Below are 72,089 nucleotides of genomic sequence, written 5' to 3'. Positions count from 1 at the left end.
GTGCTCGTCAACATTCTCACCTGAGTTAACAAGACGATTACTGAAATGATCTCAGCAGGTCCTTTAATGACAGCAATGAAATGCAGTGGAAAGGTCTTTTTGGGATTAAGTTAATTTTCATGGCAAAGAAGGCCTATGCAATTCATCGGATCACTCTTCATAACATTCTGGAGTATATGCAAATTGCTATTATAAAAACTTAAGCAGCAACTTTTCCAATTTCCAATATTTATGTAATTCTCAAAACTTTTGGCCACGACTGTAAAATAATTATTTAAAAGTAATCCTATAGCTCCATCTGGTGGCCATTATTGGTACTAAGAATTGCAAGCTTGATTTATAAGTTATGATAGTTTTAATTTTATGCTGGCTCCTGAACATGATAAAGCTATGAAACTTACTGTGCTTACTTCAAATGATGACTTCTACGTATATAAAAAATTATGAAGAGTTAGAATGAAAAAAAATTAAAGATATAATAAAATAACTATTGTATTTTTTTTATGTTAATTTAATAAATCGCTATGGCCACACCATTTAAGGTATCCTAAACCCATTCGCAATTTAACATCTTCAGTATATTGGCATCATGTTGAAAAAGTTTGGTGTGAACTACTTGTGTCTTCTTGGAGGAGTATGAATTAATTTACAGGCTGATTTTATCATAAATCTTCTGTATCAATCTGTGTTGTTGTTTTTTTTTTTTGTTTTTTTTTTTTTTGTTTTTTTCATACGAAGATAACTGACCCTTTACTCTCCTTTTTAATAAATGTGCTTATAAACCAAGAACAAGCTATTTATAGCTGTATTTCTAAACTGCTTACTACTGACTATTAATATTGGGACAAGGCTTTATAAAGCATGAACTGACTATTTACTAATGAGTGCAGTTATTATAAAGTGTTATCAATGCATTTACTAATGTTAACAAATTAGACATTATTTTACAATGTTATAAAATCCTTTAATGACTTATAAGTATTTGTGAAAGTTCTGCTTGCATTACAGCTTAGTCTTCATCTGTGAGCTGAACAGATTTACTGTTACATCCATGAGATTATGAAAATTCAGATACATGTCATGTCACAGGGTGTCAGAGGTCAGTATCAAATGAGTTTAAAATGATTATTTGCAGCACAAATAAGTATTTTTTTTTTTAAACTTTTTTTAATTCCTGAAACTGTCAGAAAAGAATAAGGCCTAAGAGATTTCTTAAGCTGTAATGAAAACAGCATATTAGCAACAACAACAAAAAAATAACAATTTAAAATATTTTTTTTTCTGGTGATTAAAGAGATGTTTAAGTCTCTCTCTCTCTCTCTCTCTCTCTCACTCTCTCTCTCTCTCTCTCTCTCTCTCTCTCTCTCTCTCTCGGCTGTCTGTCTACCACTCAGCTCATGCCCATCCCCCACTCACACTCACACTCACACACACACAGTCAGCACACTTACATTCCTCAAACAGAGGGACAGAGTGAGTTGAGATGTCTGACAGTTTTTTTATTTTCTTTTAATCATACAGTGTTGTAAAGTCATGAAACTATGCATATTTCCTCAGAATGATTTGATCTCTGTATGAAAAAATGCTTTTAAGTGTTTGGAAGCTGCAATTTAAAAATACAAGACAATTAATGATTCCCTTTTTACTGTCATTTAAAAAAATCACCACAACAAAACCGTTCAAGCTAACCAAAGTCCGTTCGCAATTTAAGTTCCTCAATGTTTTTGCAACATGTAGACAAAGTTTGGTGAGTATAGTGAACTTTTCCTCTGAGGAGTATGCATTAAATCACAGTTCAATTTTTTCAAAAATCCATATTCAAATCAAAATAGCTGACTTCCTGTTGGTCGTAGCTGATGACTGTGAATTAGAAAGTTGTCCGTCTTGATAAGTACAATATACGTACCGAGTTTGTTGTCTGTAGCTAAAACTAACCCCCCCACTTTTGACAAAAGGTGGTGCTATAGAGTGCCTCTTTCACGCCCTTTTAAAAGCTTTTTCCATTGTCTAGCTATCTATAATACTGATATGTGTTTTGAGTTTCATGTAAATCTGAGGTTGTTATCTGCCTCAAAATCAACATAACAGAATATTCAAGTTTGACACGTTGCCATGGCAACAATATATATCAATATCCCCACAACAGATTTATATCGGCCATGTTTTGTCATTATTCTGATGAAGTTTGAAGCAAATCGAGTAAAAATAAGATGCTTAATTCAAAGCATTTTGAAAATGACTAAATTCCTGCTGCCAGTTGGTGGCGCTATAACGTTGACTTTTAATAGTCACATATGTACGACCGGTATCATACAAACAAACCGATGAAGTTTGATGAAACTCAGGCAATGTATGTGGATGTTATTAGGCATTTCCTGTTTCTATTTTTTTGCCCTAATTTCAACGCCACGCCACGGGCAAACCGTTTGAGATATCAAAAATCCCCTGGTAATTTTGCATCCCCAATGACTTGAGATGATGTTCACCGAGTTTCGAGGCAAACAGTTGAAAGTCCTCAGAGGAGTATTTCAAATTCCAGAGCATGCTTTTTTTAAACAGCCCTGAATAGCTGACTTCCTGTTGGGCGGAGCCTATGACATAGAGCATGAAAGTTGTTCAGCTCAATGAGATCTATAAGTGTGCAGAGTTTCATATCAATACATGCAAGTATGTGTGAGCTATGGTTCAATATTTCTGACTGTGTTCCAGGGGGCGCTGTAGAGCCCCTGTGCCACGCCCGGATCCCAGCCTCTGAAGCGTCCTGATGGCCGCAGGTTCCAATGTGTGTGCCAATTTTCAAGAGTTTTTGAGCATGTTAAGGCCTCCAAAAAAACCCAAAAGTTAAAAAAAAAAAATTTAAGCTGCAAGCACCGATGAACGGGCCCTCACACCCGGGCTCACCACCAGTGAGTGGCTTTAGTAAAAAGGTGAACGGTGAGAAGTATGCATTTAAAGTCATAAATATAAGTGGAATATATCAAAGTATATTCCATATATGTGCCAATCTTCCTGTTGCCAGCAGGTGGCGCTATCATTATAATGGAATATTGGCCTTCAGATGTGTTCAGGCCAGGACTCTTCTCAAACATGTGAAGTTTGGGGAAGATTGAACATTTTATGCCTGAGTTACAACAACTTCTCTTGCTGTGGCGAGACATCAAATTTTGTCATGGCACCATGGACATGCCCTTTAACAAAAACTCAAGATCTCCACAATTTAACATTGCACAGGCCTTTAGATTAGACTGACCAGTAAAAATACATTAATGTCAAAAAATTTCCAGGAGTAGTTTGTCGCAGCGTAAAATATGTCACTTCCTGTTGCCAGCAGGTGGCGATATGACTATTACTGAATATGGGAATGTAGATCTGTTAAAGGCAGAAGTCTTATTTAACATGTGAAGTTTGGGGCAGATTGGACATTGTATGTCTGAGTGTCACGGTTCATGAATTCACTATCTCTCTCTCGTCTAATGTGCTGTTGTGTGTGTGTCTGTGGGCGTGATCACTGATCAGCGATGATCAGCAGCGCCAGCTGGATTCAATTGTTTGTTCCCTTTATATGTTCAGTAACCTGTGTTTCATGTTGTCAGATCGTTGTTCTTCCCGGTGTGTTCCTGTACCTGTTCCCATATCTGTCTAGTTGGTTGGATTCCTCGTGTTGTCGCCGTTCTTCTGGATTACCACTCAGCACTGGATCACCGAGCACCGTCACGAAGGATTTCTACACTGACCGGGTATTATTCGAGGGATCATCACTGGATTGAGCACCACCACCAGTTGTCCATCGAAGTCCCTGCGCACTGTTTCACCTGCCTTGTGTCTGCCCGCCTGTGCATCTGTGTTACTTCGTATTGCTGACCTTTGTGCTGATTTAATAAACAGCGTTTGAAATTAACATTCTGTTTCTGTCTTACGTAACAGAACGATCTGACCCTTATGGATGTAGCAGGCGCTACCACGTGGGACGAGTTCGCGGCTCGAAGCATCGCTAGAATGGACACCCAAGAGGAGAACATCTCTCTCACAGGACGGGCGGTCCAAGCGCTTGTGACGCAGGTGATCCGAGCTCACCCAACAGATACAACAGCTAAGAGTTTCCACTGCGCCACCCACACCGCCAGCTCCGCCCCCTCCACCAGAGCCGCGGCCGCAGCGAGAACCGAGACTGCCTACACAAGAAGGATATGCAGGTGAACCTGAGTTTTGCGGAGCGTTCTTGACCCGATGTTCGATGCACTTTGCCTTACAGCCTCAGACGTTCCATCAGGAATGATCCAAAGTGGCGTTTGTGCTGACGCTGTTATCAGGCAGGGCGGCTCTCTGGGGAACGGCGGTGTGGGAGAATCAAGACCCATGCTGCGCCTCGTTCCAGGCACTCTCCGAGGAAATGAAGAGGGTTTTTGATCGGGCGGTGGCAAGTAGGGAGGCGGCCAGACTACTCGCCGATCTCCACCAAGGTCACGGTTCGGTGTCGGAAAATTCCATCCAGTTCCACACCCTGGCTGCAGAGTGCTGATGGAACGAGGAGGCGCAGTGGGACAGATTCCTGCATGGGTTGTCTGACCATATCCAGAGGGAGATTTATATGCTGGACCTTCCCACCAGTCTTAATGGACTGATCGAGTTAGCACTATGAGTGGATGCTCGGCTGAGCAGAATGAGTCGTTTCCAACAGGACCATCCGTTTCGCGGCACGGAGACCAGACACTCTGAGAACTTGGATACGGTCAGTTTTTTTTTCAGTCTTTGCGACCCTGAGCCCATGCAGGTGGGTAGAGCTCGGCTTTCCCGGGAGGAGAGAGAACGGCGGAGGTCCCAAGGACTGTGCCTATACTGCGGGAGGGCGGGTCACTTCATCCACTCGTGCCCGTTAAAAGATCAAGCCCGGTAGTAACTATGAGGCTACTATCGGGTGGGATCTCCGCCGAGAAGACCTCATCCTCACCTTCATCATCTACTCTCCTTCCGGTAAGACTAAGGTGGGCAACCAACACACACGACACCCAGGCCTTACTGGATTCAGGGCCAGAAGGTAATTTTATGGATTTAGAACTGGCTCACCGTCTTCACATTCCTACCACCCCCCTCACGTACAAGATTTCTGTCAATGCTCTCAATGGACAACAGCATGTGGAGTAATACATGTCATGAGTCATGTCTAGTGTCTGCGTGTTCGTCTGTACCTGTGTCTGTTTTTCAGGAGGAGGCAGTGAATTTATCTAACGTGCCCGAAGAGTACCAGAACCTGAGAGAAGTGTTCAGTAAGTCTCGTGCTGCTTCTCTTCCTCCACATCGTCCCTACGACTGTGCCATAGACTTAGTACCAGGTGAATCTCCGCCTAAGGGCAAGTTAAGAGGGAGGCTATGGAGAAATATATTTCTGATTCTCTAGCATCCAAATTCATTAGACTTTCCTCATCTCCAGTGGGGGCGGGGTTCTTTTTTGTGGGGAAGAAGGATGGGTCTCTGCGACCGTGCATTGATTATCGAGGGTTGAACATCATCACGGTAAAGAATACTTATCCTTTACCGTTGATGTCTTCAGCTTTCGAACGATTACAGGGAGCATCCATCTTCACAAAATTGGATTTACGTAACGCTTATCATTTGGTTCGCATAAGGAAGGGGGATGAATGGAAGACCGCATTTAATACCCCTAGGGGGCACTTTGAATACTTGGTTATGCCCTTCGGGCTATCCAACTCGCCCGCGGTCTTCCAGGCACTCGTCAATGACGTGCTGAGAGACATGGTTGATCAATTCATATATGTCTACCTGGATGACATATTGATCTTCTTCTCTTCTCTTCAGGAACACGTTCAGCACGTCAGACGAGTGCTTCAGAGGTTGCTAGAGAATGGGCTTTTTGTCAAGGCGGAGAACAGTCCGTTCCCTTTCTAGGGTACATCGTCTCGTCTAAGGGAATGCGTATGGATCCTGACAAGGTTAGGGCTGTGATAAATTGGCCAAGTCCAGATTCCCGTAAGGCCCTACAGAGGTTTCTGGGATTTGCCAATTTTTATCGAAGTTTTATTCGTAACTTCAGCCAACTAGTCGTGCCTCTGACTGCCTTGACCTCCCCCAGAACGACGTTCAGGTGGTCTGATACAGCGGAAGCTGTATTTGCCAAACTTAAGAGCCGCTTCGTTTCGGCTCCCATCCTCGTTGCCCCTGATCCATCACGTCAGTTCGTGGCGGAGGTCGACGCGTCAGAGGTGGGGGTAGGAGCAGTTCTTTCCCAACGTTCTGCCACAGACAACAAGATTCACCCTTGTGCATTTTTGTCTCATCGTTTATCACCTGCCGAATGTAATTATGACATTGGTAACAGAGTTGTTGGCAGTCAAGTTAGCACTTGAGGAATGGCATCACTGGTTAGAAGGGTCAGGGTTACCTTTTATCGTTTGGACCGATCACAAGAACCTAGAATATATTAGAACCGCTAAAAGACTCAACTCTAGGCAGGCTTGATGGGCACTTTTTTCGGACGTTTTGACTTTTCTCTTTTGTACCGCCCGGGTTCCAAAAACATCAAACCCGATTCTTTATCTCGCATTTTTGACCATTCCGAACGCCCGTCCACTCCCGAGTGTATTTTACCCGAGACATTAGTGGTCCCCACTCTTAGATGGGAGGTCGAATCGAAGTTCATGAAGGCCTTAGAAGGGGTAACGCCTCCGCCTGATTGCCCAGCGAACCGGTTATTTGTGCCTGAGGAGTATCGGTCTGACGTCATTCAGTGGGAAGGTTTCCAAGAATCCTTCCTCTTGGAGTCAACAACTTTCTATGGTTGAGTATGCCCACAATTCATTACCAGTGTCATCCACGGGCCTTACTCCGTTTGAATGTAGTTTAGGTTACCAGCCACCAGTTTTTGCTAATACGGAATCCGAAGTCGCGGTCCCCTCCGCTCACGCCTTCGTCCAGAGGTGTCACCACACTTGGACTAGAGCCGTGAGACTCTTCTCCAAGTGGGGGCGCGCACCAAGGCCAAGGCCGATCGCCACCGGTCAAAGCCTCCCGTATACGTCGTTGGCCAAAAAGTGTGGCTTTCTACCAAGAACATTCCTCTCCGCTCCGTGTCTAATAAACTTGCTCCCAAATTCATTGGCCCGTTTCCTGTCACCAAGATCATTAGTCCGGTGGCAGTCCGCCTCAAACTTCCTCCTACATACAGGAGAATCCATCCCGCCTTCCATGTATCTAAGATCAAACCGTGTTTTGGGCATCCATTAATCCGCCTATCCCGGTCTGGGATTTGGATTTCGTACCAAGAGACTTTTTTGTAGGTATTGGTGTGTTACATGTGTGTACCAATTTTCGTACGTGACACGTAGCTCGAGGCGCACTCCATTGAAAGAGTATAGGTGGCGCTATTGAGCCATTTTGTCACACCCAATGGAATATTGGCCTCCAGATGTGTGCAGGTCAGGACTCTTATCAAACATGTGAAAGTTTGGGAAAGATCTGACATTTTATGCCTGAGTTACAACAACTTCTACTCCCATGGCGAGACATCGAACTTTGTAACGGCGCCATGGACACGCCCTTTAACAAAAACTCAAGATCTTCACAATTTAACATCGCACAGGCCTTTAGATTAGACTGACCACAAAAAAGAAATTGATGTCATAAAATTTCTAGGAGTAGTTTGTCGAAAGCGTAAAATGACACGTCCTGTTGCCAATAGGTGGCGCTATTACTATAACTGAATATGTGCATGTCAATCTATTCAGGTCCAGAGTCTTATAAACCATGTGAAGTTTGGTGCAGATTGGACATTGTATGTATGAGTTATAGCAACTTCATTTTTCATGAAAAATCATCGAAATTCGCCAGGCCGCCACATACACACCCTTTGACGAAAACTCAAGATCTTCGCAATTTAACATCACAAAGGCCTTTAGATCAGGCATACCAAATTTGGTGTTTATCTGAATAAATCTCTAGGAGGAGGAGTTAAAATACAATGCATGGAAATGGCAAAAATGACACAAAATTTGCTAATTATATTAAAAATAACCAACTTCCTGTTGGGATAAAAATTTTGCTCCAAGAGTCTTTTTTGTAGGTATTGACGTGTTACATGTGTGTAACGATTTTTAAACATGTATGTGAAATGTAGCTCAAGGCGCACACTGCTGAACGTGTGTAGGTGGCGATGTTGAGCCATTTTGCCACCCCACTTCTGAAACCTATATCAGACGTAAATTTTTGTGCAAAAGGCGTGTGCAAAATTTTGTGACTTTTTGAGTATGTTTAGGCCTTCAAAAATGCGATTCATTGGGGAGCGGAATAATAATAATAATAATAATAATAATAAACGGAGCAGATACAATAGGGTCCTCACACCTTCGGTGCTCGGGCCCTAATAATAAGAATAATCCTTAGGGGAACAATAGGGCTCTTCACCCCTTCGGGCTTGAGCCCTAATAATCCTTAGGGGAACAATAGGGCTCTTCGCCCCTTCGGGCTTGAGCCCTAAAAAAATAATCCTAAGGAAAACAATAGGGCTCTCGCCCTCCAGGCTTGAGCCCTAAAAATAACACACAAGATCACACTAACTCAGGTTGCCCTATGCATAATGGTATGAGGGTGTGATTTATCAAATTGCTGTGTTATTGGTTGAAAAAGACCACACTATGTAGGTCTGAACTATTGAAATTCACTAACAAGCGGGCCAGTTGGAAAAAGTTTTTTGGGTATGTTGGACGAACCAACATATTTTGTCAACAAAAGGCTAATTTAAAGTAGTAAGAGATCTTTTCTTATATATTTCTTATATTTAAGGACAAAACATTGAAAAAATGAAAGAAAACATAATAATACAATAACAGCATTAGATTAATAAGATTTATGGATTAATGATGTTCGGTTCTTAAACGAATTGTTATTTTGAGCCGGTTCTCAGGAAGTAACTGGTCGAGCCAATTCACAAATCGAACTTTAGTTCCGGGTTGATGACGCAGGACGCACAGCCGAAGTAACACGTCCAACTCAAAAAGAACCGAATGAGCTGGTTGAAGTTTACAGATACTTTTTATGAATGTTATTAATTTACATTTTATTAAAACCTGCAAAAACTTTTTTGTCGAGTGATGTAAATAAATTTTACAATAGTTTATTGTGCATGCACATTTAAAGTTGCTTAAGTGAAATCAAGGACTTTACAAGGTTTATTCATTCTTTATACTGTAGACATGTAGTGAAACTTTTAGGAATCTTATACAAGACCAAGAGCTCCTTGGTCTTGTCGATGTTGAGTGAGAGGTGGTTCCCTTTCGAAAGCTACAGTCAATGCTGCGCTGCTCAGCGCATTGGGAAACGTCTTACTCGTGACCAGCTGTGAATAATGTGTGTAACACATCGATAGAATTGACCCGGAGGTAATATAGCCATGGTTGATGACGTCATTGGAGCGCGCCAGTAACACGGGGCTATAAATAGATAAGCCACAGGTCCATCAACAGGTCTTTTGTCTTCAGATCATTCTGTGCATGTGTGCGTCAGAAAGATTCTTTTGTCAGCTACAGATCTTCGTAGGATGAGCAAACGAAACCGTAAGTTTTGTGTTCCTCCATGCTCTCGTCCTATGTATGAGGTGGATACACATGATTACTGTTTTGTTTGTTTGGGGGAAGAGCACGCGGTTCTGGCTTTAGAGACAGGCGAGTGCGAGCATTGTGAACTGCTCTCAGTGAAGATGCTTCGCTCTTGTCTGAACTATTTCCAGACCGCACCCACCTTTTCATCGATGGGCTCTTGTGGGGATCTGCGTGATGAGTGAGCGACGGGCCCCTCCCTTTCGCTTGCTGTGTCACCCTATCCACACATCCTCTCTCGTGATCTCTAACTGCGCTCCGGTGCTTCTTCGGTTTACGAGGAGGATGATATATCTCTTGGGTCTTTGGACCACGAGCAGCCCACCTCTGAGCGTTCCTCTCGCAAGAGAAAATCGGCCGAGGAACTGCTCGAGGTGGTTACTCGCATGGTGGACAGGTTGCAGCTAGTCTGGCCACGTGAACAAGAGACCCCCAAACGTAGTAAGCTGGAGGATAGGTTTCTGTCAGGTGGTAGGGGGGAGGGGGGGAGGGGCCATCAGCCACCCAGCCTCGCCCCGGTCATTCAAAAACCAGGGAGGTTAAAAAGCAGAGCGTGGCGGACCGTATTCCCCCTCGTAGGGATTGGGGACAGGTTTGCCGGGCTCAGCAACCTCCCAAGCCAGACCTCAGGACTATTATTAACAAGCAGAGAAAGTCCTGACGCTCTGGCACCCATGCTGGTGGGGGTAGTCCCTCACTGGGTGGGGCGTGCTCGAGAGCTTTTCACCCCGCCCCGTTACCCTCACAAAACCCCTCCATCCCCGCCACTTTTTGTGCTTTGGGGGGCAGTGGTTTCCAGCGAGATATTAGATGTTCCTGTGTTTCCTTTCCTGCATCCCCTCAAAAGGAAGTGTTAAAATTGGAACCACTCTCAGAGAGTCTGGCAGTGTGGAAACTTCTGCGTGGGTATTAAGCACAGTACAGATCGGATACAGGATCCAATTTATTCGTCATCCTCCACGTTTCAACAGCATGGTCTCCACTTCCGTGAAACTGGAGCTGATGCAGGTACTGTCACAAGAGCTACAAACTACAAATGCGATTGGTTTATCACAATCGATCTGAAGGACGCATATTTTCATATAGAAATTTTGCCACAACACAGGAAATTTGCTTCCGGGGGCAAAGCGTACCAATTTTGGGTTCTTCCATTTGGCCTAGCCTTATCGTCCCGCACGTACACATAAATGGTAGGGTCATCAGCTTGATTGGCACATCAATTGCCTCGATGGCTTTGAAATATTTAATCCATCAATTGAGGGGCTGTCATGTCCTAGTACAGGTGGACAACACAGCAACAGTCTCTTATATAAATCACTAGGGGGGTCTGCGCTCGTGCAATCTGAACAAAATAGCGAGGCAGATTTTTCTTTGGGCCCAGGACAAGTTCCTGTCACTCAGGGCAGTTTACATTCCAGGGCGTTTGAATGTGGGAGCAGATTTACTATCCAGAGAAACACTACCAACGGGGGAATGGAAACTCCACCCAGAGGTAGTGAAACAGATTTAGAGAAAATTTTACGAAGCGGAGGTGTACCTCTTCGGCTCCCATCAGACAGCGCAATGTCCCCTCTACTTCTCTCTGAGTCACCCAGCCCCCCTGGGTCTGGATGCGATGGCGCACACATGGCCCAAAATGCGCCTGTATGCGTTTACACCTGTTTCTCTGCTTCCGGGAGTCCTAGCCAGAGTTCGCCAACAAAGGTCTTGCCACTTGCTGATAGCGCCACGCTAGCCGAACAGAGGGTGGTTCTCAGAGATAATATCTCTCCTCGAAGGCTCGCCATGGACGATTCCGGAGAGGAGGGACCTTCTGTCTCAGGCAGGGGGCACGATATTCCATCCTAGGCCCGACCTGTGGAATCTTCATGTTTGGCCCCTGATGGGTACCAACTGAGGAACACAGGGGTTTTGACGGATATTACTGATACCATTCTTAGTGCTAGGACTTCCTCCACCAGACAGAGTTATGCCAGTAAATGGGGTGTCTTTGAGAGGTGGTGTGTGGTACACAATGTGGATCCAGTCAACTGCCATATTGCTTCAGTTCTGGACTTCATGCAAGAGAAATTATCAACAGGCACATGTCCTGCCACTCTTAAGATTTATGTGGCTGCTCTTTCGGCTTGCCACGCCTTGACTGATGGGATGCCACTCGGGAGACACCCTCTGCTCTCGCTTCCTTCGTGGGGCCAGACGACTGAGGCCTACAGTAAAAACCAAGATGCCTTCTTGGGACTTACTTATAGTTCTTGAGGGTCTGGTTGAAACCCCCTTTGAACCTTTAGAATTAGCATCTGATAAACTACTGACTCTAAATTTTTTTTTTTTTTCTCATGGCAATAACTTTTTTGAAGAGAATTGGGGATATGCAGGCTTTGTCTATCTCACTATCATGCTTAGACTTTGCCCCAGAGATGGTGAAAGTGATTTTGCATCCTCATCCTGATTACCTGCCTAAGGTATATCCGGTCATTCTAGAGGCCTTCTGCCGTCTGCCGTTCGCAACACCGGAGCAGGAGAAATCTTATAGACTGTGTCCAGTCCGTGCTCTTCAGACTTACGTCCACCGCACTAGCCAGTGGCGTAAGTTGGAGCAACTGTTCATCTGTTATGGTGGTGGTAACAGAGGAGCAGCTGCCACCAGGCAGACCATGTCTCATTGGGTCAGGAATGCTATTGCTTTGTCTTATGAGGCGCGCAGTCAAGCTTCGCCTATAGGTCTTAGAGCTCACTCCACAAGGGGTCACCTCCTCTAGTGCTTTAGCAAGGGGTGCCCCCTTACAACAGGTTTGTGATGCGGCAGGTTGGTCCTCTCCGCACACATTCATAAGATTTTATAGTTTATAGTATAGAGGGCTCTCATGTCCTCGAGTCAACATCACAAGCTAATGTCTGAGGCCTTCTTGTGGTTTGGTAGCACACCTGCACAACCGTAGAGGTCTAGACATTTTCAAGCACGGCGGCTTGGGTATTCTCGTTCCAAATGCGCTGAGCAGCGCAGCATCGACTGTAGCTTTCGAAAGGGAATGTTTCCGGTTACTTAACTGTAACCTTGTTCCCTGAGAAAGCGAGCGAGATGCTGCGCTGGGTTGCCGTACTCAAGATGTCCCAGGACTGCTCTTCAGACAAAATATCCTGTTGATGCACCTGTGGCTTTGGAGCTGTGTGTGGCTGCACAGTCATGTGTGTCCAGGGAGTACAGGAGTGGGCTGAGGACATGGCCCTGAGGAGCACCCATGTTGAGGGTCAACGTGGATAAAGTTTTGTTGCCAATTCTGAAGAATGTAATGGTTAGATAATTAAATGACATATGCAGACACTAGCCATGAAGAAGTCTATGCTATTTCTTTCAGTATAGTAGTTAAATCAGGGTTCCCACACCTTGGTTAACTTCAAATTCAAGAACCATTAAAGGACTTTCCAGGTCCAATACCCTCAAATTCAAGAACGCAAATGTATGTGTGTGTGTGTGTGTGTGTGTGTGAGTGTGGGTGTGAGTGTGAGTGTGAGTGAGTGTGTGACCCTGGACCACAAAACCAGTCTTAAGTTGCTGGGGTTTATTCTTAGCAATAGCCAAAAAATAAAAAATAAAAAAATAAATAAACATTGTATGGGTCAAAACTATCTATTTTTCTTTTATGCCAAAAATTAGTAAAGATCATGTTCTATGAAGATATTTTGCACATTTCCTACTGTAAATATATAAAAACTTAATTTTTGATTATTTGCATTGTTAAGAACTTAATTTGAACAACTTTAAAGGCGATTTTCTCAGTATTTAGATAATCTAAATACTGAAATAGTATCTATTTTTTTCACCCATATAGTTGTATCTCAGCCAAATATTGTACGACACATATAAACCATTACATCAATGGAAAGCGCATTTATTCAGCTTTCAGATGATTTTTGAATCTTTTGTGGTCCAGGGCACACACACACAAACACACACACACACACACACACACACACACACACACACAAACATTATTAACATTATAATTTTTTTACTTCTTGTTTTCTTGTTATAACGACTTAATTTTCTCGTTATCTCGACAAAACGAAAGTTGTTTCCTCGTTATTTTGACATTTTGACTGTCATGACAACCGAAGCTCCAGTCTGGAGTCACATTTTTATTAATCTAGATTTTTTTTTTCAAAACTTGTGTGCAATTCAGTGTGAACTGAACTAATAGTGTCTCATGAACACACAGTCATGCACAGAGACCAACAATCAAGTCAGGATGTTTGTTAAATAATTTGAAAAATTTCAGTATGTTTCTCACCAAACCTTACTGTATACCCGCAGAACACTTGGAATATACATCACATGATACATAAGACCTCTCTATTATGCTTTGGCTTATATTATAACAGCTTGATGTTATTCGCCATGGACTGACATTATATGGGCAAGAATATTCAGGACATTTTATTTAAATCTCCTTTTGTGGTCTGACAAAGAAACATATGACATAAGACAAATTCAAGGGTGAGTAAATGATTATTTAAATTTGAACTATCCCTTTAAGTAAAAGCATTTAACTCACTGTAAAAGTATATATTTTTGTTGTAAATAGAAGTATAGGTTGTGATTCCTGAATTCCATGTTGATCTCATTGCGCTGAGGCAGGGCTCTCTCTATCAAAATGAATGCGCATAAATGGGACAGCAGATAAATAAATGACAAACATACCAAAAATCATATATGATCTGTAGTTCATGCTACCCATGTGTCATACTCCAAGTCTTGTGAGGGCACAAATTCACTTTGAATGGTGAACAATTTAACTTATGAAATACAGAGCGTTTGAGTATAATGAAAAGTTATTTACAAATACATACAAATGAATATAAATGAAAAGATATCAATATATATGACATGAAATTAACACACACACACACACACACATATATATATATAATGTATATCTGTGTGTGTGTGTGTGTTAATTTCATGTCATATATATTGATATATTTTCATTTATATTTATATCACAAATCCAATATATTGACACATCAAGGCACACACAGCATACAAATATCATTAATAAATAATATTATTTTATGAAATACATACAGAAAATGAAGTAAAATACTTACTTTCTGTGTTTTCCTTTTTTAAAACCAACTCCGCTCCGCTTCGAGTGTAAGAATCTATCTTTCTGAGGAAAGTGTAGGAGTGCACAACATATTAATGTCGCTATAAATCAATATGTTATAAAATAGATATTTTAAATGAGGTAAAATGCTTACTTCAAGTCTCTCCCTTCTCTAACTAGCATTAACCCGTGTCTGTGCTGTACAGCAATTCAAATCTGTGAGCAACGGTTAGGCTCGTTTAGGTGCGCACAGCATTTAAATATCGTCATAAGTAAAATCATCTTATAAAATACATGTAACGTTAAACGAGGTAAAACACTTACTTATGGTGTTTTCCTTTGATAAAACCAAATTCCCTGTCTTCTCCCCATCGTGAATTAAAGAAAATATCTCTTTTGAGAAAAAGCTTTGGAGAGAACAGCACATAAATATCACTATAAATCAATATAATGTTATTAAACACATATTTTAAATGAGATAAAACAACTTAACTTACTTTCAGAATCCCGGTATAGAAAATAAATGATGTCCTCGTCTGCTCCGCATCGCGAGTGAAAGCAAATGTCGTTAATAAAAGTTTGTGCACACACAGCAAATAAATATCATTATAAAATGATATGATATTACAAAACGTATTTTATGAGTAAGATTATACACTTTAATTCGCCGTATTCCGTCCTCATATGAGCCGTGTTGCGAGCAAAGAGAATGGCGATCTCAGATGGGTCAGGCGCGCGCACACAAGAAAATTTCCCGGATGTGACTATTAATACTCAAAAGTGTTAATAAAGGTAACTCTGTGTATTTACACTGCCAGAGGGGGCTGTTTACACTAGCTAGTGTTAATCCTCTAAAATTCAACACCACAACTTTAACACTTTACTCTAAAAGTACCCAATACTAGGATTTCAACACAGAAGATTTTGCTGTGTATTTATGGATTTTGCTATACCATGGATACCGTTATATAATCATGAATTCAAATTCTGCTTTTATTTATTTTTTTATTTATTTTTTGTTAATTTTGCACGCTTTGACAATTTTAACACAAATTTGATAAAGAGTCGAGGTTGAAAGTGTTTTATCCTCTGTGTGCAACGCCCGTACTACACAGGCTTTAGTAATCAAACACATAGAGCATCGTAACAGAACAAACTAACAGAGCGCAAATCGCCTACTCCAGTGGTTCACAAACTGAGGGATCGTGTACAGTCAGCTGATTATTTTGCAAAAGAAACCTCTGCAGGGTGATAAAGACTACACTGCATAACTGTCCCGGTTATCATGTGGTCACTTCCCTGGTAAGTAAATAGTTGAACACAAAATATTAATTTGACATATTTTAATGACCTCAACAGGGACGTTGTGGCCTAGTGGTTAGAGAGTTTGACTTCTAACCCTAGGGTTGTGGGTTCAAATCTCGGGCCGGCAATATCACGACTTAGGTGCCCTTGAGCAAGGCACTGAACCCCCAACTGCTCCCCGGGCGCCGCAGCATTAATGGTTGCCCACTGCTCCGAGTTTGTGTTCATGATTTGTGTGTGTTGTGTTGTGTGTGCTTTGTGTGTGCACTTTGGATGGGTTAAGAGCACAAATTCTGAGTATGGGTCACGATACTTGGCTGAATGTCACTTTCGCTCAACATGACTCACAGAACCCGCTTGAGAGCTCCGTTAGCAGTTGTGGCTGTATCAATAACAGACGTGTGATTGAAGAATCAGATTCATATTGGGTTAAATAACTCTGACATAAAGGACCATTTCAAATATTCATAAGAGAATCGTGAAAATAAAATGGTCAAGAATATCAAGCAGCACACCTGTTTCCAACATTGATAATAATCACAAATGTTTCTTAAGCAGCAAAGCAGCATACTAGAATGATTGAACAACTTTAAAGGCGATTGTCTCAGTATTTAGATTTTTTTTCACCCAAATAGTTGTATCTCAGCCAAATATTGTCCGATACATATAAACCATTCATACATCAATGGAAAGCGCATTTATTCAGCTTTCAGATGATGTATGAATCTTTTGTGGTCCAGGGCACATACACACAAACATACACACACACACACACACACACAAATATATATATATATATATATATATATATATATATATATATATATATATATATATATATATATATATATATATATATATATATATGTATGTATATATGTATATATATATGTATGTATATATATATATATATATGTATGTATATATATATATATATATATGTATATATGTATGTATATATGTATGTATATATATATGTATATATATGTATGTATATATATACATATATATATGTATATATGTATATGTATATATATATGTATGTATATATATATATATATATATATATATATTGCTGTCAAACATATTTATTATAATGATATTCAGCAAACTTGTCATATCAGCAGACAATATCACGCGGACGTGAAGGAGAGCACGCAGGTCACGCTAAGATCGTACGCCTCCAGTGTGAGCAGCCGCCATTTTCTCAGCGTGAAAGAAGCGAGAAGCGAGTGAAAGACATTATGGTAAGTAAAGATTCAAAATGTAAAGTTATCATTTATTGTTTACCCGGTTGTATGAAAGGTGGAAGGTTTTATGAAAGGCGGAAACAAAGGAGCTTAACGTTATATATTAAAAAAAAAAACGCGGACGTGGTTTTCGCCTCAGAAACGGAGGTCTTTGTTATGTATGTAATACTGCTTTCCCCCATTGTGTCTGCAGGTGGCACTGCCCCTTGTAATTATTAGTTGTGTTCCTTAAAGAATAAATACAGAAGAAGTTAAGTATCCCTGAGTGTTGGCTGTTATTTTGAACGTGGTTTAACCCCAAGTGTTTTATATGTTATGTCAGTGAAAAACATAACATAATTGGCGACGAGGTGGATTAAATTACCACGAAGCTACTACAGTGAATCGTGAGTAGTTAGGCGTAACAATACTACAATTTTTATTTTATTTTCGCTGCGTAGCTAAAGTGATCTAGGTTAGCTAGGATGATGGCTGCTACCATTGGCCACATGGAAGGTTTTGATGAAAGCGTCAAACCGTGGACCACATATATTGAAAGATTTGAACACTTCATTGAAGCTAACAGTATTGAAGCCGACAAGAAAGTTCCTGTGCTGCTCAGTGTGATTGGAGGAAAAACATATGGACTACTCCGAAGTCTGATCGCGCCGGACAAACCGAGAGAGAAAAGCTTCAAGCACATCACAGACACGCTACAGCAGCACTTCTCTCCGAAGCCCCTGGTCATCGCGGAGCATTTTCGTTTCCATCGGCGGAATCAGGAGGAGAGTGAGTCGGTGACACAATATGTTGCAGTGCTTAGAGGATTTGGGGGACATTTGGATGATGCACTTCGCGATAGATTTGTATGTGGCTTGAAGAGTGAGGCTACTCAAAAGCGCTTGTTGACTGAGTCTACGCTGACGTTTCAGAGAGCGGTAGAGTTGGCGGTCTCCATGGAAACAGCGTCACGCGAAGCACACCAACTCAGCGGATCACTGACGGTAAATGCACTGTCTTTATCAAAGAGTCAGACTGCAAACAAATGCAAACGATGTGGGAAGAATAACCATAGTGATGATGACTGTTGGTTTAAAGACTGTTGGTTTAAAGACAAAAACTGTAATGCTTGTGGAAAAAAGGGCCATATCAGTCGCGTTTGCAGGAAAAGTAACTTTAATGATGACAGAAAAACAAAGACTGGAAACACAGCAAAAGCTGCACGGCCAACGAAAGCATTTAAGCAGAAAGGCTATATAAAAAAAAGGAAATGTACACCGCCTTGATGCTGATTTAGTGTTCAATGATGATGACACAGACTCTGATTTAGCTCTGTATAAACTGTCACAGCCAGGAGAAAAGTCCAGTATCACTGTGAAACCAGAAATTGAAGGCATGTCACTGGAAATGGAACTGGACACGGGCGCAGCAGTGTCATTGATTTCAACAGAGACTTATGAGCGAATTTTGAAACACCTGCCCCTATGCTCAATGGACATTGTTCTTTGAACATACACTGGGCAAACATTGCGTCCTGAAGGTGTAATCCATGTACATGTAAAAATGGGCAAGCAGACAGCTGTTCTTCCATTGTATGTCGTGCAGGGGGACTATCCACCACTCTATGGCAGAGAGTGGTTGCGTCAGATCAAACTGAACTGGAAAGAAATAAAAACAGTCAAATTGAACACTAGAAGCTGTGCTGCAGAAACATGCCACTATTTTCTCTAAACAGTTGGGAGAAATGAAGAACATCAAAGCTAAAATAACATTGAAATCTGAACACAAACCCAAGTTTTGCCAGCCCAGAGTCGTTCCGTATGCTCTTCGTCCAAAAGTCGAAGCGGAGCTGAACCGTCTTACTGAAATTGGAGTATTGTCACCGGTAGAGTACAGTGAATGGGCTACTCCAATAGTCCCTGTTGTAAATAAAAATGGAGATGTGCGCATCTGTGGTGACTTTACGGTGACGGTAAACCCTGTCTTACAAATTGAACACTATCCATTACGCGCATTGAGGACCTATTCGCTTCATTAGCGGGAGGACAATGTTTCAGCAAATTGGACTTGTCACATGCTTACCTTCAAATGAGGGTCGAGGAGGAATCTAGGAAGTTCCTCACAATTTCCACACAGAAAGGGCTATTTCAGTACAATCGCCTTCCGATCGGGATCGCTTCGGCGCCAGCCATATTCCAGAGAGCTATGGACCAAATATTACAAGGACTGCCTAATGTCCATTGTTACCTGGATGACATTCTGGTTACCGGGCGGACTGAAGCTGAACACCTGGAAAACCTGGATGTAGTCCTTGGACGACTGGAGCAGTTTGGCTTGCATGCTGAAAAAGGGAAATGTGACTTCTTCAAGGACTCACTGGAATACCTGGGTCACATAATTGATACAGAAGGTTTGCACAAGTCACCTAAAAAAGTAAGTGCAATTGTCAATGCGCCAATTCCATCAAACATCACACAGCTGAGATCATTTCTCGGCCTGTTAAACTATTACGGGAGATTCATACCCAATCTGGCAAACATAGCAAATGCTTTGATCGCCCTGCTGTGTAAAGGAAAACGCTGGCAGTGGTCTGCAGAGTGCGATGCTGCATTCAAAAAGGCTAAAGAACAACTGGTGTCACAAAATGTCTTGACACACTATGACCCTCAGAACGCCATTCGGCTTGCATGCGACGCATCACCTTATGGCATTGGTGCCGTCATTTCCCACATGCTACCCAACGGTGAAGAAAAGCCAATAGCCTTCGCGTCACGCACACTTAGCAAGGCAGAACAGAATTATGCACAGATTGAGCGCGAGGCTCTGGCCATAGTATTTGGCGTCAGAAAATTCCACCAGTATCTCTACGGACGGAAATTCACGCTTTTCACAGATCACCGCCCTTTAACTACAATATTTGGGCCGCAAAAAGGAATTCCGTCTATGGCGGCTGCGCGGATGCAAAGGTGGGCATTACTTTTGTCTGCGCACAACTATACAATAGAGTACAAAAGAGCTGAGCATCATGCAAATGCCGATGGTCTTTCCCGTCTGCCATTACAAGTAGAGCACAGTGAGAAAAAGGATGCTGTAGAGCTGTTTTACCTCGGACAGATGGAGAAACTCCCTGTCAGTGCCACTGATATCCGACGTGAGACTATGAGTGACCCAACCTTGTCTACTGTCGTCGAAATGGTCATTAAAGGGACTCAAGCTGTCAACCTGACTAATAATAAAGAGCTCTCACCTTTCATCTCCAGACACAATGAGCTGTCCGTCCAACACGGGTGCTTAATGCGGGGCATGAGAGTCGTTGTTCCCCACAAGCTGCGGAAAAGAGTACTGGAGGAACTGCACACTGGCCATCCAGGAATTGTCCGAATGAAAGCCATTGCTCGCAGTTATGTGTGGTGGCCTGGTATTGATGCTGACATTGAACTCTGTGTGAAAATGTCAATGTCAATGTCACCTTTATTTATATAGCGCTTTAAACAAAATACATTGCGTCAAAGCAACTGAACAACATTCATTAGGAAAACAGTGTCAATAATGCAAAAATGAGAGTTAAAGGTAGTTAAAGGAAAATGTGTCAGTCATGTCAACAAATACAGAAAATGCCATCCCAAGCACCCCTCCACCCATGGGAGTGGCCAAGCAAACCATGGGAACGCATACATGTAGATTTTGCTGGGCCATGTGAGGGTCACATGTACCTAGTCGTGGTTGACGCACATTCGAAGTGGCCTGAGGTGCAGTTGATGACATCAACAACTGCAGGGAGAACAATTGAAGTTTTGCGGAATTTCTTCAGCCATTATGGACTGCCTGAAGTCCTGGTGAGTGATAATGGACCACAATTTGTCTCTCAGGAGTTTGTAACTTTCCTGAAGACCAACCATGTGAAACATATCCGTTCCGCCCCATATCATCCAGCAACCAATGGGCAGGCTGAAAGGTTTGTTCAGTCTCTAAAACATGCACTGAAGACGTCTAAGGGCTCTTTTACTCTTCAGAGACGGCTGGAAACATTCTTGCTGACTTACCGTAACACACCACATCCGACGACAAGAGAGTCCCCGTCCTTGTTGTTTTTGGGACGACAACTGCGCACACGTCTGGATGCCTTGAAACTCAGTGTGTCAACTGCCGTGCGACTCTCACAGACCTCCCAGGTCCTCCGCCGAGCTGGTCGTTCGAAGCCAAGACAGTTTGAAGTCGGTGATGCTGTGCTGGCTCGTGATTACAGAGGGAGAGAAAGATGGACATCAGGTGTGGTGACGGCTCAGAGTGGTCCAGTATCTTATACTGTGGATGTAGGAGCTTCTGCAGAATGGCGACGCCATGCTGATCAACTCTTGTCCATTCCAAATCAAACAGCTGAAACTCAGGTGACACAACCACCTGACATCAGTGATGTGTCTGTTCCTGTACAAACGTCTGTAAATGACACTTCTTCAGCACCACCAACAAAGGAACAAGATGTTAACAATGACACATCAGCAGAGTCTCAGATAAACCATGGCAAACTCAACATTCCATCAGTGCATGTCAGACGTTATCCAGCCAGAGTGATTAAACCGCCCAACCGTCTGACATTATAGAGCCATGAGAAACCTCTGCTGGACATAAATGTAATTAGTTATGTTAGTGAGCCTGTTCTGACATGGGGCAGAATAATCCCCGAACTGGCTCGAGGCAAGAGGCAGTCTACCCTCTACCTCTAGAGTAAAAATAAATAAATGCATAATTTTTGTGTAGCTGAGAATGCATTGTTTTCTTTGTTTCTTGATTAAGAGGGGAGGAAATGTTATGTATGTAATACTGCTTTCCCCCATTGTGTCTGCAGGTGGCACTGCCCCTTGTAATTATTAGTTGTGTTCCTTAAAGAATAAATACAGAAGAAGTTAAGTATCCCTGAGTGTTGGCTGTTATTTTGAACGTGGTTTAACCCCAAGTGTTTTATATGTTATGTCAGCTGAAAAACATAACAGTCTTAATAGCCTCATTTAACGTTACTGAATGGAAGAAGTACTCTTAATATAACGTCCGTGAATGTCTTTTGTCATATTTACATTACATTTTACATTATCTGCACTTTTTGAGGTGATAATAGACGGTTATGGTTATGGTTACACTCATGTTTGTTATCTTATTTTTTGCGGTTAAACTGAATGTATGTTAGTCTCCTAAACGAAACGGCATTGTATAGTAAACACTAGCATAATTATTTTGAGGCTGTTAAAGTGGTAATTATTAAAAGTATGTTTTGCATGTAATATTTCAGACTTGTCAAGCTCGTGTCTTCATTGTCCTCGCGCTGAGAGTTAAAGACACAGAAGCTGTTTGTGTGAGGAGTCACAGACTGTGTGAGGAGGAGGAGGTGTTCTCAGTTTCTTCTGAAGAGAGGGACATACGGGTTTAAGGTGAGTAAACTTCAGAATTCTATCGTTATCTTTTTTTTACTAAGACTAAAATAATGTTTGTTTTTGTAGACGTTGAAATCCAGAGACAAGATAACTTAATTCTTTTGAGACTGATGTGTTATTTTTTTTTTTTTTTTAATTAATGTTTCTTTTGTGTCCTCCCTGTTTACTTCACATTTTGATGCAACAACAGTGTGATTACATGTTCATATTTTATGGAAACCATTGATGTCCCTCTTTGCACAACTCAAACTAACTTAGGAGTTAAGGACACAGAAGTCTGCTTGTGTGAGGCGGAGGTGGTTTTCTCAGCTTCTTTGGAAGAGAGGGAAAGATAGTTTAAAGCAAGTAAACTTCATAATTTCATGTTATCAGTTATTTTTATTTATTTATTTTTGTACTAAGAGTAAAATAATGTTTTTTGTTTTTGTAGATGTTATAAGCCAAAAACATAGGAGCGCATCATTCTTTTGAGATTTTATGTAAGTTATTTTTAGAAAATAAAATTATCTGTTGTCTCCTGCCTGTTTACTTCACATGATGCAACAACAGTGTGATTACATGCTCATTTCATTAAAACCATTGATGTCTGTGTTGTTCATTGCAGAACTCAAACCAACTTTGGAGTTGTCTGATTTGGAGAGTCATCATTCTTGGTCTTCCCTCTTAAAGGTAAAGTTCACACAAAAAAATAATTTAATTGCCCTCATGTCATTCCAAACCTGTAAGACTTATGTCTGTATTTACAACACAAATGAATATATTAAAAATGTTCTCATAATTTTGTTAATCCATTTATAGTCTAGATACTCAGTATTTCAAGCCTCATAAATACAGAGAGTTATTGTAGAAGTAATTAATTCCGATATTTATATATTAATAAATCTTAAATGACAGTCTGTCACAGTCTGGAACAGCATGAGGGAGAGTAAAGTATGACCATATTTATTTTTTGGTGAACTAACCCTTTGAAGAGCAGCCCTCCACGTACATGAACAATTTTGAGGTATGTGAATGTCATGTCTGCTTTAATGTTTCAGTAAAGAAGTAGCTTTCTGAAAGCAATATATTTATTTAAACAATATCACATGCCCTCACACCAGTGCTGCCATTATAGCATTCTAGAGCGCTGTGGTAGACGGAGACATTAAACAACCACACAAAGTGTTGAAACTTTAAAACCGATTATTTACCTATCCTTACGGATATGAATACACCTCTATCTGAAAATGGATAGTATAATTAAAGTTTTCTTTTTTCAAATGTGTTTCTCTTTTTAGGCCACTGATGAAGAGCAGGCGGTGACTGGGAGGAATGCTGGTCAAAGAAGATATTGTCCTTTCCCCTAAACTGATGCAGCGGTTTTAAAGGAGGACACTTCCCTGGAGCAGAGGAACAGACAGGTCTAGGAGGAGGCGGGAGAGGGAGGCTGGGAGGGAATACAGGAGGATCAGGGCTAGGCGGAACCAGCGGAGAAACAGGAGACACAGGGCTGGGCGGAACCAGCGGAGAAACTGGAGATTCAGGGCTGGGCGGAAACAGCAGAGAAACAGGAGATTCAGGGCTGGACGGAAACAGCAGAGAAACAGGAGATTCAGGGCTGGACGGAAACAGTAGAGAAACAGGAGTTTCAGGGCTGGACGGAACCAGCGGAGAAACAGGAGACACAGGGCTGGACGGAACCAGCGGAGAAACAGAAAATTCAGGGCTGGACGGAAACAGCAGAGAAACAGGAGATTCAGGGCTGGACGGAAACAGCAGAGAAACAGGAGATTCAGGGCTGGACGGAAACAGTAGAGAAACAGGAGTTTCAGGGCTGGACGGAACCAGCGGAGAAACAGGAGACACAGGGCTGGACGGAACCAGCGGAGAAACAGAAAATTCAGGGCTGGACGGAGCCAGCGTAGAAACAGAAAATTCAGGGCTGGCCGGAACCAGCGTAAATGGAGCAGAGGAACTGACTGGTCTAGGAGGAGGTGGGAGAGGGAGGCTGGGAGGGAATACAGGAGATTCAGGGCTGGACGGAAACAGCAGATAAACAGGAGATTCAGGGCTGTGCGGAACCAGCAGAGAAACAGGAAATTCAGGGCTGGGTGGAACCATCGGAGAAACAGGAAATTCAGGGCTGAGCGGAACCAGCGGAGACACAGGGGATTCGGGTAAAACCTCACTGAACCAGTCTATAAGGTCCATTTGAAAAATGTCCATTAGTTCCTCTATATAATTTACAGAAACCGAATGCAGCTCACCCTCAGTCGCGGGAGTGCGGGCAGGGCCTTCCTTCACGCCCTCGATCTCCACTAATTCGCTCTGTGCACAAGGTGACGCGACGAACGTTCGAAATCTGTGTGGTGGGCGGGGGTACTTCCGGTTTAGGTTACTACCGGTGTAGATGTTGTTGGAGAGTGAAGCTATTACTGAGTACCGTAGCCTAAAATGTTAACAGTAAGAAATAAACGTCTTCCATACCAACATCAAAGTGGCAACTCTAAATTACACTGTAGTGTTCCTCAATGTGCCGTTTCATCGAGGTATAATTCTGAAGTAAGTTTTCATCGTTTTCCGCATCAACCTGAGATACGTGCGCAGTGGCTAGTCAAGATAAGACGCGATAATTTCACTCCTACCGATAATACCCGGGTCTGCAGTCGACATTTTAAGCTAGAAGATTTCATCACAACAACCACAGGACGTCGAAAACTTGTTCAAGGAGCTGTGCCATGTCTTTTTGAGTGGAACAACTTTTATTTACCAGCGCCAAGGTGCAGTGTTTGGGAGCGCTGCCCTAAACGCCCCTCTCCTCCGCCGGACCCCCTGTCAGGTTCTGATTGCGAGATGGAAGTAAACTTACTGGAGCATGACTCCTCTACAACTCCGACGACATCGGTGTTAACTCTATCTGAATCAGTCAAATCAATCGAGATTTGGTGTAAAGCATCTTGAAGGGTCTGATGAGGACATTCGGTTTTACACAAGGTAGGTCCATGACCATGTCTATGAGAAATCGTTTTGACATCAATAGTTTTGTAACAAATTAGAATATTGTGAAAAGGTTTGTTTATTTATTTCAGGAATTCAACTTAAAAGGTGAAACTAATATATTGCATTCTCATTGCATGCAAAGTGAGATATTTCAAGCCTTTATTTGTTATAATTTTGAGGATTATGGCGAACAGCTTGTGAAATCAAAATTTCACAGAAATCACACAGTAGTTACACAGTAATCCCATGGTCATTGAACCAGGTTTTGGTTATTTTTTCAGGGTGTGCAGGTGCAAATCATGCTGGAAAATAAACTCAGCTTATTCATAAAACTTTTCTGCTGAAGGGAACATGAAGTGCTCTAAATGTCGTGGAAGACCACTCCATTCAATGACCATGGGATTACTGTAACTTCTGTGTGATTTCATGTAATATTCTAATTTTCAGAAATTTTGATTTCACAAGCTGTAAGCCATAATCCTCAAAATTATAACAAATATAGGCTTGAAATATCTCACTTTGCATGCCATGAGAATGCAATATATTAATAAAAAAAATGAACTTTTTCTCAATATTCAAATTTGTTGGAAAGAGTCTGTATGTTTACCATTATATCAAATTTCATTTGAGGTTAAATTAACCAAAAATAATTGTTCCATTGCTAGATTTGCATCATACCAGCATTTCCAGGCCTTTTGGCAACTTGTGGAGTTATCTGCAAATACCAAGATGGTGCGGGTCACCAGTGCCAGTGCAGCCGGTGCAACTCAACAGAGATCAACAGTAAGCTATGTCATCAGGTTTTTGTAGATTAATGCATTAATAATATATATATATATATATATATATATATATATATATATATATAACACAGATCAACCAACATGTCAACAGGTTTTCAAAAAATTCCTGAAGACATACTTCTTTAGAGAACATCTCCTCTCATAGCACTACTTACAAGTAGTTTTGCTAGCACTTACCACCTGTCTAGAACTGACACACAACGGTTTAAAATCAGCACTCACTGATGCACTTATTCTTACTCTACCCTTTTTAAATAGTCCTAGAATTGTTGAGAGAATTGCTTTAAAACTTAAACCAATTCCATGTTTACCATGGTGTTAGTTGCTTTGGTTACAAATGCGTCAGCCAAATGTAATGTAATGGTATCACAGTAACATTCATTATCATAATGAATCACAGCACAAAGGTGAATCATGTTACATAGTTCTGACCCATTTAATGTCCATCTTTAGTTCATTAGGTTGTGTATCTACTCTTAAGTAGTAAAAATCTAATTGTTATTTTACTTTTGCTAATATAATTTCATTTTCTATAATCTCTTCAACAGAAACTTGCGCCTATAGACGAGTTACTTCTGTTCCTAATGCATCTCCCCGTTGGCCTATGTCTCCGTGATCTTGCCAGCCGTTTCGGTATCCACCGCACCACTGTCAGCAGAATTATAACGACCTGGACACACTTTCTGTACCACCTTCTTGGTTCCATCAGGCTGTGGCTACCAAAAGAGGTTGTACAAGCTCACTTACCACCAGAGTTTTCCCCATACGCCGACACACAAGTGGTGCTGGACTGTACAGAAATATTTTGTCAAACACCCTCATCTCTTGTTCTGCAAAGTGAGGTGTTCTCCAATTACAAGTCACACACCACTTTCAAGGCCATGATTGGCATTGCCCCCCACGGTCCCATAACCTTTGTCTCTCCACTGTATGTAGGTTCTATGAGTGATAGGGAAATTTTCAGAATTTCAGGGATTACAAAATTACTCACGGCTGACATGGCAATTATGGTAGACAAGGGGTTTCTTGTTGATAGTCTTGTACCCTGCAAAGTGTACCGGCCTGCTTTTCTGTCAAAGAAAACTCGATGAGGATGAGTAAACAGGATGTTGAACAAACACAGTCCATCGCCCGTTTGCGGGTTCACGTTGAAAGGTGTATCAGGAGAGTTAAAGAGAATAAACTGTTTGATAAACTTATTCCCTTATCTGTGTGTGGGAGTATTGGATCAACTGTTCAGTGTGGCTTGCTTCTTGGTAAACTACCAAAATGGACCCCTTGTCAAGGCATGGGCAACTCAACAGTGAAAATCTAGACTGGCTTGTGACTGTTTTTTTTTTTTCTATGAGCTTCATATACTGCTTGTATATTTTGTCATTTACTATGCTGTTTGTTTTTTTATATCTTGTGATATACCTTTCAGAAAACTGTCTGAAATATTGACATGTTTACATTTGTCATTTACATTGCCAGGAGAAACACAAATACATGAGTTAATTCAGAGATTTATTATACAAAGACAAGCTGTCATACTACATTCAACAATAACATGACCTCATGTATAGATTTGTAATTATGAACTATGTAAATAAACATTGTGTTAAAACATTTGAAATTTTGTATGAGTTATGAGTTTGTAGATAATTAGTCCACATAACTGCATATAAAACGGTACTCAATAGTACTTTAATGCTTTGCACTTCTGGTTGGATCTCAACTGCATTTCATTGGATCTCAACATGCATAATAACTACTAATAATTACAAAAGGCACCTTGTAAAGATTTGTTGTTTATGTACATATATGTGCATTTCTTAAAGAGAAATATTTACATTAACATTGATTTTCACACAAACACATGTTTTGGGAGGTGGGTTGATTTTAAATTTTCATTTAAGATGATGAATAAAAGTAGAAATAGAAATATTCTCCCTGATGACGGCAGTAACCTCTGGGTCCCTGTAGATTCTTTGACTGATCATATCCTCCTCTGCAAACACAACGAAATCGCACCAGTCCATGCCTGTTAGCAGGAGTTGTCCTTGCACCTGCCAGTAATAACCGTGTTGCTTTTTTAGGTTCATGGTGCCATTGTGAAGCTTTAGGTATTTACAGTCAACATAACTTTTTATGTTGGGGCATTTTACTTCCACCAGGCCAAAGGGTGGGTTCTCTGTTGGGTCAAAAACAATCCCGTCAGGGGAAGACCCTAACCAGGGGGCATCGGGGTGTACGACGAAGCCACATGGCCAGTAATTAGTGTTCTTTGCTTTGCAATATTCTTGAATGGCAAGTGGCTCCAATGCCAGACCTCTTTTCATCAAAGCCGTTTGTGCCACTCCCCTAATCATTCTTTCAGCAAGCTGTTCCGCTGAACTCTGACTGCGAACATGACATACCTCCCTGAAGTGAGATGATGTTACTCTCATCCTTCTGACTTGGTGCCACTCTGTGGACATACTCTGCTCCCTGGTTGATTCTTCTATTTTCCTTGCTGTATCCAAGGAAGTCTGCAGAGATTGCATATGCAGCTGCTGGTGGAGACTGCACACAAACTGGCATGTAGTGGGCTCCAGTTTGTAGCCATCTAAAGGCAGAGGTGGGGGTGGAGGAGCACCAGTGTGAAGAAGAATAATGCGGCTGACTGGCACTGGCTGCTGGTATGAAATCGGACTGCCCTCCTGAACTTTACCCAGAGCTGACTCAACCAACGGTACATCAGCACTGATGGACATTGTGGTAATGAGAGGCGCTATGTCCGATGGAAAGCCTTCATAAGCTTCCGCCACCTTCAGGACATCAGGATCAGGCAGATCCTCCCGCATCGCTTTGTAGCGAATGCTCCTATGTAGAGTTGCATATTTGCATAATTCAAATTGGACCACTATGCACATTTATATTTAAACAAACAATAATCATATTAGTTAATTAATTCTAAATGAGCAAGACTAGACATACTGGACATACCTGACACCATTCGCTACCGTCCTCTGTTTGGGCTTTGTAGACAGCACCACCATGTCACTCACACGGCCCGGCTTCACAACCTATTAATAATAAATGAAAAGGTATTTCAGGGGTCACAGAATGGGACTATAGGCAAAACTATTTTAATAAGTATTTATCTTAATCATGGCATTGCTTTGTTTAAAAGAAAAGAAAGAAAAGTTAATAACATTTCATGTTTGGATATTATTTATGGGACAACTTGATCAATCACATACACTGTCAATAAGAAGATAGTGGTTTGGAATAACATTAAGCATGATCAGTTAATAAAAAACATATTGTAGTATGTGTTAGTGTATTATGTGTATATGTTTTTATTAAATGATCATTTTTTTTAAACATATTGTAAAAAAATCACATTCAATGTTTTTTTTAAAAGAAGTCTGCTCAACAAGGCTGCAGTTCTTTAATAAAAAATATTGTAAAAAATATAATATTGGGAATATTAATACAATTTAAAATAGCTGTTTTGTATGTGAATATATAGTAAAGTGTAATTTATTCCTGTGATCAAAGCTGAATTTTCAGCATACTCTAGTATTCAGTGTCACATGATCCTTCACAAATCAGTATAATATGATAATATGCTGCTCAAGAAACATTTCATATTATTATTACAAAAATCTTGCTTAAGCATAATATTATGCAGCTTAAAGTTTACCATACTTCTTGGTTTGTGCCAACGCTGTTCACTCTCTGTGCAGCTCAAAACAGGTGGTACAGCTGTGATGTTTAACTGTGAGTAATGAGCAGTCTGAAACAGTAATGCAACATTATGATTGCATAAGGCTCTGCCAGCCACACAGGAGCACTCGGCCTCATAGAGCTGAACAGGGGTGGAGTCTTCAAAGACAATCTTTAAAAAACAAAACAGTGTGTTATAATCAGCAGAGATCACAAACTGATCAGATTTCTCAAAGTCAAAGGTGCATTTTGCATTATTTTTCAAGTTAGCTACTATGAGTTAGAAAATGAGGTTACTAAGTAAGTTAAACAGAACACAATATAAACAGCAAAGCAACTGTCTTAACAACCAGCTTCTGGGGTTTCATGTAGGAATGGTAGGTCTACTAGAACACTAATAGGGCAGGTAAGTGTCATCTAGAGTTACTTAAACCGTTTTGGCTAGTTGTCTAAGATGTTCAACTTGTTAAGGGAAGTATGTTTGCCAGTTTAACCCATCATTGCCAAATTGAAAACCCAGAACATAACTGGAACAGAACTGGTTGGATCAGACAAACAACTGTCTTTCATCAGCGGCGTTAAGTTGGTTTTGTTTTCGATATTCGTGACACATTCAGCGGTAAACGCCAATAACTCCAAAACGAATTGCCCTAAAAAAATCTAAACAGTGTGACCGCCAAAAGGGCAAAGCTGATCATGTTTCACAGCCTTCTTTTTCTATATTTTCCCTCGATATAATAAGCACGGCCCCGTGCAAGCCGTCGCAATGTGCAGAAAGCCGGGAGAGAACGCTCTCAGCAGAGCCCTCAGTTAGGGACCGTGGGGAAAGTGCAAACTTTCTTCGTTTTTTGCTATAGCTCAGTAGGCGGTGTTTTTGTAATAGTTTTTTTAGTTAAAGGGCATATAGACATGATAACAGTGTCAATCAATAGTGGGGAACCGTGGACGTTTTTCACAACCTCTTTTTTGCCTCTACCCTACTGGTAGAAAAGGGAATTGCATGTCCAAAATAAACCTTCTTTTTGTAATAACGTTCTACAGCAGAGACACAGAGACATGAAACCAGTTCAAATCAATAGAGGGAGAAAGTAGACATTTTTCACAACCTTTAATTTTAACCATACTGGTAGAAAAGGAAATTGCATTTCCAAAATTAACTTTCTTTTTGTAATAACTTTCTAAAGCAGTGAGACAGAGACATGAAACTAGTGGCAATCAATAGAAGGGGACAGTGGACATTTTTAACAACCTTTCTGTTTACCACTACTAATAGAAAAGGGAATTGCATGTCCAAAATTAACCTTCTTTTTGTAATAACGTTCTACAGCAGGAAGATAGAGACATGAAACCAGTGTCAATCAATAGAGGGGGACAGTGGACATTTTTCACATCCTTTCTTTTTACCCCTACTGGTAGAAAAGGGAAATGCACGTCCAAGATTAACCTTCTTTATGTAATAACTTTCTACAGCAGGGAGACAGAGACATGAAACCACTGTCAATCAAAAGAGGAAGAGAGTGGACATTTTTCACAACCTTTCATTTTACCCCTACTGGTAGAAAAGGGAATTGCATGTCCAAAATGAACCTTCTTTTTGTAATAACTTTCAACAGCAGGGACACAGAGACATGAAACCAGTTCAAATCAATAGAGGGAGAGAGTGATCATTTTTCACAACCTTTCTTTTTACCCCTACTGGTAGAAAAGGGAATTGCATGTCCAAAATGAACCTTCTTTTTGTAATAACTTTCTACAGCAATGAGACAGATACATGAAACCAGTGTCAATCAATAGTGGGGGACAGTGGACATTTTTCACAACCTTTCTTTTTACCCCTTCTGGTAGAAAGGGAATTGCATGTCCAAAATTAACCTTATTTTTGTGATAACCTTCTACAGCAGGGACACAGAGACATGAAACCAGTTCAAATCAATAGAAGGAGAGAGTGGACCTTTTTCACAACCTTTCTTTTTACCCCTACTGGTAGAAAAGGGAATTGCATGTCCAAAATGAACCTTCTTTATGTAATAACTTTCTACAGCAGGGAGACAGAGACATGAAACCAGTGTCAATCAATAGTGGGGGACAGTGGACATTTTTCACAACCTTTAATTTTACCCCTACTGGTAGAAAAGGGAATTGCATGTCCTAAATTAACCTTCTTTATGTAATAACCTTCAACAGCAGGGACACAGAGACATGAAACCACTGTCAATCAAAAGAGGGAGAGAGTGGACATTTTTCACAGCCTTTCATTTTACCCCAAGTGGCTGATTAGGGAATTGCCTGTCCAAAATTAACCTTCTTTTTGTAATAACTTTCTACAGCAGTGAGACAGAGACATGAAACCAGTGTCAATCAATAGAGGGGGACAGTGGACATTTTTCACAACCTTTCTTTTTACCCCTACTGGTAGAAAAGGGAATTGCATGTCCAAAATTAACATTATTTTTGTAATAACCTTCTACAGCAGGGACACAGAGACATGAAACCAGTTCAAATCAATAGAGGAAGAGAGTGGGCATTTTTCACAACCTTTCTTTTTACCCCTACTGGTAGAAAAGGGAATTGCATGTCCCAAATTAACCTTCTTTTTGTAATAAATTTCTACAGCAGTGAGACAGATACATGAAACCAGTGTCAGTCAATAAAGGGGTACAGTGGACATTTTTCACAACCTTTAATTTTACCCCTACTGGTAGAAAAGGGAATTGCATGTCCAAAATTAACCTTCTTTTTGTAATAACGTTCTACAGCAGGGACACAGAGACATGAAACCAGTTCAAATCAATAGAGGAAGAGAGTGGACATTTTTCACAACCTTTCTTTTTACCCCTTCTGGTAGAAAAGGGAATTGCATGTCCAAAATTAACATTATTTTTGTAATAACTTTCTACAGCAGGGAGACAGGGACAAGAAACCAGTGTCAATCAATAAAGGGGGACAGTGGACATTTTTAACAACCTTTCATTTAACCCAAGTGGCTGATTAGGTAATTGCATGTCCAAAATTAACATTCTTTTTGTAATAACTTTCTACAGCAGGGAGACAGCGACAAGAAACCAGTGTCAATGAATATAGGGCGAGATTGGACATTTTTCACAACCTTTCATTTTACCCCTACTGGTAGAAAAGGAATTTTCATGTCCAAAATTATCCTTCTTTTTGTAATAACTTTCTTCAGCAGGATGATGGAGACATGAAGCCATTGTTGATCAATAGAGCCAGAGAGTGGACATTTTTCACACCCTTTCATTTTACCCCAAGTGGTTGATTAGAGAATTGCATGTTCAAAATTTAATTCTTTTTGTAATAACTTTCTACAGCAGAAATATAGAGACATGAAACCAGTGTCCATCAATACAGGGAGGTAGTGGACATTTTTCACAACCTTTCCTTTTTACTCCAAGTGGCTGATTAGCGAATTGCATGTCAAAAATTATCTTTTTCTTTTTGTAATAACTTTCTTCAGCAGGAAGATAGTGACATGAAACCAGTGTCAGCCAATAGAGGGAGATAGTAGACATTTTTCACAGCCTTTCATTTTACCCCGAATGACTGATTAGGGAATTGCATGTCCAAAGTAATCATTCTTTTTTAAATAATTTTAATCAGCAGGAAAATGGAGATATGAATCCAGTGTAAATCAACAGAGAGTGAAAAATCTGCTTTTTTTTTTACAACCTGTCTATATACCCCTAGTGTTGTGTAGTGAGATTGCAAATCCAGAATTAACATTTTTTGGTAAGATTCAGGGAGACTCAGAATCAAAGTATCAATTAATAGAGGGGGGACTATTGATAAACAACACCATTCTTTTTCTCTAAAAAAATAAACTTACCAGATGCTTTTTTTTTTAATTGATAACATCATTCAAACAATAAATTAAGGTAATCAAACAATAAATTAAGGTAATCACTCACTGCTCTTATCTGAATTTGACTGACTTTAGAAACTAATAAGAATAATTTGAGTTTTGCATATATATGCACCCCCCTCAAAAGCCTAAAAACAATGTTCAGCCCTGGGGTCCATGTCCAAAGAGTGAAAAAAAAAAAATTATAATGTCATTTATATACTATTTATTACTATAGCTTTTTACTATGGTAAATATATAAATTTAAGGAAAACTAGAAAGGGCTCTGTAAGACAGGAAATCTCTGTAAAGCAGCTATCACTTGGTGAACGATAAAGGCAGAACAATACTGGAGATTAAACAAACACAGAATGGCTCAGTAAGTCAGCGAACACTAGGAGAGCGCTATATGCAAAAAAATACGCATCATTTTGAAAGAGGGAGACCAATGCTTATAATGAATGTCTGATTGATTGTAGCTCTGTTTGTGTAATTGGTCTTGGGTGCATGGTGTGGTTATTGGAAAGTTCAGGGTATAGTGTGTAGTGTGAGAGTCTGTGTCTGGGATTATGACCTCTGGTGGTAAATTCATGACACACACACACAATTATTTTAATAACAGTAATAATAACATTATATAATAATAATAATAATCCATTTAAAGGCTCTATTCTCAAGAACTAAGTCCCTCCAAATCATGTTCTACCACACTTTAATCTTTATGAACAAAAGGATTTTTTTTTTCTGGTAAAGATTTAAAGCAAGTTTACCACAGAATGTGGAAGCACAGCCCAGTACACAATTATTTAAAATCTGCTAATGCATTTGCTGTTAAGCTGTTTTGAAATAATATTTATTGTGAAAAGAGATATAAAAATAAATGGGATTTAATCCACACAGAGCTGGGAGTAGTAAAGTTTCTATTTAGAACCTATCCATCCTGTGGAATACTTATGCTGAAATGGTTCTTTTCTTCCTGGACCTTTTTTACCTCAAATGTTTAACTGTCAAATAACATAATTACTGCTTTTCTGGAGACGGCAATCCAACTATACAGGGTCTGAACACATTCCCTGCAGGTAAATGATTTCATTCATAATTTTAAATACAGGTTTAACTTTGAAATGGTAAATGTTTTTTAAATAAATTGTTTCGGTCCTATTTTGGGGTTTTTGATTAAATTTTGCTCAGTGTGAGTAGCTCTGATGAGCTGAATATACTTCGCTTCTCTTCTCCATTAAGTAGGTAATTAATATTGTAAGCCCTTGAACACAAGACTTGGTGAGATTATCTTTATTTTTTCAGTAAGGTGAGGGAGAGGGGATGAGGAAAATCTGTAAATAAAGCCTTTCCTCCTCCTGTGGTTAGTTCTGGGGTGGCAGATCAATCTTTCTGGAGAGAAGACAGAAGAGATGGACGGTTAGTTCAAAGTGTTCAGGCTACTCACAACCCCACTGAGCATATGTCCCTAAGACTCGTCCTGTATCTTGGTTTAGGGTGATCCAGCATCTGCTCATCTCCCCAGCTGAGGCAGAACTGATGCCTCTCTGTTCCCTTTTATGTGGTGCTTGTTGATTGTCTCCAACAGCCTGCAGCTGAGGAACCCCGTTGTAGTGAAAAAGGAGAACACCTGTGTTGGAGCTGACCTCGGCCCTGAACCCTCTTGCCCCTGTTGCTTCCTCTGATGATGCTCTCCATGGTGCTGAAGATGTTCAGGCTGCTTTGTGGGGGCCATACCTTTTTCCATTCACCGCAATATATATTGAATTTATATGTCACTGAACCACATGCCATACCACCCACATAGATCTGAATCACCAGACTTCTAAGTAGCACCACCAGAAAATTACTTCGCTACACTGCTTATAAGGAAATTCAGCTCATTCGCTCCTGTGTTGCTCCTTCCTTACCTCTTGAATCCTGATCTTTATGTGCTGCACTTACCTGTTAAGATGGGTTTACCTGCTTGGACTTTTAAGTTTAATTTACATTATTCTGGAGGAGATAATGAATTATGAGTTGTTGACTTCAGTTAAGTGAGCTTCCAGTGACTGTTTATATTAAGTGTAGTTCTGCCTATTACAATAAAATAAACACAATTGCTTTGCACTTGACTTTCCATCTAGTTCATATTATGATACCATACTGTTAGATTATTATTTTTGTTGTTGTTACTTGGGATTATGCGTGCACATGCCCAGTCACAGCTGCCCAAGACTTTATATAACTTTTTCCTTTTTGTGAAGTACACATACTACTTTTGGCTTTCATTAATGATTGTAAATGGAAGGAGACTTAGTTGTGCATTTCATATGCTGACACATCCTAAAACCTCATCATCTGCAGAGAGAAACTGCCACTCAATCACACTCAAAAAAACTGTGTTTTTACAGGAACTTTGTCTTCAGTTTGTATATTATTTTATTTTACTTTTTTAACTATTTATATTCATTGTCATTTGTCATTTATTACGTTATTATGTTAATATTTTTATTTTACAAGCACAGTTACGTTTGCTAAAAATTGTCTATATGAAAAATAAATAAATAACATTGAACAAAAAAACTAATTGACACAACATGCTGTTGTTTTTATTATGTAAAACATTAATAAAGACACTGCAAGATACTTAATATCAAGTAAGATATATGAGTTGTACAAATAGCAGTTACACAGATTTTACTTTATTTTACAGTAAATTATATTTTCATCTTTCATCTTTTCTTGGAATTAAAAATTGTAATTTCAAATCTGTTTTTGTAATATTTATGAATAACGTTTACATTACAGCAACAATAATGTATGTTATAAAATGCATTTCTAATTGAGTTGGTGACACCAACTGGTCTTATTTGGAACCGCGCCTAAACGGAATATTAAGCACATATATTTATTTTATACATATATTTTTTAAATAGAGTCGATAAAAAGTTATTTATACATTTAGATTGTAATATTTTTATGCAGCAAGATATTTTATAAAATAAATAATTTTACATCCCAGGATTCCACGGTGTTTAAGTTTCGTTACATCACTATAGGACGCTTACATTCATTCTGCACGTGCCATGTGGATAATTTGAATTTAGAAAGTGTTTTATGTTAAAAATGGGTAGAGTGAAAAAAAAACACCACTTATGGATGAAATCTGGAGGACTTGCACGACTTATTGACAAGTTTGATAGTGTCAATATAAGGATGAAAAAAACGGATTGGAGTTCAGAGGTATGGTCAGAACTGTCTATAGCTGTTTTTGGAGTGAATACTAATCAAAACCGTAGATGGCTTCATGTTGTTTGGCATCAAAATAGAAGAGGACTCAGAACACATGTTTTGAAACCAAAAAGCTATGATGATAAAGGCAGTGACGTAAAGTCTGAGGACCATATCTCACCTGTGGGGCTGACGGACAGCGATGGAGAGTGCAGCGAGGCACCAAAGCCTGCGGTCCATCCCTCACCTGTGGGGCCGACGGACAGCGATGGAGAGCGCGGTGGTACACCAAAGCCTGCGGTCCATTCCTCACCTGTGGGACCGATGGACAGCGATGGAGAGCGCGGCGATGCACCAAAGCCTGCGGACCATCCCTCACCTGTGGGGCCGATGGACAGCGATGGAGAGCGAGGCGATGCACCTAAGCCGGCGGACCATCCCTCAACTGTGGGGCCGACGGACAGCGATGGAGAGCGCGGCGATCCACCAAAGCCTGCGGACCATCCCTCACCTGTGGGGCCTTCGGACAGTGATGGAGAGCGCGGCGATGCACCTAAGCCTGCGGACCATCCCTCACCTGTGTGGCTGACGGACAGCGATGGAGAGCGCGGCGATGCACCAAAGCCTGCGGACCATCCCTCACCTGTGGGGCCGATGGACAGTGATGGAGAGCGCGGCGATGCACCTAAGCCTGCGGACCATCCCTCACCTGTGGGGCCGACGGACAGTGATGGAGAGCGCGGCGATGCACCTAAGCCTGCGGACCATCCCTCAACTGTGTGGCCGGCGGACAGCGATGGAGAGCGCGGCGATCCACCAAAGCCTGCGGACCATCCCTCACCTGTGGGGCCGACGGACAGCGATGGAGAGCGCGGCGATGCACCTAAGCCTGCCGACCATCCCTCACCTGTGGGGCCGTCGGACAGTGATGGAGAGCGCGGCGATGCACCTAAGCCTGCGGACCATCCCTCACCTGTGTGGCTGACGGACAGCGATGGAGAGCGCGGCGATGCACCAAAGCCTGCGTACCATCCCTCACCTGTGGGGCCGATGGACAGTGATGGAGAGCGCGGCGATGCACCTAAGCCTGCGGACCATCCCTCACCTGTGTGGCTGACGGACAGCGATGGAGAGCGCGGCGATCCACCAAAGCCTGCGGACCATCCCTCACCTGTGGGGCCGACGGACAGTGATGGAGAGCGCGGCGATGCACCTAAGCCTGTGGACCATCCCTCACCTGTGGGGCCGACGAACAGTGATGGAGAGCGCGGCGATGCACCTAAGCCTGCGCACCATCCCTCACCTGTGTGGCTGATGGATAGCGATGGAGATCGCGGCGATGCACCAAAGCCTGCGCACCGTCCCTCACCTGTGTGGCTGACGGATAGCGATGCAGAGCGCGGCGATGCACCAAAGCCTGTGGACCGTCCCTCACCTGTGTGGCTGACGGACAGCGATGGAGAGCGCGGCAATGCACCAAAGCCTGTGGACCGTCCCTCACCTGTGTGGCTGACGGACAGCGATGGAGAGCGCGGCAATGCACCAAAGCCTGCGGACCGTCCCTCACCTGTGTGGCTGACGGACAGCGATGGAAAGCGCGGCAATGCACCAAATCCTGCGGACCATCCCTCACCTGTGGGTCAGACAGACAGCGATGGAGAGCGAGGCAAGGCACCAAAACAACAGCAAAATCAAAAGATAACATACAGAGCAACAAGGCCAGGACCCAAGTGTTTTAAAGTTTACATTTCTGCACGGAAGTGGAAAATTATAAGGCCTTTGCCGGGTAGCAGAAAACTGAAGACTTATGAAAAATTTAGGAAACAAAATCCTTGCTGCACACTTGTTTTCACATACCAGCATTTAAAGGTAGCTCGCAGTAGAAAGTATCGTTGTCCATTTATGACAGTGAAGGCATCATGTTCCTTTGAATCTTGCAATGCACATTATGTGTTCCGGATCACACAAAAACCATTGAGCAGTGACAAACGAATTCCAGTTACAGTTACAAGAATTGGTAAGGTAACTCACTCGAAAGGGGAGGTAGGGTCCCGCCCTGCAAGTTATCAAAAGAGAGGCAAGATTGCTAAAGAAGTGTTCAAAGGAGTAAGCAATGTCTACTACAGAAATCTCAGAAAAACACCCATTCCTGAGTTGATGGCTGGAAACATCAGTAGGAGTTTAAGTAGAAACATACTCAAAATAATTTCCAGTGAAGTTCGGAAAAGCTGCAGACTGCATGATGACGTGATCCTGGAGCTGATGTTGACTCAGAAAATCATAAGAGACACAGATCAGTCTTACAAATTTTGCCCTGGATATGTTCAGCATCTGCAGGTGGACCCGTTTGGTGTTCATTTATACACAGAGACAGGACTGGTAATTTTCATTCAACACCTCCGAAAAGGATGTCCTGTTACCCTGCATTTAGATGCAACTGGAGGGGTGGTGAGTCGGATCCCAAGTCAGCCAAAGAGGGTGTTGTATTACAGCATCACTCTACCGGGGCATGGAAAAGACAATCCTCCTCTTCCCATCTCTGAAATGGTAACAAATGACCACACCATCCCAAATGTTTCTTTCTGGTTGCATCAGACTGTAACAAAGATACGGAAACTGACAACATACAACATACACCAGGTTGAAACCGACTACAGTTGGGCACTCATCCAGAGTGTCCTGTTGTCATTCAACAAACAAGACATACATATGTATCTGATGGAATGCTACAATTTAGTGAAAGGGAATGACACAATTACAGACTTCAGTAGGCAAACTGTTCTTCACTTATGTTCTGCCCATATAATTAAGGCAGTGCAAGGAGCAATTGGCAAAAAAACTACTGACAAAGGCTTGAAGGAATTTGCCACTCACTGTGTGGCACAACTGATTAATTCCAAAAGTCTTAAGAGGGCAGTAGAAATTTTCAAATGCATGTGCCATGTGTTCTACACTAAACAAAACACAAAGTGTGTCAACCAGTGTCTGAAACAACTACATGACCACATTAGTGGAATAATAATTCCGGAAGACACACTTGATGTGAAGCCACCAGTGGATGACTACATCCCTCCAGAGGCGAAAACAATACTAGCCAGGTCACCGTTCACCAAAGAATTTGATAGTGTACTTGACACTGTCATGTGTAATGAAGATCCAGAAAAAGAAACAGACATTGGCAACAACAAATACCATTGCCCAGGAATACTGGATTTTCTCATGAAAGATTATATGCCAATTTTCCCACTCTGGTCAGGGCTAATGCTTGGTGATTTGACAAGACACAAGGCCAAACAATCTACAGATGATGATGAAGTACAGAAAACCCATGATACAAATTGTCATGCAGAAAACTGGTTCTGCATTGTAAAAGACAAAATATTACAGAAAAAACTGCACCATCGTCCAGCAACATTCATACAAAAAATGTATGCATCTTTGCAAGGCCGGTACAGGGAGCACATTCTGCAACACAACCTTCCTGACAGAATATTACAGAAGTGTTTCAGTGTGAAAAAAGGAGGATTGGAGGACTCTGAAGAGAAATGGGCCAAGAAGAGCGTGTGTGACCGAAAAGGGAATAAAACAAAGTACTTTCATACACCAGATGTAATACCTTCTCCAAAAGCAAAAGTGAGTATTAGGGACGGACATTTTAAAACCCAATACATTTTTTATAAATATAAATAGACAAAAATAGAAAGATGACATTATATAATACAATGTTATATTATTAACAGAAAAGTGAATTGATGCACACTGCATCACGTCGTTCATTTATGTCTGTTTTTGTAGTCATCAAAACCTTCAGTCGGTCACCCAAAGTCCAGTAAGAAAGGAGATTATGTCACAATTGAGTCCAAAATTTCACAGGTAAGAATAAGGGCAATTGAAGGGCATGACAATTTAGATAATTACATTAATCATTTGTGTCAAAACAACATGGATTCCATGGATGAATATTGATTACATTTTGATTGTTTTCCTAGGAAGCAAAAGCTTCTGTTCCACAACAGAAGTCTAGGAACACAAAATCACATCTTGTCAAACGAGTGTCTAAAACTTCACACGTAAGACTACTTCAAGGGCATGACGTTATTTTTCAATACATATAGACTTTTTAATATTTTTATATTTTCACAACTACACATAAATGTAGCTTTTCTTTTAATTGCTCGAATAGGCATCAGAAGCTAAAACCAAAAACAAAGAAACCGACAATGTTGAGGTTGTGTCAGACACTTCACAGGCAAGACTATGTCAACTTTTGGAACTTTCAAGGGCATGAAAATATAGAATAATACATTAGCTTGTTTTTTCACAACAACATATAAATATTGATTCCATTTTGATTGTCCTCTCAGGAAACAAATGTTTCTGTTCGGCAGCAGAGGTCCAGAAGGATAAAGCCACACCATGTCAAAGGAGCATCAAAAACTTCACAGGCATGATGGCATATTTAAAGACATATAAACTATTTAACATTTGTAGTTTCATAGCTACACATAAATGTTGATTATCTTCTGTTTTATTTTCATAGGCATTAAAAGCACAGCCCAAAACCAAAGTCAAAGGAAGTGACAGTGTTGAAGTTGTGTCAGACACTTCACAGGTAAGACTAAGTCAACTTTTGGCACATGACGACATGTTATATTACTGTGACGAGTGGGGCGGGGCCGAGGGACATGGGAGCGAGGCCGGGGGAGTGATTGGAGATGAACTATACCTGTTCGTCCCACCGGTCTCGAGGCCCATGGAGGAGATGGAAGGATATAAAACTGGAGCGACGACAGTGAAGGACGAGAGAGGACCAGGCCTGGGCTTTTAGTTGTGTTTTGGTTTTTATTTTATGCGCACCAGTCGTCCGTGAGGGGCTGGTGCGCTGTTTTGTGTTTATTTTGTTATTAAAATGTTTTTGATTGTCCGCCGGTTCCCGCCTCCTTCTTCCGGATGAATAGGAAGCTTTATCATTACAGTGGTGCCGAAGCCCGGGAGAGGGAGGGACGCGCTGCTGAAGATCCCTCACCGCTGTGGTGAATCCGCGGTGCCATCGAGCTGGCGAGGAGTGTGCCGCCATGGACGCTCGAGGCGGTGGGCTGGAGCGAGTTGCCGGGGACGGGCGAGCTCGCTACCGGCCGCCCACGATGTGGAGAGACGGCTGCCGTCCGTGAGGGAGCGGAGGAGTCGGCGCCGTTCGCCAGGTGGCCGGAGCCTGCTGCCTCCGCCGGAACGGGGAGGAGCAGGGAACGGGGGACTCCTGCCGGCTGCCCAAAACCGGAGGAGCCGTCGCCGTCCACCGGGCGGCGGAGGAGTGTCGTGCCGTCCGCCGAGGGCCGTCCAGTGCCACCGCCAGGCACCGCGGAGGAGATCGCCCAGCTGGTGGAGGGCCGAGCAGCGGTGCGTCTGGGAACCGGAATTTTTTTTTTTTTTTTTTCCTCTCTCCCCTCTCTCGTCTCTGTCGCTCCTCCTTCCATCTCCTTTTCTCTCGCCTCGTCTGTCCTACCCCCAGGTTCCCGCAGGTCCCCGTGAGCGGCCCCCCCGGAGGGAGGGGGGGGGGGAGTAGAGCGCAGTCTCGGGAGTACCCCCCGGCCTGCGAGGGGCGATGGGGGTATGTGACGAGTGGGGCGGGGCCGAGGGACATGGGAGCGAGGCCGGGGGAGTGATTGGAGATGAACTACACCTGTTCGTCCCACCGGTCTCGAGGCCCATGGAGGAGATGGAAGGATATAAAACTGGAGCGACGACAGTGAAGGACGAGAGAGGACCAGGCCTGGGCTTTTAGTTGTGTTTTGGGTTTTATTTTATGCGCACCAGTCGTCCGTGAGGGGCTGGTGCGCTGTTTTGTGTTTATTTTGTTATTAAAATGTTTTTGATTGTCCGCCGGTTCCCGCCTCCTTCTTCCGGATGAATATGAAGGTTTTATCATTACAATTACATATAGTCTAAATTATTATCAGTGTGTGTCACAACAGCAGGTAAATGTTAATTATCTTCTGTTTGTTTTCACAGTCATCAAAAGCTTCTGTAACAAAGCACAAAGGCCAAAAGGAAAAAACAGACACTGAGGCCACAACTCATGCCTGTCATGATGACATTGTACAGGTAAAAAAAAAAAAAAATTGTATCTGTTATATAACGTGTGTGTGTGTGTGTGTCAATGGGCCTCTGTTAAGAGAATTTCATTAACTTTATCACATATCTGCATAAAATATCCACTATGGATACATTTTCATGTTTTTAATATAAATAAAGACCTTTTATTTATCAATGCACTTGTAGACAACAAGAAATTATGTGTCCTTGTAGAACTTAGCAGAAAGAAAAACGAAAAGAAAAGAAAAACCTATACCAAGTCTCTATGGAAGTGTTTTGCATATGATGTTCAGGATGAAGGATGAAGGATGGACATTTACACAAAGTTCCAGCGTTTTGATCAAATAAATTCTAGATCTTTGGTTATTTCTTGTTGTGCAGTGTTTGTGCAATATGCATAATTTTTTTTTTTTTCATCTACATTGTAATGTTTTTTAGGCTTCATGGAATTCAAAGGACAGTGAAGTAGTAGTTGCAGTGGTGAAGTCACTTGGCACGGATGCAATATATACATTGCACATATCAGATTTCAAAAGCCTCAAACCACACAACTGGTTGAATGGGGAGGTATTTAATTATAATTGTTTTAAGCCTTGATGTACAGTTAGAAATGTTAGCATTTACATTAGCTACCACTGTAAATGCTACATTTCAGCGTGTATTGTCATATTTGTAGTGCTAGAGTTTTATGTGAAATCATTTTTGGACATGAAATGTAAATATATACACTACATTATCTGTAATTACAACAAATTGTTGTATACAATTGAATTATACATTGAATTAAAAAATTTTTTTAAGTCATTGGTGTTCAGTGTCAGTACCGGTAGACTAATAGCTAAGTAAAAATACATATAAAAAATACTATAATAAATTTTAAGGACATAAATTTAATTTTCTTTATTGTTATCAGGTTATTGAATGCTACTTCCAAACACTGTTGAATTCAAAAGACTGTGGAAGAAAAATATTTTTATTCAACCACTACTATTTGGGGAGAGGTCTGCAATGTCAAATTACAGTTACAAAAAGGTTAGACTTTACAGTTATTATTTGATACACAATGAAAAGGTCAGAAGGACAAGCCCAATTAATGTGGTATATTTCATCTTGTTTGCAGGTCAACTTTGAGAACTATGAAGCCATCATTGGATTCATGCAAGTAAACAGTAACCACTGGAAATTTCTGGTGTGTAAAACAATGATCAAATCACAGTTAATGACTTATGGGCATGGAAAATTAAATAAACTATATGTTTTTAATAGTATCTCAATAGGACATTGCAGAAAGCCTTTGTGGTGGATCCCCAAGGGAATAATGAATAAAAAGATTCCGAACTTGCTTTCAAAAGATTCAGGTATTGTATTATTTATGTTTTATTTATTCTCAAACAGTACAATATGAAGTGCAATTCTTAACATCGTAGGTTATAGTTTAGTGACATATTGACCAATTGTAAATGCAATAATATGCAATTCTCACATATGTTTAGACAATACTTCAAGATGCGGCAGATAGTTCATAATAAAACAGACTGGGTGGATTTGAAATGGACAACAGGTGTCTTGCCCCACAGCATACAGAGAGATGGTTACAGCTGTGGCATATATGTCATGCAGGTAACTATACAATTTAAATGGAGCTTTGGAACAACATTGATTTTTGCATAACCTCAATAGTGTAATATATCAATTTCCTATTCTGCCATGTCTAATTCATTTTGCAAGTTTATTTTATTACATTTATATAACCAACAGATGGCTAAGGAGACAGTGGAGGCTTTTCAATGACACCATCTGAAATCGTCATACCTTCCAATAAGCACCTCCTGTCAGAGCTGCGTAAGCAGATGGCTGTAACAATCCTAGAATCATCAGGTATGTATTGTATGCACGCAATCAATAATAGTCTTGCACTGATATTTTACTGTGGGTGTTCTTTTACTACATATATGGGTGTAAAAAACCAAGCAGAGATCCTTTGTCAAGACGTCAGACACCAAAGCCATAAACATTTTCCCAAAGTTGATGAAAAGGATCCAAGTTAACCCCATTGCTTAGGCACCCAATCAGTCACTTTTCAGAACTGCAGTAGATATATTTGCTTTTCAGTTTATACCTCTGTAATCATAATGGCTTGAAATCAAAATTATTCTAAAATGAATACTTCATTCAAGGTCAAAAAACATTTTGATGATATTCCACATAGATTGTTTACTTTTCTATTCTGACACAGAAATGCCTCTGTGTATACTGCAAGGTTCAAGAATAAATGATTGATTCAGTCAGTTTGGAAGAACTTGACTGGTCTGCAGAAAGCCAAATCATAAATCCAGCTGAAAACCTCTGGCTTGACTGTAAATACAGACATTGAAACAGTCTCATCACTAAACACCAATGACTTGTACATTCACTATATGGACAAAAAGTATTGAGACACCCCTTCTTTAGAACAGAAATTGTGGCAACAAAGATGAAAATGAAATCGTATTTCCATCTCTTAAATGACTGTACCCATATGTTCAAGTCATTGTTGTTTATTGATGATTTCTTTGGCTCAAGGTTTGCATTTAAAGTCACTCCAGAGGTGTTCAGCTGGGATTAGGATGTGGCTTTTTGTGGACTATTCAAGTTGTTCTGCACTGACTGAATCAATCATTTCTTTTTGAGAAATTATTCATGTTAGAATAGAAAAGGGCCCTGTCCAAACCATTTCTATATATATATATATATATATATATATATAAAATCTCTAAATTAAAATTCTATGCTTAAATATTTACATTTGTACTCATGGAAACGACTGAAATAGTAAATTTTGTTCATTAGTGTTACGGCTGCTGGTGTGTGAATGAAGGCGCACAAGGAAGAAGATATATTAATGGGATCTTTTAATGATCGCGTGAGAATAAGGGCACATCCAACATAACCATACAATACGTTACTACAGTAACTTAACTTAACATCACATTACATTACATTACTATACTAACTCAATCACAGACAAGGAGGAACTCAAAAGAAAGGGTATTTAAACACGAGGGAAGTAATAAGGTGAATGGAGACAGGTGGGGATTAATCAATTAACCAAACAAGAAAAGGAAAATAACCAAATAATGAAACTCAAAGTCCATGAATGTAACAATTAGAAGGGTGTGTCCCAATACTTTTGTCAAAATAGTGTATCAAGTTCTTCTGAAGACCATTTAAAATACATAGATTTCTTTTGGTTGTTTAACATGAAATAATAATAATAAAAAAGATTAAAATGTTGTTAGATTTTTTTCCCCATGTTGTCCACTACAGTGACACAACAATGTATATGCAACAATCAGGTAATGTGAATGACAGATTAATGTAACTTGTCATGCACATACATGCATTTGTAGGATGGTACTTTTTCAAAAAATGTATTCTTATTTTATATAATTAATTGTTTTGCTAATACAGTCCAGAATGCTTGTAGTTCATGAAATATTAGTTTCTTAGCTAATAAAATATATCCATCTACCTCTCTTACTGTAACCATACGCTTATCTATACAGTGGTGGAAAAAAATATTAAAACACTAAAATTGTCAGAAGCTTTAAAATGTTTAAAGTCAGTTATCTACAGTATATCTTTATCTGTAGCTGTCAGTAGAAATTTTCATTGTACATTTCCACACATTCATTTGGAAATTACTTTTAAAAGTGCAGTCAGATGTTTGTGCTCCACACAGTGATCTGATCTCATCATCATCCAATCTGTCTGAAATGAACAGACTGAGATGGAATAAATTCAGAAGAACTGTAGCAACATCTCCAAGACGCTTCAAGAAAGCTACCTGCAAAGCTCCTGAGAAACTATGAGCAAGTGCAGAGGTCTAAAGAGGTCAAAAGCTGAGTTAAACACAAAGTATGATCACACCAAATGTATATTTACTTAATTATATTTATTACATTTTTTTGACAGCATCTTCATTTTACTGTTTTTTCACAAGTTCACAAGGGTTATTTAAACATCTAGTAGAAATTGCCACAGTTCTTCAGGATTTATTCTGTGTCAATTAATCTTATTGTCATTTCAGACAGACAAAATTTCACTGATTTGTTAAAATTAATGTCATAATATATGTTTTGAAATGTAAACTGATATTTCGTACCGACACACTACTCCAAAAAAGAGAAATAACAGATTTAAAATAATTTTTAGCCAATAACATTGGTCACCACTTTTTGGCTGTCTGTCCATCTGTACAGTTATTTATACATCTGTCTGTCTGTCCATCCATTTAATCATCTATATGTCTCTATGTCTCATCCATCCATTCATCCATCTACCTTTTTGTCTGTCTGTCTGTCTATCTGTTTGTCGATACACTGATCTGTCTGTCTGACCAAATGGTTAAATTAAAACTTTGATTTGTGATATTGTATTTTCAGTATTCAACCCCAAACAGCATTGCTCCCTGTGTGGAAAAGAGTCTCCAGTTGGAAGCGTGGGTCTGAACATATGGGTTTGTGTCCTTTTAAATGAGAAATTAGTAATTAGTGAAGTGAAGTGACATACAGCCAAGTATGGTTACCCATACTCAGAATTTTTACTCTGCATTTAACCCATCCAAAGTGCACACACACAGCAGTGAACACACACACACTGTGAACACACACCAGGAGCTGTGTTCATCATTTATGCTGCGGCGCCTGGGAAGCAGTTGGGGGTTCAGTGCCTTGCTCAAGGACACCTCAGTCGTGGTATTAACGGCCTGAGACTCGAACCAACAACCTTAGGGTTAGGAGTCAAACTCTCTCACCACTAGACCGAAAATTATTTCAACTAAATAGATAATTATTATGGAGATAATTAGTATGCAGTTAATCTAGAAATGTCATTACATCATATATTAAATAGTATTTTGTTTTAGGTAAATACAGATCAAAATGTTTTATTATTTTTACTGTATGTTCTATTGTGTACATTTTAATTTGATGTGTTTAAGCTGAAATTACTATTACTTTCTTATTAATGGAGTATTAAAAGAATGTAGTAGAGTTTTAACTTAATATGTTCAATATAATAAAAAATTAAGTTTACTTGTGACAATTTTTATTTCCACTAGATTCAGTGCAGCAACTGTGAAAGATGGTACCACTCTGTCTGTCTTGGAATGACGAAAAAAGAGGTACACAAATGGAAGACAAGAAAGTGGTTGTGTGTTTTCTGTAAGTAAAAAGTACTTTATAAGTGTAGGTGTTAAAATATATTGTTTAATCTTGTTTATTTTTTGTTGTTGTTGTTTTTTGTTTTGATCAGTTCCTTATAAATGTTAAAATCAGTAAATTTTAAAATCAGTATAAATTTTTGATCAGTGTATAAATACCAGTTCAGTCAAAAGGGCTATTGTACTGTTGGCTGTGGTTGTTTCAATTTAGTCTACAGTATCAACAGAAAAATTCTGCATTACATACATTTTGTAATTGTCAGGATGTTAATAAGATACAATTTGTAAATGCAACTACCTTGTGCAACAGTAAGGATTAAATGTGAGATTGTGTAAAATGACCACTGTCCCCTTCTATTAACTGGCACTGCTTTCTTATCTTCCTTATTCTCCAACTCCCCTACAGTTTTACCGCAGTGATATCACTGCGCCTGCTGTGCTCATGTTACGGCTGCACCGCTCCTTGATTATTATGTCAGAATGAGTATAGTTCCTAATCCTATAGGCCTAGAAAATCACAACTTTACATTTCCCGCCAGTCTTAGTACACAATATAACTACAAAAGAGGCAAGTTTTAAATAGGAAAATATCGAAACTCTTTGGTTATTTTTAAACGCCATGCTACTGGTCTAATTGGAGTCTGTGATCTATGCTAAGCTATGCTAAAAGTGCTATCCACAGACCCAGAGATTGGCTGAATGGATTAAAAAATGGTGAAATTCAACGTATTATCTCTGGGGGAGTTTAAGAATGAGCCTATTTCCAAAAAAAGTGGAATGTTCCTTTAATATGTTAATAGTGCTTAACTGTGCATTTTAACTTGAACAATATGTTTTAAATTAAAATTTAATTAAAATTAAATTAAATTATGCATTTAGCAGACGTTTTTATCCAAAGCGACTTACAATGTATTCAGGCTATTAATTTTTACCTATTATGTGTTCCAGGGGAATCGAACCCACAACCTTGCTCTACCACTTAAGCTACAGGAACACTATTTTCACTATGTTTTATAATATTAATTTCATAATTACATACTAAAAATAGCACAAATAACACTCTCAGTTGTGTATCTGTTAACATCAGTTAATGTATCATGAATTAACATGAACACAAATAAATCAAGTGACATTAAAACAAAGAAACATTAAAAGATTAATAAATGCTCTAAAAATATATACTTTTAAAATTAAGTTAATGCATTTTAATGCTTTAGATAGTGTTAACAAATTAGACCTATTTTGAAGTAGTACCAAAACTTGAAATTATGTAAAAACATTATTTACATTTTAATGATCTAGTAGTAGTATTTACTTGTGCAGTAAGAATATAAAACTATACTTACAGTACAGTACATACTAATGTATTTTATGTATTTGTTGGTCATTGTATCTTCTTGAATCACATTTCTGCTCACATTTCTTATCCTATCCATCTAGTGGACAACTACAGTATCACAGCCTTAATCGAGAACGAGTCAATCTTTTGTTCGTTATCTGGCTTGGCTCGGTGTTCATCTTCAGTTCTCTCTTCACAGCAGTTCAGTCAGTGTACTGTTTGAGTAAATGAATTACTCCGGGATATTAGTTTGTTTGAACTCAGAGTGTCAGCCACATTAAAAAAGTTAACAGCTTAAGTCATTTGTGGATTATCGCGTATTGGAGACGCGAACCGTTTAAAACGATTCAGTTCGATTTGTTGAACTGGTTCAAGAAGATCCGGTCACAAACTAGATATCACTAAACTGCTTTGTTTTGAACTCTCACACAACAGACATGGAAGAGAAGACAATGCCGAATAAAGTTGTAGTTTTTGCTATTTTTGGACCAAAATGTATTTTCGATGCTTCAAATAATTCTAACTGACCCTCTGATGTCACATGGACTACTTTTATTATGTATTTCTTACCTTTCTGGACATGGACAGTATACCATACATACAGTTTCAATGGAGGGACTGAGAGCTCTCGGACTAAATCTAAAATATCTTAAAGGTCCCGTTTTTCGTGCTTTTTTGAAGCTTTGATTGTGTTTACAGTGTGCAAGTTAACATGTGTTCATGTTTAGCGTGTAAAAAAAACCACAGTATTTTTCACACAATTCACCTATCTGTATACCACTGTTTTCACTGTCATAAAAGCGGGCTGATGACTTCCTTGTTCTATGAAGTCCCTCCTTCAGAAATACGTAACGAGTTCTGATTGTGCCAGCGGTTCCTGTGTTGTGATTCGACACCAGCTTAGCGCAGGCTGACCTCCTGGTAACGCGATTGGGCTAGTTTTGAGAAGCAAGTGGGCAGGATTTGTTTTGAAAACCTGGCAATTCTGATCTGAAAGCACGTGCTGGAGATGTACTTATAATCACAGGAGCGTTTTTACTGACGAGATGCACATGAAAATCGCATTCGATTTTTTTCCACAGCCCTAACATCTAGTTAACAAAGCTAAACAGCGTTGCCCTTTTTGTAACTGTTAAATGAACCAACTTAAATAATAAAATACACTTATTGGTTATGGTCCATAAACAAAGCCTTCTCCAGACAAAGAGGGAACTGCTCCATCTTTCAATAATAATCTTTGTGCGAATCCATCATTAAACTGATTGAGATTGAGGAAGCTGTCCTCAGCAAAATGTGCTGCACACAGTTTGTGGATTATAATTTTCGGGAACAGAGTAAAACATAAATTGTAACCATTAATCTCTAAGTACAGCGCCCCTGAGAAGACCAAACAAAGGTGATTGGACTCCAAGATGAAAATAACAGAGTTTCGACGACATGGCGACAAACACAAACGCAACTCTTCCTCTTCTCCATCGGCACGCAACAAGACCATGCCCCCTTTTTTGTGTATTCCTGTGGGCGGAGGTTAGTCAAAAAACTGTTTTAGTGATGTCATTACTGCAGGAACTAGAGGGATGTAGTCCAAACGGGTCGTTCGTTGTAGGCGAATTCTGTTAAATAAAATATATATTATATTGCCTTCATTTAACCAGGAGAGAACCTCACTGAGATTAAGAATCTCTTTTACAGGAGTGTCCTGGCCAAGATAGGTGGCCCAGTTATATTAAAACACATATGACAAACAACACATCACAATAATAAAATATCAGTAAAATACAGCAATAGAAGCATTTGCAAATCATTAAATCATTTTCCACTCTATGAAAAAGTGTTTTAAATTTACTAAAAGGCACCAACTGATTTAGTCGCAATTTCATTTGAAGAGAATTCCAGTCTGATGGTGCAGCATTTTTAAAAGCAGTTTTACCTAGATTAGTTCAAGCTGTGGGTACATGAAGATTATAATAAGACTGGGAACCCAATGAGTAGTTACGAACTACTTTTTGTTGAAGCAAACAACAGAGATAGGATGGCGAGAAACCCATTATTGCTTTGTAAATCAATAAGTACCAATGCATTTTCCTTAGAACAGCAAGTGAAGACCAGGAAACTCTAGTATATAATGTACAATGATGTGTAGAAAATTTACAATACGTTATAAATCTTAAGGCACCATAATACACAGCCTATAAGAAGAATATAAGAAGAGGCATGCTGGTATACTACATCCCCGTAGTCAAGAATCGGTAAAAAAGTTCCAGACACAAGCTTCTTTCTTGCATTGAAAATATTTTCTTTCAAAATGAAAAGCAAGACTTATTTCTAAGATAAAATCCTAACCTTTTCTTTAACTTTTGTCTCAGATAATTAATATGTGAATTAAAACAAAGTTTGTCATCAATTATGATGCCCAGGTACTTATACTCTGAGACTAAATCACTCCGTTTCCCTTGCAGAGTTTGGAGAATGACAGAACTATCTAAAGAATTTCTAGAATTTGATAACCAGATAAATTTTGTTTTCTCAACATTTAAGACCAACTTTAAAGTAAAAAACCTTGCTTGAATAATATCAAATGATTACTGTAAATCATCCAGAGCAGTCCGCTGCGTATCCAGCTGTCAACATATGCAAGTGGTAAATTGCATGTTAAGGATGAATCATAAACAGACCTCCTGTCTCTGATGTGAACTTGGTTGGGCAACCAGATGAGTAGACCCGATAGGAGCGTGGATGCAATGATTATCCACCACATTATCCTCCAAAGTCCCCAGCCATAGAGATCTGAAAAGGCCGCAAAACAAGGCAGTGTGTGCCGAGAATCCTCCAGGGTTCAATGGACTGAGATCAACCAACCGAAGCCTGCAAGAGCTCCAATGCCGCTGTCCCCAAAGTTCAATCCCTTGAACACCTGCAGCAGACACAGAGCTCCCCTGACCGTAGCTTTACTCTTCCTTTTACCCAGGCTTGGATCCAGTGCATCAGGTACACAAACGAATCCACGCTGAACGACCAGGGATCGAATTAAAGTGATTTAGTGTTGAAAATCAAGTTAATATATGTATTAAAAAATAATAGTAAATCAGCAAACTACTAAGACTGGATTTTGATAAGATGAAACAACAATGCACAAATACCAACAAACTAATGAGCCGCCATCTTGGAAGTTGCTGATAGCCTATATCTCGCTTGGCATTGAACTTTGAGCTTTAGAATTTTACAGATATTATTTATACTCTAACTAAAACATTACACACTAACTAAAGTTTAAAACATGGGATCAATGAAGAACAGGACCTTTAAACTGTGTTCCGAAGATAAACAGAGGTCTTAAGAGTTGGGAACAACATGAGGGTTAGTCACTAATGACATACTTTTGATTTTTGGGTGAACTAAAACTTTAATGCTCACAACAATAAAACCACTTAAGAGAGAACTGTCAGGACATTAATTCATTGTGAACCTTGTGAAACCTTTTCAGACTGAGCAACACACTCCATTAAAGACCAGAGCATGTAAGGAGCTCAACCTCCAGGAATTAAACAGGAAAGATGTGACAATTTTATATGAACTTGTACACTTTGTGCCAAGAAGAATCAGAGAAGTGTACTTAACAGTTATGGGTATTATAATATTACACTTTGTTGAATTAAATGTATGGTGTACTAATTTACAGGTATAAATGGCATGTATTTATCATTTTTTTATTAAGAATATTTTCTTAAAAATGTATTTTGGAATCCTTCCATGAAATATATTCCACAAAATCAACCATTTAAATTTAATTAGCAGGGATGTCATCATTTATTCTATGTACTGCATGTGTGTGTGTGTGTGTGTGTGTCACGATCATTAGATGGAGTGCCCATGAGCTTCAGTAGAGGGCACTCCAGTCAGGACCATTCCACCCATTCACCACCAGTTGTCACTAGGACACTAGCACCTCTCAAACTGTTGCACCACAACCGAACTACATTACCCATGAGTCACTGCATCACAATCACCCTGCCACTCCTGCACCTCATTCATCAGCCAATTTCCTTGCCACACCTGCACCTCATTTACACACACACATAAAAGCAGCACACTCACTCTCACTCAGTGCGAAGTCTTGTTTAGCCAGTCTGACATTTCCGAGCGTTTTCCCAGTGTTTGTTATTCCTGTGTTTTGACCTTTGGACTGTTTATTCCGACTCTGATTCTCCGCTGCCTGTCCCGATCCCTGCTCGTTTCTGATTACGATTCTGGTTATCCCTGACACACCTGACGCCATTCCTGATCTCTGCCTGTATGACCATTCTGTTTAATAAATGCTGCATATGGATCCGAACGCCTCCGACTCCTTGTTACAGTGTGTGTGTATATATTACTGTTGTCAAATTATTAATTGCGCATACATGCATGTATATATTTCAGAGAAATATGTTACATTTATATGTTATATCCATTTTCACATAATTTAAAATTGTAATAAATAAAATAAAATATATATTTAAATATATAATTTATATATAATATATTAAAAATAATATATAAAACAAAAACTTTATTTTGGATGTATTTAATAGCAATGTATTTTTGGACAGCACATATATATTAATTTAATGATGTGCCAAACAGGACATAATTAATAAAATCTGAATATAGAAATATAGAGTTACTATATTAGATTATATAATTAAATATGAATATACAGAAGTAAATATGAATATATAGTTCTGAATATATAATATATAGAATATATAAGCCTGAATATATAAATGTAAATCTGAATATATAGTTGTAATTATGAACATATCAATGTAAATCTAAATATATGTTCACAATTGTTATTGCTGTACATCGTAGCCTGTAACATTGTACCAAGAATATCTTATTTTAATATAACAGCTAGAATAAGCAAATTTGATCACACTTCAGAATAGGGAATATTTATTCAGTATTAACTATGACCTTTCCCTTAATAAATTCCTAATTTGCTGTTTATTAAAAGTTACTAAGGTAGTTGTTAAATTTAGGTATTGGGTAGGATTAGGGATGTAGAATAAGGTCATATAAAATAAGGCATTAATATGTGCTTAATTACTACTAATAAATGGCTACAATTCTAGTTATACGCTAAGCAGTTAGTTAAATAGTAAAGCAAATGTATACAGTATCAGTTTAACTGAGAAGTAGTGAAATATAATCAAATCAAATCTGAAAATCAAGCCCTATTATTTTTTCATACAAATGTAGAGTGATTGTTACAAACTATACAAAACTGTGTCATAGGTTGTTGTTTCGTTTATATACAAGAAAACAGTAGTAATCTATTTCCTAGATTAGAAAGTTGTATGCTTTGTTTTTATTTGTAATCTAGATTTCACTCATTTCCATGTAGATTAAATCTCATTTAGCTTGTCAGGACTCTACCTGTTGTGCATACTATTGAAACAATCAATAACTCGAGTTTCCTTCTGTGTGTGCAACTTGGCTTTACAACTATATATTCAGATTCATGTCTGTATATTAACAATTTACATTTATATATTCAGATATACAAATATATATTTAGATTTACTTCTTTATATTCACAATGTACATTTATAAATTCAGACTTACAACTATATATTCAGATTTACATTTATAGATTTAGGCTTATAACTAAATATTCAGATCTACTTCAATATATTCAGATTTACATATATATTAACAGAATTATAACTATGTGTTCAGATTCATATAGTCAGGCTTATAACTGTATATTCAGATGCGCATTAATTTATTCAGAATTATAACAAAATATTCAGATTTATTTCTTTATATTCAGATTTAAATTTATATATCCAGGCTTATAATAATATATTCAGATTTACATTTATATATTCAGATTTTTATATAATTATTTCCTGTTTGTTGTTTTGGACTCATAATATAACAAATCCGTCCTCTGTGGTTCCTCCTGATTTGTCACCAGAAGCCGTCTTCACCTGAATATTGACTTTCCCCCCTGAAGTCCATTTCCCATCATGCCATACCTGACTCTGATTAGAAGCACACCTGATGCTCATTCATGGGACTATTTAAGCAGCCATTTCACACACTCTCATCATGAAGTCTTGTTTTGCCCTGGCTGACATTTCTAAGCATTTCTACCTCTTTCATTGGATTACTGTGTTTGACCTTTGACTGTTTCTACCGTTTTGGATTGCGTGCTGCCTGCTTTTTGACCCTCTGCTCTATTTTTGGACCATTGTTTCTCTGCTAGCCGCCTGCCCTGATCTGTTGTCTGCCTTGAGTTTTTGCCCCTGTAAACCCTGTTTGTTTTTATATGTTTGTAAATTTATATTGGAGAGTTTGAATAATGCACAGTAAAGTTATTAGAATATTAATATTATTTACTGTGATGTTTTGACTGTTACTTTAATAAATCACCATGCCAATGTCCTTCAAGATATCCAAAATCTGTTAGTGGTTCTTTAATGTGTAATATCTTGGCATCATGTTGACAAAGGAGTATGCATTAATTAACAGTTAGATTTTTTTTTTATTCCATATTCAAAGAAAAATACCCAATGTTCAGTTGGTTGTAGCTAATAACTGTAAATAAGAAAGTTGTCTGGCTCAATGAGCAAAGTATATTTGACAAGTCTGGTGACCTTTGGAAAAGGTAACCCACAAACTTGTGGTCAAAAGGTGACACTATAGAGCACCTATTCCACCACCATTTATGAGTTGTTGCCTGTGTCAAACTGTCATTAATACTGAAGTGAAAAAAAGAGGTTGTGAAAAATGTCCACTCTCTCCCTCTACTGACTGACACTGGTTTCTTGTCTCTATTTTCCTGCTGTAGAAAGTTATTACAAAAAGAAGGTTAATTTTGGACATGCAATTCCCTAATCAGCCACTTGGGGTAAAAGAAAGGTTGTGAAAAATGCCCACTGCCACCCCCCCCCCCCCCTGATGATTGACACTTGTCTCATATCTCTATATTCCTGCGGACAATTTTTTTTTACAAAAAAAGAAGGTACATTTTGGACATGCAATCCCCTTATCTACCAGTAGGGGTAAAAATAGAGGTTGTGAAAGATGTCCACTGCCTCCCTCCAGGGACTGACACTGGTCTCATTTTTCTATCTTTATGAAAACAAAGGTTAATAAAAAAGAATGTTAATTTGGATTTTAAAAACAAATGTTAAAAACAAAGGTTGTGAAAAATGTCCACTGCCCCCCTATATTGATTGACACTGGTTTTATGTCTCTGTCTCCCTGCTGAAGAATGTTATTACAAAAAGAAGGCTAATTTTGGACATGCAATTCCCTTTCCTACCAGTAGGGGTAAAATGAAATGTTGTGAAAAATGTCTACCGTCCCCCACTATTGATTTGAACTGGTTTCATGTATCTGTCTCACTGCTGTAGAAAGTTATTACAAAAAGAAGGTTAATTTTTGACATGCAATTCCCATTTCTACCAGTAGGGGTAAAAAGAAAGGTTGTGAAAAATGTCCACTGTCCCCCTCTATTGATTGACACTGGTTTCATGTCTCTGACTCCCTGCTGTAGAAAGTTATTACAAAAAGAAGGTTAATTTTGGACATGCAGTTCCCTAATCAGCCATTTGGGGTAAAATGAAAGGTTGTGAAAAATGTCCACTGTCTCCCTCTATTGATAGACACTGGTTTCATGTCTCTGTCTCCCTGCTGTAGAAAGTTATTACAAAAAGAAGGTTAATTTTGTACATCCAATTCCCTTTTCTACCAGTACGTGTAAAAAGAAAGGTTGTGAAAAATGTCCACTCTCTCCTTCTATTGATTGACAGTGGTTTCATGTCTCTGTCTCCCTGCTGTAGAAAGTTATTACAATAAGAAAGTTAAATTTGGACATGCATTTCTATTTTCTACCAGTAAGGGTAAAAAAAAAGGTTGGGAAAAATGTCCACTGTCCCCCTCTATTGATTCACACTGGTTTCATGCCTCTGTCTCACTGTTATAGAAAGTTATTACAAAAAGGAAGTTAATTTTGGACATGCAATTCCCTTTTCTACCAGTAGGGGCAAAAAGCAAGCTTGTGAAAAATGTCCACTGTCCCCTTTTATTGATTGACACAGATTTCATGTCTCTGTCTCACTGCTGTAGAAAGTTATTACAAAAAGAAGGTTAAATTTGGACATGCAATTCCCTTTTCTACCAGTAGGGGTAAAAAGAAAGGTTGTGAAAAATGTCCACTGTCCCCCTCTATTGATTGACACTGGTTTCATGTCTCTGTCTCCCTGCTGTAGAAAGTTATTACAAAAAGAAGGTTAATTTTGGACATCCAATTCCCTTTTCTACCAGTAGGGGTAAAAAGAAAGGTTGTGAAAAATGTCCACTCTCTCCTTCTATTGATTGACAGTGGTTTCATGTCTCTGTCTCCCTGCTGTAGAAAGTTATTACAAAAAGAAGGCTAATTTTGGACATGCAATTCCCTTTCCTACCAGTAGGGGTAAAATGAAATGTTGTGAAAAATGTCCACCGTCCCCCACTATTGATTTGAACTGGTTTCATGTATCTGTCTCACTGCTGTAGAAAGTTATTACAAAAAGAAGGTTAATTTTTGACATGCAATTCCCATTTCTACCAGTAGGGGTAAAAAGAAAGGTTGTGAAAAATGTCCACTCTCTCCTTCTATTGATTGACAGTGGTTTCATGTCTCTGTCTCCCTGCTGTAGAAAGTTATTACAATAAGAAAGTTAAATTTGGACATGCATTTCTATTTTCTACCAGTAAGGGTAAAAAAAAAGGTTGGGAAAAATGTCCACTGTGCCCCACTATTGATTGACACTGGTTTCATGTATCTGTCTCCCTGCTGTAGAAAGTTATTACATAAAGAAGGTTAATTTTGGACGTGCATTTCCCTTTTCTACCAGTAGGGGTAAAATTAAAGGTTGTGAAAAATGTCCACTGTACCCCTTTATTCATTGACACTGGTTTCATGTATCTGTCTCACTGCTGTAGAAATTTATTACAAAAAGAAGGTTAATTTTAGACATGCAGTTCCCTAATCAGCCACTTGGGGTATAAAGAAAGGTTGTGGAAAAATGTACACTATCTCCCTCTATTGATTTGAACTGGTTTCATGTCTCTGTGTCCCTGCTGTAGAAGGTTATTACAAAAAATAAGGTTAATTTTGGAAATGCAATTCCCTTTCCTACCAGTAGGGGTAAAAATAATTGTTGTGAAAAATGTCCACTGTCCCCCACTATTGATTTGAACTGGTTTCATGTATCTGTCTCACTGCTGTAGAAAGTTATTACAAAAAGAAAGTTAATTTTGGACATGCAATTCCCGTTTCTACCAGTAGGGGTAAAAAGAAAGGTTGTGAAAAATGTCCACTCTCTCCCTCTATTGATTTGAACTGGTTTCATGTCTCTGTGTCCCTGCTGTAGAAGGTTATTACAAAACTAAGGTTAATTTTGGACATGCAATTCCCTTTTCTACCAGTAGGGGTAAAAAGAAAGGTTGTGAAAAATGTCCACTGTCCCCCACTATTGATTGACACTGGTTTCATGTCTCTGTCTCCCTGCTGTAGAAAGTTATTACATAAAGAATGTTAATTTTGGACATGCAATTCCCTTTTCTACCAGTAGGGGTAAAAAGAAAGGTTGTGAAAAATGTCCACTCTCTCCCTCTATTGATTTGAACTGGTTTCATGTCTCTGTGTCCCTGCTGTAGAATGTTATTACAAAAATAAGGTTAATTTTGGACATGCAATTCACTTTTCTACCAGTAGGGGTAAAAAGAAAGGTTGTGAAAAATGTCCACTCTCTCCCTCTATTGATTTGAACTGGTTTCATGTCTCTGTGTCCCCGCTGTAGAATGTTATTACAAAAATAAGGTTAATTTTGGACATGCAATTCCCTTTTCTACCAGTAGGGGTAAAAAGAAAGGTTGTGAAAAATGTCCACTGTCCCCCACTATTGATTGACACTGGTTTCATGTCTCTGTCTCCCTGCTGTAAAAAGTTATTACATAAAGAAGGTTAATTTTGGACATGCAATTCCCTAATCAGCCACTTGGGGTAAAAAGAAATGTTGTGAAAAATGTCCACTCTCTGCTTCTATTGATTGACACTGGTTTCATGTCTCTGACTCCCTGCTGAAGCAAGTTATTACAGAGAGAAAGTTAATTTTGGACATGGAATTCCCTTTTCTACCAGTAGGGGTAAAAAGAAAGGTTGTGAAAAATGTCCACTGTCCCCCACTATTGATTGACACTGGTTTCATGTATCTGTCTCCCTGCTGTAGAAAGTTATTACATAAAGAAGGTTAATTTTGGACGTGCATTTCCCTTTTCTACCAGTAGGGGTAAAATTAAAGGTTGTGAAAAATGTCCACTGTACCCCTTTATTCATTGACACTGGTTTCATGTATCTGTCTCACTGCTGTAGAAATTTATTACAAAAAGAAGGTTAATTTTAGACATGCAGTTCCCTAATCAGCCACTTGGGGTAAAAAGAAAGGTTGTGAAAAATGTTCACTCTCTGCTTCTATGGATTGACACTGGTTTCATGTCTCTGACTCCCTGCTGAAGCAAGTTATTACAAAGAGAAAGTTAATTTTGGACATGGAATTCCCTTTTCTACCAGTAGGGGTAAAAAGAAAGGTTGTGAAAAATGTCCACTGTCCCCCACTATTGATTGACACTGGTTTCATGTCTCTGTCTCACTGCTGTAGAAAGTTATTACAAAAAGAAGGTTAATTTTAGACATGCAGTTCCCTAATCAGCCACTTGGGGTAAAAAGAAAGGTTGTGAAAAATGTTCACTCTCTGCTTCTATGGATTGACACTGGTGTCATGTCTCTATCTTCCTGCTGTAGAAAGTTATTACAAAAAGAAGGTTAATTTTGGACATGCAATTACCTAATCAGCCACTAGGATGTGGAATGAATGGATGTGAAAGATGTCCACTCTCACCCTCTACTGAATGACACTGGTCTCACGTCTATAGGCCCTTTAACAAAACAGCGAACACAAAATCTCCTCCCATCGAACTAGAACAAAAAACGAAGAAAGATTGTACTTTCGCTACGGTGCCTTACTTACCGCCCCTCTGAGAGCGAGCTCTCGCGACTGAATGCACATTGCGACGGCTTGTGCTGGACAGTGGTTATTATATCGAGCAAAAATATTGAAAAAGAATGGTGTGAAACGTGATCAGCTTTGCCCTTTGACAGTTCCCACTGTTTAGATTTTTATAGGGCAGGTCGTTTTGGAGTTATTGGCGTTTATCGCTGAATGTGTCACGAATATCGAAAACAAAACCAACTTAACCCCGCTCTTTCATCCTACTCTGATGGTGTGAGGTTTCTCATGTTTCCTCAAAGATCTATGACAGATAGCACGGATGCTGACTCTCCCTGTCTGTAGATCTTTACTTGATACTGGGGATAACCACATACTGTCAATACATGTAACTGAACAACACAAGTTATTCGTATATATTTAATTATGTCAGATAGTAAAATGAACATATAATACACCACATGTGACCAACAACTAAAATAAAACGTTTAATAACTAAATATTTAGTAGCTAAAGGTTAGCATAATCGCTAAAGTTGGGTCTACAGCTAGCTAAAGACAGCATAACTTACCTTCATAATTGTCAATGAATGAAGAGACGGATATTTTGAATCCTTTTTCCCTTTTGCTCTTGGGAGCCGATGATGACGCTTGAATTATTCTCTGTACGTCGTTAATAGTTATTCTTGGCAGATGCTGAAGGGATCTGGTAAAGAAAGCCATGTTTACCTGACTGTTATCGGCGTCGTCGACCTAGCGTAACGTTAGACCGGAAATGCCCTCGCCCACCAGTGACGTCTGACAATCATGGAACGTTGGTAAAATCAACTAGCGAATACTCCCACGACGCACCGTGTTGCTGTCTCACACACCTGGTCAGTCGCACTCTCGAGTCCTTGTTGTCCGACCGTGACAGGCTCAGGCTCTGTGGCTGCGGTGGGCTCTAGCTCTGTGCGGCGGGATGGCGGCTGGGTGGTCTCTGGTTCAGGAGTGGGGCTGGAGATATCCTCTTTAGCGGTGCAGATGGTAAATGAAGATCCATTTTTCTCCAGCACTCACTCCAGGAAGGCGGCGAAATCCTCTCAGGGACCGTTCCCTGGCAGGCGTGCCTTACACCGCTCGCTCAGGCTGGTGTAAAAGAATTAGAGAGCGAGCGGTCGGGGAAGTGGGTAAGACATGCCAGATATAGAAAGTCCCTAGTATGGTCCTCCAGCGAACGGTCCAGTTGCTCCAGGCACAGGAGTTGGACAGCTGGGATTGCCATTCCGAGAGGGGTAAAAACAAAAAAACAAAAAGAAAGAAAAAAAACGCTGCTAAACTACACTTTGGGTCCGTGTTTCCGTTACAGGTTAGCTGTTGTGTAATGAAGGGTGCACGAGGAAGACGATATACAAAAGGGTACTTTTAATAATTGCAGGAGAATAAGGGCACATCCAACATTACACAATATACAAACGTAAGATACAACAATAATCATGGACAAAGAGGAACTCAAAAGACAGGGTATTTAAACACGAGGGAGAAATCACGTGAATGGAGACAGGTGGGGATTAATCAATTAAGCAAACAAGAAAAGGAAGATGACCAAATAAGGAAACAGAAAGTCACTGAATGTAACAGTATGTGTGTGTGACATTAATAAATAATTGTGAAAATTAATATAGTTACATTTATGAAATAAATGAGTAATATTAGTTTTATTACATACTAAATTGAATGATGTTTCTCTTCTTAGTCTTCTTTGTTGGTCTTGAGAAAGCCAACATATATTTGAACATTATTATTAATCATCATGAGAGTAATTGACACCCACTAAGACTTTAATGTTTCACCAAATTCAGCTCAGATCTTCAGACTTGTCTGTATGTGTGAAAGGGGCTAAACTAAAAGTTGAATTCCTTAATGTTCATCTAGAAAATCAGTGTGCATTAGGCTCACAGATTTTTCTCACTAGATTTGCAACGTAAATAATTTATAAAACTTTGCCAATACAGAAGAATACATCAAATTATTTCTAAATATGGCATGTAATGTACTTCACAATTTCAAAATAAAAGTTTCTGCATGTGGCCCAAATATTCAAGTTTAATAGATTTAAACATTGTTTAATCACGCTGTAAAGTGACATGTCCTCAGGCCATTGGCACCCTCTGTATTAGTTTTAATACGTAATGTAGTAAAGTTGGTTATGTTCATATTATGCATAGGTATATTACATTATTTATTTTAACAGTGTTGTTCAATACAATCATGTAATTTCTTGGTTTTTATATTTTATTGGAGCCGATTATTATTTCTTCATCATTATTTTATATAAATAGTAATACTAAAAGCTGGTTCCCTTTCAAGAATTTCGAACTGCGTCCTCTAGGGGTCGCTATGGGAAACGCCTCATTTAACATCTGCCTTATCTTCCACTTCCTAATTCCCCTGTAACCACCATCTCTTCACCTGACTGAGGTTAGGTAGAAACTCCCTGGATTAGTTTCCTATGTTGGACCTATGATGTTTGGTTGGTTCTAACCACCTTACTGATGGTCCAGCCTGGAGGCTTCTTTGGGTCGCCTTTTGAATTGGGCTCCAGCCCCATGCTGGGTGAGTATGATCCGTTTTATATATATACACATATATGCGCTGAATGGTCATGTGCAATGTACAACTTTCATCCCTTAAAACAGTATCTTAAAATCCATGTTATGGTAAGTGTGCACATGAAGTCTTTGCACACTTTCTTAAATCCACACTGTGGTAAGTTTGCACGCCAGTACTCTGCATTATTTCTAAAATCTTATATGGTGAGGGCTTCACGCTGTTGATTTGTGCCCTTTCTTGAGCTGGTATGCCCTGTTCATCCTGGGCACCACTTCACCCATGTATCCTCAGGATACCTATTTGAACATGGTGTTGCTACCAGGGATCTGTTGAGACTGTTCCTTCAGCAAGCTTATGCAAGAACAAGCGGTAGCCCCTGTGTGACAGGCCAAAACTTATTATATTGCTAGGCTCTTGGTCGTAATCTTGATCTTGATTCCAAGCCTTTAGCTCTACCCCGGGTCCAGGAGTCTGGCCCTAACAGTTAAGTTTGGGTATGTAGCCTAGGCCTTTGGCCATAAGGGATAATGTCTAGGACACCCGTCTAACGTCCCAGGGGCAATTCCCATGGAATTGGTAGAGTTGATACTTAGTGCTCGCCATGGTTCTGGCCTGAACTCCCCTTTAGCAAGGTGGGGTGGGTATACTGTTCCCCATAGCGACCCCTAGAGGACACAGTTCAAAGTTCCCTTGAAAGGGAACGTCTCAGTTTACTTATGTAACCATATTTCCCTTTGTACGATACACTGCATCCTGTAGGTTTCTTGAGTAAGGCTTAGTAAGTCGGGTGTCGGGTTGTTGGCGGCTGTACTGCGTTTGAGCTCCGTCACTATATTCTTTTCATTGACTGTTTTTAACTCAAAAATCAATTTTATACATCATCGTTTCCATTTATATAACGTGTGAATATATCCTCTATTGTATCCTACAACAAAAACAATCAGAGCGCCTCGCTATCACTAGTTTTATTTTGATCTCCCGGGTCCGCTATTAGCTTTTAGCCCGTTAGCATCAGCGGCATGGTTGCAGCTAACTGCGCTTACATTGCTAATACTCTATTCACACACATTACCACTGCTGTACTCACTGTTACTTGCTTTAATGGCAGATGAATGTCTCCACTCTGTGCAGCACAAGCTCGAGGCCGTGGGAAAGCAGATCCGCGACCTGGAGGTGAGGCAAGCCCAGCTGAGAGAGCGGAGAGCCGCGCTGGAATCATCCCGGGCTGACGCTCACAAGTCCGGGGTAAGTATACAGCGATCTGCTAACAGTCCCACCACGTCTACTCCGTGTGTTTCTCTGCACAGGCCCGGTGCACCCAGGACGCGATCTTCCCAGATGTCCTTCACTGCGACGCCGGGACACCACGGACCCTGGGTGCATCCACAGCGGAGGACGCGAGCCGGGTCCCGGGCGACGACTTCTCCCCCTCCTGCCTTCGACATCTCCATCCGGAACCGCTTCGCTCCCCTCCGCGAGACAGGACGCGACGCTGTGATCATCGGAGACTCCATCGTCCGACACGTAAGTGCTACGTTAGCCGAAGGTAAAGTGCACACTCACTGTTTGCCTGGTGCTCGTGTTCTCGATGTTTCTGCGCAGATACCCGCGATCGTGAAGGCCGACGAGAGCCCCAGAGCGGTCGTGCTTCACGCCGGGGTTAACGACACCACGCTGCGGCAGACGGAGACGCTGAAGAGGGACTTCAGCAGCCTGATCGAGACGGTTCGCAGCACGACGCCCGCGGCGACGATCGTCGTGTCAGGACCACTGCCCACGTATCGACGAGGACACGAAAGGTTCAGTAGACTTTTTGCTTTAAATGAATGGTTGTTGTCATGGTGTAAAGAACAGAAACTGCTATTTGTTAATAACTGGAATCTTTTCTGGGAGCGTCCTAGGCTGTTTCGCGCTGATGGATTACACCCCAGCAGAATCGGAGCGGAGCTGCTCTCTGACAACATCTCCAGGACACTTCGCTCCATGTGACTAGTAAGAAAATTCTCTAATAACTATTATGATGAGTTTTGTTCCCCCCGCTTAAATGATAAAAGTACGTGCGCTGTAAAAACTATTAAGACTGTGTCTGTTCCCCGAATAGTGAGGTCAAAATATAATGTAGGATCTAGAAAAAATCTTATCGTAATTAAACCAGAAAAATGTAAAGTAAATGAACAAAAACAATTTTTAAAGTTTGGGCTCATAAATATTAGATCACTCACACCCAAAGCAGTTATTGTAAATGAAATGATCACAGAAAATAGTTTTGATGTACTCTGCTTGACTGAAACCTGGCTAAAACCGAATGATTATTTTGGTCTAAATGAGTCTACTCCACCAAACTACTGTTACAAGCATGAGCCCCGTCAGACTGGTCGTGGCGGAGGTGTTGCAAAAATATATAGTGATATTCTCAATGTTACCCAGAAAACAGGATACAGGTTTAACTCTTTTGAAATACTTCTGCTAAATGTTACACTGTCAGACATGCAAAAGAAGTCTAATGTATCTCTTGCTCTGGCTACTGTGTATAGACCACCAGGGCCGTATACAGAATTCCTAAAAGAATTTGCAGATTTCCTCTCAGACCTTCTAGTTACAGTTGATAAGGCGTTAATCATGGGAGATTTTAATATTCACGTTGATAATGCAAATGATACATTAGGACTTGCGTTTACTGACCTAATAAACTCCTTTGGAGTCAAGCAAAATGTCACCAGGCCCACTCATCGTTTTAATCATACACTAGATCTAATTATATCGCATGGAATCGATCTTACTGCTATAGATATTGTACCCCAAAGTGATGATATTACAGACCATTTCCTTGTGTCGTGCATGCTGCGTATAACTGATATTAACTATATGTCTCAGCGTTACCGTCTGGGCAGAACTATTGTTCCAGCCACCAAAGACAGATTCGCAAATAACCTGCCTGATCTATCTCAACTGCTATTTGTACCCAAAAATACACATGAATTAGACGAAATTACTGACAACATGGGCACTATTTTCTCTAATACATTAGAAGCTGTTGCCCCCATCAAATTGAAAAAGGTTAGAGAAAAACGTACTGTGCCATGGTATAACAGTAATACTCACTCTCTCAAGAAAGTAACTCGTAGTCTTGAAAGCAAATGGAGAAAAACTAACTTGGAAGTTTTTAAAATTGCATGGAAAAACAGTATGTCCAGCTATAGACAGGCTCTAAAAACTGCTAGGGCAGAGCATATCCACAAACTCATTGAAAATAACCAAAACAATCCAAGGTTTTTATTTAGCACAGTGGCTAAATTAACAAATTACCAGACGCCACCTGATTCAAATATTCCACCAACGTTAAATAGTAATGACTTTATGAATTTCTTCACTGATAAAATAGATAACATTAGAAATACAATAGCGAATGTAGATTCTACAGCGTCTAACACTTCAGTTTCATCCATCGCACCCAAAGATAAACTGCAGTGCTTTACAAATATAGGACAGGAAGAGCTAAATAAACTTATCACTGTATCTAAACCAACAACATGTTTATTAGATCCTGTACCCACTAAATTACTAAAAGAGCTGTTACCTGTAGCCGAAGAACCGCTTCTCAATATCATTAACTCGTCGTTATCTTTAGGTCACGTCCCAAAACCATTCAAGCTGGCGGTTATCAAGCCTCTTATTAAGAAACCAAAACTAGATCCTAGTGTACTGGCAAATTATAGGCCTATTTCAAATCTTCCATTTATGTCTAAAATATTAGAAAAAGTTGTGTCTGCTCAATTGAGCACCTTCCTGCATAAAAATGATCTGTATGAAGAATTTCAGTCAGGTTTCAGGCCCCACCATAGCACAGAAACTGCACTTGTTAAAATTACAAATGACCTGCTCCTTGCGTCAGATCAAGGCTGCATCTCATTTCTAGTCTTACTTGATCTTAGTGCTGCGTTCGACACCATAGATCATGACATACTCATAGATCGATTACAAAACTATACAGGTATTCAAGGGCAGGCTCTAAGATGGTTTAGATCCTACCTGTCCGATCGCTACCATTTTGTTTACTTAAATGGGGTGTCATCTCATTTATCATCAGTAAAATATGGAGTGCCACAAGGATCCGTCCTAGGTCCCCTTCTATTTTCAATATACATGTTGCCCCTTGGTAATATTATTAGAAAATACGGAATTAGCTTCCACTGTTATGCTGATGATACTCAGCTATATATCTCAACGAGACCAGATGAAACTTCCCAATTATCTAAGCTAACAGAGTGTGTTAAAAATGTAAAAGATTGGATGACAAATAATTTTCTCCAATTAAATTCGGATAAGACAGAGATATTAATTATTGGACCAAAAAACACCACACAGAATCTTGTAGATTACAATCTGCAACTAGACGGATGTACTGTTACTTCCTCTACAGTCAGAAATCTGGGTGTTATATTGGACAGCAATTTGTCTTTTGAAAATCATATTTCCAATGTTACAAAAACTGCATTCTTCCATCTTAGAAACATTGCCAAGCTACGAAACATGTTATCTGTTTCTGATGCAGAAAAGCTAGTTCATGCATTCATGACCTCTAGACTGGACTATTGTAATGCACTTCTAGGTGGTTGTCCTGCTTCATCAATAAACAAGCTACAGGTAGTCCAAAATGCAGCAGCTAGAGTCCTTACCAGGTCAAGAAAATATGATCATATTACCCCAATTTTACAGTCTCTGCACTGGCTACCTATTAAGTTCCGTATCAGTTACAAATTATCATTACTTACCTATAAGGCCCTAAATGGTTTAGCTCCTGCGTACCTAACTAGCCTTCTACCACGCTACAACCCATCACGCACCCTAAGGTCACAAAACTCTGGAATAGCCTTCCTGATAATGTTCGGGGTTCAGACACACTCTCTCTGTTTAAATCTAGATTAAAAACGCATCTCTTTCGCCAAGCATTCGAATAATGTATCTCTTAAATTGTGAGTGTAGTTGCATCTGCATTTTTATTCTTTAGCTTGGGTTAAACTAATTTTACTTCAGTTTCAGCAGCTATGCTAATGATGTCTCTATTTTGTTTCTATGTTTTGCCACGGGATTAACATCCCGTGGTAACTAGGATTTACACAAGCTCCAGTCTGGATCCAGAACACCTGAGAAGAGATGATGCTGACCCTCAGAGGACCCCAGATGACGCTAACCTTGAATCAACAAACAGAACTAACAAATATTGCTACATGTGTGACTGCATCATATAATTACTATTAATTAATAATATTGATAGTTCATCATCTAGCTGACTACGTCTTGTATTATTATTTTTATTTTTCTAAAATCCTGTCAAACGTGCACAAACTACTAGCTACTACCAAATATTGTAGAAACATAATTTTCTGTAAAGTTGCTTTGTAACGATTTGTTTTGTAAAAAGCGCTATACAAATAAACTTGAATTGAATTGAATTGAATTGCCATGCTTCGGACGCAAGTTTCAGGCGAAGAAGTGAATGAAGTGCCTATTTATACTATAGTTGCACCAGTAAGTGACATCATGGGCTGTCGATGGCCAACATGTTGTTGGTGTTTTTTCAATGTATGCTTCAGACACGGGTCACAACGAGGCGTTCCCCATAGTGACCCCTAGAGGATGCAGTGTCTAGTTCCCTACTCAGGGAACCATGGTTACATAAGTAACCTGAGACATTTTCACTTAGGTCTTTTTGTTACAAAAAATACTCAGTTGAATAAAGAAAGCAATAACATTGCCTTTCAATTGTTAAAGTTGCCACAGTCATCGCTGTCCCGCCCTGCCCCCGGAAAAAAAGATCAGGATTTTTTTTTTTTTTTTTTTTTTAAAGGGAACCCATGTAGTATAAAATTTTCATTGTTTCAAGATTTTTTTTTATCAGTTTAATGATTTACTGTTAGTGTCTGTGTTTGCAAAATATTTAAAATATTATTCTCAATCTAAATGATGTTGCAGTCCTGCTGAGTTTGTTTAATGATATTTGCAGTCCTGTTAAATGTTAGAAGTCTAGCATTTGATAAAAAATAAAAACTGAGTTTTGTTGATGCCTTGTTGTGTTAGTGGCTTTGTTGACAATTTCTATAAGTGCCTATGACACATTTTTGTTTTGAAGGCCCATAGCATTTAACACCATTTTCCTTTTCATGCAGTGTTAAAGTTTAGTTCCCCTCACCCCACTTTGAAAATGCCTCCTGCACCCCGTGTACTATAGCAACACCTGAGTGACCAGTCAAACTTCATGGACTATATTTTATTGCAAAGATGCCCGCCACTATAAAAAAAAAAAAACTAAACTAAAATAAACTCAAATCTCAACATTTGTGAGTGCTCATTTCTGAACCAGTCCTAATTAGTCCCAAGTTTTTATATACCTCAACTGAAAAAAACAGTGCCTCTTGTTCTCCAATGAAAAGCAAGCATATCAACCAATGTCAAAAGCAAACACCAACTGCTCAGGATCAGACTGAATGAATAAAGTTCGACACAGAACAGGAATATCTCATATAAGCCAATTCAGTACAGGACGTCTGTCCAGTGTTTTTTTTTTTTTCACATTTTGCTACTATTCCAAAGAAGTCTACTGAACATGGCCCCCTGAACATGCAGCCTTCAGCTTTAATAATAATAATAATAATAATTAAGCTGGAAATAACTAAATGCACAAATAAGTTTTGTAACTGACTTCATAAGAATGTATAACACAGATTATGTTTTGGAACAGTGCAAGATAAAGCCTACTGTGCTCCATTGCAATCTAAAATAGGACTATGATAGATTCACAAGCTTTGAGAGCAGTCTCAATGCTGAAACTGTATTCTACAACCATTTGCTCTCGATTGCTCCCATTCTCTTCATGTTAGCCTCTGGGCAAAATGGCACTTGGGAGCATGAATCATCAAATCAGTGCTTAATGACTCTTTCTGTTCAAATGTCTTTAGACAAGTCAGAGCAGAGAGTGAGTTCTGACAGAACAGAAATGTTGTATATAAAATGGAATAGAACATGGAGGACAAATGCATAAAGTAATTCAGTTGGCCTAGATATAATATGGCATTTTGGTTAAACTGATGTGAACTACTGAAAGTGAAATATAGATTGAAAAATGACCCACATCAGTGTCTTGTGGTTTTATGTAATATATGTAATGTAATATTCCCTCATAGCATATGTCTTCTGGCCCAGATCCGGGCCACACAATGACTTTTCCCTCGGCCCAAGTACCGCAAATAATGATGGCCCGGAAATGGCCCAGAACTGGATTAAAGACTCGGGCCACACATGGGCCATGGCCCGAATCTCAGCCAGTTAATCAACCTTAGCTGGCTCTGATCTGGGCCAAAACAGGTTTTATTATTGGTGCCAATTCTCAGCCTTACGTAAACCAGAATCCCCAAATCTGAGCCACACCTGAGCCTTTTATAGCCCAGACCCAACCCAGACAGCAAGCAGTGTCGGCCCAGATCCGGTCCGAATGGATTTCACGCGGGCCAGATCTGGACCTACACTTGCTGTCTGGGAATTTTAATATTTCATATTATTAACTTGTATATTACTATGATCACAATTATTCATTCTGTGACATGATTTAATGTAGACAAAAACTATGCCAATAAAGTACATTAAACTAAATAGAATATCAGACTTAAACCCCACACATCATGTAACTGTGCAATAAAGAAACATATTGCATTGGCTCTTCTATTTATTTTTAAAAAGAACAAATCAACCAATAAAGAGTGAGTGTATAAAGTATACAGTCTATAAGAGAAACGTAACAGATAGACACATGTAACTTTAATAATTTATTACAAATGTGACAAAGAGCAGTACCACAGTAGTCCAAACGACGATGCATTACAGTTGCAGTCCCCTCTGGCAGAATATAATAGTAGTGTGAGGAGCAGGGCATAATTTAAGTTGTTAAACACTGAAAAATACTATCCCGATCCACTCCCTCAAGGCGTTGGTTTCTCATTCACCACTCACCTCAAGGCCCGCGTTTCTCATTCAAAACACGCATCACCGGAAACACAGCATGTCGCAATCTCTGACAAAACCGACGAGAGCCAATGAGCATTTGATGTCGGCAATGTTGGGCAAGCTACTTGGAAAATGTAGTGAGCTAAGCTACCAGTTACTCTACAGTAAATGAAGCTTCACTACACTGAATCTACCCCCCTGGGAAATGTAGCAATCTTAGCTACATCAACAGTAGCTTGCTACATCTAAGCTACTTTTAAAATTCAATTTTTATGTTGAACACGTTTTATTACAAGTCAATGCTATCTCAGTGCTCAAAACTGTCAGTCAAACAGTTAGGCAGGTGTAATTGTTTAGTTCAATTGTTTATTGTGTTCTTTCTCAATTCGGCAACAAAAACAATAAAATACATGTAATCCACCTAATAATGTACGCACAAGTATGTGACAAAATGCAAGTTAATTCAAACTCAAGCTCAAACTACAGTAGCACAAAGTGTGTGTGTGTGTGTGTGTGTGTGTGTGTGTGTGTGTGTGTGTGTGTGTGTGTGTATGTGTGTGTGTGTGTGTGTGTGTGTGAATGTACGAGATTACCATATGTAGGATA

The 72,089-nt window shown here is 39.7% G+C and overlaps 1 protein-coding gene and 2 long non-coding RNA genes across 4 annotated transcripts; all 3 read left to right on the top strand.

The window, feature by feature from the left end:
• Positions 1 to 22,721: 22,721 nt before the first annotated feature.
• On the top strand, positions 22,722 to 24,054 carry LOC132121029 (uncharacterized). 2 transcript variants are annotated; one of them, XR_009426213.1, is made up of 3 exons: positions 22,722 to 22,782; positions 23,275 to 23,339; positions 23,948 to 24,054. It is a non-coding gene; the product is annotated as an uncharacterized LOC132121029 (long non-coding RNA). The 2 variants fall into 2 exon arrangements; XR_009426214.1 differs by lacking the exon at positions 22,722 to 22,782 and adding an exon at positions 23,137 to 23,149.
• Positions 24,055 to 37,142: 13,088 nt separating this feature from the next.
• Positions 37,143 to 41,502, top strand: LOC132120908 (uncharacterized). Its single transcript, XM_059530131.1, has 5 exons — positions 37,143 to 37,231; positions 37,349 to 40,847; positions 41,010 to 41,087; positions 41,204 to 41,284; positions 41,398 to 41,502. The coding sequence occupies exons 1-5, from the start codon at positions 37,143 to 37,145 to the stop codon at positions 41,500 to 41,502; spliced, it is 3,852 nt and encodes a 1,283-aa protein (XP_059386114.1).
• Positions 41,503 to 41,746: 244 nt separating this feature from the next.
• Positions 41,747 to 48,849, top strand: LOC132121028 (uncharacterized). Its single transcript, XR_009426212.1, has 10 exons — positions 41,747 to 41,826; positions 43,224 to 43,316; positions 43,746 to 43,874; positions 44,221 to 44,339; positions 44,428 to 44,496; positions 44,574 to 44,665; positions 44,801 to 44,927; positions 45,066 to 45,185; positions 47,732 to 47,805; positions 48,409 to 48,849. It is a non-coding gene; the product is annotated as an uncharacterized LOC132121028 (long non-coding RNA).
• The last annotated feature ends 23,240 nt before the right edge of the window (positions 48,850 to 72,089 follow it).

The sequence above is a fragment of the Carassius carassius genome, chromosome 39 (genome assembly GCF_963082965.1).
Source record: "Carassius carassius chromosome 39, fCarCar2.1, whole genome shotgun sequence".
NCBI classification, from domain to species: domain Eukaryota; kingdom Metazoa; phylum Chordata; class Actinopteri; order Cypriniformes; family Cyprinidae; genus Carassius; species Carassius carassius.
Note: the sequence above shows the minus strand (reverse complement) of the source record. Positions and strands in the feature narration are given on the sequence as shown.

Bases quoted from the DNA above. Each gene is read 5' to 3' on its own strand.
- LOC132120908 (XM_059530131.1), top strand. From the start codon at position 37,143: ATGAAATCTGGAGGACTTGCACGACTTATTGACAAGTTTGATAGTGTC. The intron at 37,232-37,348 runs GTCAGAACTGTC...GAAACCAAAAAG, and splicing joins GATTGGAGTTCAGAGGTATG to CTATGATGATAAAGGCAGTG. The intron at 40,848-41,009 runs GTGAGTATTAGG...CTGTTTTTGTAG, and splicing joins TACCTTCTCCAAAAGCAAAA to TCATCAAAACCTTCAGTCGG.